The sequence below is a fragment of the Lactuca virosa genome, chromosome 1 (assembly GCF_052849685.1).
Source record: "Lactuca virosa cultivar CGN04683 chromosome 1, Lactuca_virosa_CGN04683_v6, whole genome shotgun sequence".
Taxonomy (NCBI): Eukaryota; Viridiplantae; Streptophyta; class Magnoliopsida; order Asterales; family Asteraceae; genus Lactuca; species Lactuca virosa.
The window spans coordinates 21,168,776-21,240,864 of NC_136426.1; the positions used below are offsets into that span (position 1 = coordinate 21,168,776).

General features: G+C 38.3%; 3 protein-coding genes and 1 long non-coding RNA gene across 4 annotated transcripts; 1 reads left to right on the top strand and 3 right to left on the bottom strand.

Moving 5' to 3' along the window:
- Positions 1-5,944: 5,944 nt before the first annotated feature.
- LOC145103990 (uncharacterized) lies at positions 5,945-10,191 on the bottom strand. The gene is made up of 3 exons (XR_013706975.1): positions 10,114-10,191; positions 9,731-9,800; positions 5,945-6,027 (listed from the first exon to the last, which is right to left on the bottom strand). It is a non-coding gene; the product is annotated as an uncharacterized LOC145103990 (long non-coding RNA).
- Positions 10,192-13,075: 2,884 nt separating this feature from the next.
- LOC145111323 (ChaC-like family protein) lies at positions 13,076-15,054 on the top strand. The gene is made up of 8 exons (XM_079047823.1): positions 13,076-13,256; positions 13,349-13,425; positions 13,710-13,763; positions 13,868-13,924; positions 14,005-14,045; positions 14,140-14,208; positions 14,578-14,657; positions 14,734-15,054. Exons 1-8 carry the CDS (start codon positions 13,148-13,150, stop codon positions 14,802-14,804), a joined length of 558 nt encoding a protein of 185 aa, XP_078903949.1. The 5' UTR covers positions 13,076-13,147; the 3' UTR covers positions 14,805-15,054.
- Positions 15,055-15,146: 92 nt separating this feature from the next.
- Positions 15,147-18,216, bottom strand: LOC145110371 (uncharacterized). The gene is made up of 4 exons (XM_079047159.1): positions 16,659-18,216; positions 16,385-16,569; positions 16,020-16,243; positions 15,147-15,930 (listed from the first exon to the last, which is right to left on the bottom strand). Exons 1-4 carry the CDS (start codon positions 18,010-18,012, stop codon positions 15,228-15,230), a joined length of 2,466 nt encoding a protein of 821 aa, XP_078903285.1. The 5' UTR covers positions 18,013-18,216; the 3' UTR covers positions 15,147-15,227.
- A 5,998-nt stretch (positions 18,217-24,214) lies between these two features.
- On the bottom strand, positions 24,215-28,474 carry LOC145111983 (translation initiation factor). The gene is made up of 7 exons (XM_079048390.1): positions 28,247-28,474; positions 26,465-26,570; positions 25,953-26,230; positions 25,321-25,723; positions 25,160-25,233; positions 24,943-25,067; positions 24,215-24,800 (listed from the first exon to the last, which is right to left on the bottom strand). Exons 1-7 carry the CDS (start codon positions 28,324-28,326, stop codon positions 24,406-24,408), a joined length of 1,461 nt encoding a protein of 486 aa, XP_078904516.1. The 5' UTR covers positions 28,327-28,474; the 3' UTR covers positions 24,215-24,405.
- Positions 28,475-72,089: the final 43,615 nt, after the last annotated feature.

The window sequence follows — 72,089 nt, forward strand, 5'->3', positions numbered from 1 at the left end:
AAAGGCATGCCATGATCGAAAAGTTTGATCATAAGAGAAAGGCAAAGTCAGAAGTAGTTTCGTGTGTTGTTCCAAAAGAGTCAATTTGCTTTTATTGCCAAAAGAAGGGGCATTGGAGACGAAGCTGCCCTATTTACCTAAGAGATCTAAGAGATAGGAGAGTCAAAACGTATGGCTCTACTTTAGGTAAAATCCATTAACTAACTCTTTTAAGTTCCTATTCTAGATTCTTAATACATAATGTGATAAGATTACATTTCGATGTCTTGTAGGATCGAAGAAAAGAGAGGAATCTTAAGGGAAGAAGTGAGCGGAATCTAATCGTGAAGAAATGGATTTTGATCGCATTACTTGAAGATTAGAATCTTAAGCTACTACTTGGAGTTAGAATAGATTGCTTAGGAATATTTAACAACATAGTTTTTCAGTTGAATTGCATTGTAAGGACAAATTTTTTCGCAATAATATAAATTTTGATTTTATATTATTTATTTATCCTTGCAATGGCGTGTATGAAAAATTGATGTAAGTTTCTATTATTAGCAATAATGGATTTGATTCTTAATTATGTTATTTGTGGAAAGATCAAGAATTTACCAAATAGGGAAAGTTTCTCATCGCCCAAGTTTCAATTGGACAGAAACTTGGAATCATACAACTTGGTTGCATGATGAATGAGAAATTTCATATTTGGAAATTAGACTAATTCATTGACAAAGTGTCAAGTGAAGGACTAGGAGATCGAGTACACAAGGTTGTGTGTTGATCAAGTCCACCACAAGAGTAACAAAGATATTCGTCATGATTTACTAAGGTCAAGTAAATATGATTATACTTATGAGATTAAGTGTAATTCTCAATTGATTGAAAGAGTTTCAATAAATAGCAAAACGAATAAGAAGAATCAGGTAGGCAGAAAGATAAAAGTTTCTCTATTCTAAGAAGAAGGGAGAGTACCTTTTTATTATGTTTTATGATAGGTCTTAATGATTAAGAACCATATCTCAATTGATCCTCTAAGTGAGTCTTAGTGCAATTGTATGTCTGAGAAGAGGAATCAAGAATTGAAGAAATGGTTAAATCAAGAAGTCAATCATACTTCGTTCCAAAACCAAGTCTTAGAGTTAAGATTGTGAATTGAGTGACAAGTCTTAAGAAGGTTTATAACATTCATCAAATGTGAAATTTGAAAAGGTTTTCTTATTCTTGCACAATTGGAAAGTTGTGATGTCTTGGATAAGACAAAGACCAACTAGGGCCAATTTAGTGAAGTGTTTTGTCTTGATAAAACTACACTGACTCTTGAATATTTGTTTGTCGAGAAATGTTTATTGACAAAAGAATCTTATATGTCAAGGAGTCAGTGGGAGTCTTAATGGTCTTGAAAAGTTTCAAGAACTAATCAAGAATAAACCTTATCGATCATCACTAGCACACGACTTGAGGTTTACAACCTATCGTGTTGACATTATTTTGTTTCTGTGCCATTCCAATTAAGTTAATTATGCATGTGAGTACTATGAGTTCTCATTTGAACGCATAAAAAGCAAGCACCTTAATCAATGAAAAGTACGTTGATATGAAAGGGTGAGCTGCTTAACTACTTAGAAGACATGGTGGGCACTCGTGTTACCATAAGGCAAGAAATCAAGATTGAGAGAGTTCAGTCCATATGAGTTTGGATTTGTCGCAAACTTTGGTTTTGACAAATTCGCATGGATAGGAACACATACACCATTAAAATCTAAGTGTCATAAGATTCCCTCCTTCATGAAAATGACTGTGAGGAAATGCTTTCACTAAGAGAGATTTTAAGAAGATAGTGATTGTGAAATTGTATTCTCGAATTCGATTATGATTACGGCATCCCTTTCCATAATTCGATTGTGAGATTTGGCAATTAGTCTAGATTGTTTAGACACACATATGAGCTATCCAAGGCAAAGGTGTATAAGTTTAAGAATCTTAGATAAAGGATTATCAAAGCATTAGGTATTAGAAATATGAACTTCAGAAATTCAATAAGTAATGTTTTCTGGAAGTTCAGTTGTTTTCTAAAACATGTCAAAGCTAGTGGGAGCATAAGTGTTATGCTTATACGATAATAATCATCATGATTGTGGGAGCATAAATGTTGTGCTTGTATGATTATCAAGGCAAGTATTGCAAGTTAGCAATATTAATTATAGAAAACAAGAGTCATACTTTGCAAAGTCGTAAGGGTTGAATAGTTGTTTTGCTATAATTAAGGGAGAGAATATTGTACTTCGTTTCAAAATCCAAAGCTTAGATTGAGAAATTTTAATAAATTTAGTCAAAGGATACATAGTGTGTTCTTGAATTTCGATTATGATTACGGCATCCCTCTTCATAGTTCGAATTGTAAGAACGAGACACATAAAATAATTATGACAGAAGATTGATAAAGTATCATATCTTTATGTAAGACATTATGCATCGTGTCCCATACGCTTAGGGTATAGGATTGATTGCTAGTGCTATTATATTTGACCATTCTAAAATTTTCCAAATGTCTAGCACATTTAGAGGGAAAAAGGACTAGAATCGGTTTTGACTAAAATAATTAAACAACTATCAAAGGACGATCCAAAGCTCGTTGAGGATTGATCGCTTGTGAGTAGTTGGAAGTATGGTATTGGATGACATTATTATGAATAGATAAGATTCCATTAAGAATGAATTGTCATATGGCAAATATGGAAATGTTTCCATATTGGGAGTTGGATATTGAGAATCTGTATCTAGATTAGAAACTTTTATGCAAGAAGGATGTTCAAAGGAATGTACTTTGAGTGAGAGACATCATATCTATAGAATTGTTTCTGATAGATATTGGCCAAGTCTTGATGATTTTGAGCTATGACTTTACGAAAGAATCATTGCATAAAATGTTAGAATCTAGCATAAGTAACAAGAATTTGATATTCTTATACTTATGAAAAGGATTGGAAGTTGTGAAATGAGTATGATTGGAAATGTGTTCATTTGATCTATTTCACAAAGAAAGGACCGTAGGTAAACATTGTGTGCATGCTGAGAGCATGGGACAAGTGTAGTAATAATTCAAGTAAGAAGTTGATTACCTGAAACAACAAATAATGAGTAATCGATATGGTGATAAATAAAAGGTGTTTTATTTATACTCAAAGGTTTGGGACCATATAGGATTAGTATTATTCTTGTGTTTCACTTTGCATGTTTTGACTTCCTGAATAATTAAATTATTTCAGAATAATCAAATTATTCGAATGGTCCACAGTCGTTCATATGTTGGAAGTAGGTATGAATGAAGACTATCATGAATTGGTTTGTAGATTGTCTAAAGTGTATTAGACATAAGCAAATGTTTGCTACAACGTTCATGAGTGCTTATGAATATGATTTGAGCATTGGATTAAACCCACGCTCACTTGGATCACTTCATGGATTTTATCACGAGTGATTGGTGAGACGATAACATCTTATATTCTTGAAACCGAGATGTGTGAGTTGTATCTTGCGAGTCGGTTACACATTGATAATATGTAAACGCACCAGTAACTTGGTGTTATAAAACATATTGTTGTGTGTGATTCGGTGAGTGAGTGCAAGCGAGCATTGAATCAAAGTTTATCCGTTCCTTTTATCCAAAGTAGGGTGAAAGCGATGTCTGTGGGCCCCTCGATGATTTAGTGATGACATCTAAGCGCTTGGCCAAGCCGGGACTAATTTGATGTGTTCAATTGTAGTCTGTTGTCAGTCGTCATAAAATCGGAAATCGGGAAACAACACATAGACAGAGAGAATGATTTAAATCCATGTCTCAGTCTATACGATATCTAGAATGGAGGAATATATGATCCCTTATCTAAAGGACACGCTTCTGATAGGATCAGAGTTGACAGCGGTTTTTGAAAGCTACGATTGCAGATCAGGATCTGAAGACATACGCAGAATAGTTATTAGACTTATCCAAGTGGGAGACTGTTGGATTAGTGTCTAAGTCCATAACTATTTTGGTATGTACTTGACCCGATGGTGCATGGTCCTTTTGGGTTGCCTTCACCAAAGCAACTTGATAGGATGAACTATGGAGAAAAAGGATTAAATATGATTTATTAATATATTATGAGAATAATATATTAAAGGAGAAATCATATTGTTTAATTAATATTAGTCAAGAATTAATTGGTAATTAGTTTTGTGGCTAAAAGAGATTAATTAAACTTAAGGGACTAGAACTGTCAATTGTATGATAGTTGAATATTGAGCTAATGGACTACATATTAAAGGGGTGGACGAATTCTATGGGGAAACCCATTAGAAATCGTCCAAAGCCCTTAAGGAAAGGAGTCTATGGGTTGCTTAGGGCTTAAGCATCCAAATTAGGGTTTCCTTGTTAGATAACCCTAATAGCCTCACTATATATAGAGCCCTTATGCCTCAAAAACGTGGACAAGCTTTCTTCTAGGGTTTCCATACGTTTTTGAGAGCCTCCTTCTCTTCTCTTCTTCATCCTCTTGCTCTTGGTGTTTGTGAACCATTAGAGGAGTGACATTTGTGACTCTAAGCTTTCTAAAGCCATTACAAGGAGGATTTGAGATTGTTATTGCTACATAACAATTAAGGTATGATCTAAACCCTAATTCATATGTTAATATTGATTATCACATGCTAGATCTAGGGTTTATAGTCTTGGATAAATGCATGTACAATAGAGAAACCTAGATCCAAGCATTAGGGTTTGCATGAGCACATAGGATGTTCTTATGGCCTAAACCCATCACTCTATGTCCGCCACCCAGCGTCGGCTAACAATGGGGTCCCTGACCCCGAAAAACTCCGGCTTCCCGCACGCCTTGAACTCCCGGAACGAGGGAGTTCGTGCCCCGACCTGGCCCGCAGCAATATCGGCTCTGAATGTCTTGAGCCTCTCCTCCATGATCTCCATCATACCCTCCTTGATCGTCCCAAAGATCACTGGGGTAGCGTCAAGGATGCCCCTCGTCACCTCGGCTGCAATGAGCTCGCGCAGCCTCTCATCAATGGGCTCGGTACCGTCGCCCGACCCAGATCCGGATCCTGATCCTGATCCCCCAGCTCCATGTCGTGTCACCACCATACTGAACTGCAACGTCATAAATCATAATGATCAGGATATCCAAATAGGGGATCTTCCCACACCGGTCCTCCTTAGATCTTCCAGATCTAACATCAGTTCGGGTACATGTCCTGTGCTTTTAGTAGTACGGGCCCTATACTACCTTCCACACCTACTTGTACCTTCCCCAAGGCTCTACCTGATAACTCTAATTCGTCCCATAACAAATCATATCTCATAGGCTACCGCATAGCTCAAATCCTAGGCCAACCTAAGATTTCCTCCATCCATATCAAACCAGAACTCAATCATAACAGGTTGCCTTTATGCATGCAAATTATACAAAGAAAAATGATCAAATAGACTTTCGAATAATAGATTCTACCCTAGGGCCACAACCAGACAGGGAAAAGGAAATAAGGCCAAATCAATCATTCTAAAGCTATAAGCTCCTAACCGTATATAATTTTAAAAGCATACAAATAGCAAGATCCATACGATTATCATAACTCAAATATCAGTATAACATGGCTAACACATTGGGGAACTACTTACTTGGCTCGGCCGATCACACGCATTGCACTCTCCTCTTTTCCATTCTAAAAAAAGTTTTTAACCTTTACCTTTTTTTTAAAACAGTTTTACCATTTCCTTAGTTTGAGTCCTGACACACCCGAGAGTGTGCCCGAATCCCTTAAACCAAGGCTCTGATACCAACTATTAACGATCCAATTTTCAAAAGAAAATTTTCATTTTTAAATAGCCAAAACACTTTCCATAAACCATAAAATCGCAAATACAATTGTTTTCAAATTCATAACAATAACAATATTATTTCAAATCATCAGAGTGTCCCATAAAAGCGCCTGATAAAGAGCGCATGACGCGCCATCAGACCTTGCCCTTGCCCTTAGGCTCACATGTACCTGAAACAAATCCACAAACTGTAAGCTAATGCTTAGTGAGTCCCCTAGAGCATATCCCACACAATCCACATAATCACATAACCATATTAGCTATAAAAGTTACATAAACCACATAATACATGCATAAAGACATATAAGGAATCCATGGAAACCCTCTAGGGTCTTACACCTAGTGCCACTGGAACCCCCACGTGGTCTTAACTACCTGCCATGGGAACCCCCACGTGGTCTTCACTAACTGCCACGAGAACCCCTACATGGTCTTCGCTACCAAGCAAATATCATACAAACTAAACATGCAAGTATACTAGGATGCCATGGAAACCCTCCAAGGTCTTACACTAAATGTCATGGGAACCCCCACATGGTCACAGTCTACTGCCATGGGAACCCCCCGGGTCTTCCATGCAAATGTCATACTAACATAACGCATATCAATCGACAATCCACATATCATAAAATAGGCCGGCCTTGGTGCCTTAGACCCATTGGTATGGTGAGAAGACTCACCTCTCGAATGCTGAACTGACAAGGTAAGATCCGATAAGTCCAACGCACAGCTCCAACTCAACTGCCTATAAGCACCATTGTGATTTACTTGTCACAATCCCAAAATGCCATAAATACCCTCAAAGTCAACCCTGGACAAAGTCAAGGTCAACAGTGAAGGTCAACAATCCATGTTGACCTCAACTCGTCGAGTGCATCCAACAACTCGTCGAGTTCCTTAATGTCCAGAAGACCGAAAACTCATGCAGACCAAAAACTCTAATCCTTCACTACACTCATTCAGAATCTTGAAAACGGGTAAACCCTACCCGACTCGTCGAGTTGGCTAAGGCACTCGACGAGTCCCTTTAGCCCTTTTTGTGTTCATTCCTTTCTAGTGGGATCCGAAGTCCAAAACTTCAGATCCAACTTCTCCTAGTGTAGTTACCATGTAAAGTTGCAAACTTTATGTGCATGCAATGCCTCACAAGGCTAAATTACCAAAATTAAGGTTCCTTCAAGGTTTTTGTGCATAAAAAGGGCCTAAGCTGGATAAAGTGAGCAACTTTTTATCATTGAAGACCTAGAGGTGTTCAAATCTAGTACCATATCCTTGTGATAAGTCCAGATCTGAGGATGACACCCTTTTGGCACCAAAAGTGACCATTTACTTCCAAGAAAATATATCTAATCAATTAAAGGTCAAGATGGTGACTTTATACCTCAAGAGGGTTGCCAATACATAGTAGATGTCGGATCTACTGCTTCTCTCCTTGCTCCTTCTTCTTCAAGCTCCAAAATCCTTCACAACCACACCAAAATCACTCTCAAAAGCTCTCTCTCTCTCACTCAAGAAGGTTCAAGGCTCAAACTAGGGTTTCTCTGGACTGAAAGAACGATGGAAGTGGCTGCAAATGAGCCATAAGTTCTTTAAATAGGGTATAAACCCCTGAAAATTAGGGTTTCCCTTTACAGTGCCTACTTGTCGAGTCGGGCCTTCCGACTCGTTGAGTAGATCCGAAGTCCCGCATCCTCATAATAACCTCTACTCGACGAGTTGGAGCTCCCCAACTCGTCGAGTCCCAGCACAAAATCCTAAAACTTATAAAATTAAATAATACCTGGAACAGGTGTTACAGTCTTGGTCCAAACTAGATTATGGGTAAATTGGTCAGTTACCCTAATAATGGATTTATGGGCATGGTTTAAGACCCGAATGTTGATTGGGTGTTGTTTGATATTGATAGTTCGGGAAGCTGTCAGCCAACAGCCAGAGATTTTCCGTATGATTCAGCAGTGCGATGTGAGGCTCCTCACTAGGTTTAGTGGGTTGAAGGCACCAATGTCGGCTCATGGTTTTATGTTAGGATGTTAGATGTCTGTTCGACTCTTGCGTGTGTTATATGATGATATGTTTACCGGGAAAGGCCCGATGCCAGGCGAGGTCTGAGGAGGATATCGTATGTTAATTATCAGTATGTGTCTTATGATTACCGAGCGAGGCCCGATGTCGGGCGGGGCTCGACGACCGTATGGAATTCTATAGTCTTTGTGATTATTGCATGTGTTAATAGGTTATATGTTTGCATGATTATATGGTTATATGATTATGAATGTATCGGGCGGGGCCCAATGTCAGGCGGGGCCCAATGTCAGGTGGGGCCTGGTGAATGACAGATCTATAATCCGAGCGGGGCTCGACGCTCGACGCTGGGCGGTGCCTAAGGCCAAGTGGGAATCGAGACCGGGCAAGGCCCGATGGAGGGCGGGGGCACAGTATGTGATTTATGTATGTGTGGTATGTGGTATCTTGGGGAACTCACTAAGCTTTGTGCTTACGGTTTTCAGTTTATGTTTTAGATGCTTCGGTATTCAAATGGAAGAGCTCGGGATGATTGCCGAGCACACACCACATGTTTCCGAATTCTGTGAATTACTCTGATTTAATGATGTTTTGCTAAATCATGACTACCTTGGTTTTATGGAGATGTTATGTATTAACGATTTATTAATCTAAAAACGAAAATTTTGTATTATTATTTTTGGGACATTACACTGTCTAATGTGTGTTTAAGTCCAGTTAGGAATAACATGTTTTTATAAATTTAAAATTTTGATATATATATATATATATATATATATATATATATATATATATATATATATATATATATATATATATATATATATATAAAAGCCTCGTTTTTAGAATTATAGGAAAGCGGATGAGTTGGAGGCATTGACAATTTAGCAAGTATTTTTGTGGGAATTTCTTGCTGAATTTTGCTCATTGGGCCGAATTTATAGTGGATGGTCCATGGATTGCATGAAGGATAATCGCTCACCTTACTATTTCCTTGACGAATCAACTGGATACCTGCCTCTTTCTCATTCTCTCCTTGTGCATGTGTCCAGGTTTGTCTTTCCCAATACATCACCATTTAACGCTCTCATTTTCTGTTAGCCATACCATACTATATCCTCTTCCTCTTAGTTTCTCTACACATGTTGTGGGAGACCATCACACACCCCTACATCTCCTCTACAATGGTAAATTCTATTTTATTTATGACGACTTTTCCCCTACATTTATGTTTCTATGGCTATAAGGATTTTTCCGATTTGTTGTCTATCCCTTCTCTCCCCTCGGTTAATTTCTATTTTATTTATGACGACTTTTCCCCTACATTTATGTTTTTGTGACATCCTTATTTTCACGGTCAGAAAATACCGATTTGTTTATGCTTTATTTTGAAAATCAGAGTAATCTTTTAAAGAAAAGTGTTGCGGAATTTGTTCATAGAAAAACATGATAAATACGTTATCAAAGCATTTCCGAAGAAATGTATTTTTATTCGTTATAAAACATTGGGATGTCATCGTCAATACAGAAACATTGGGATGTCATCGTCAATACAGAAACATTGGGATGTCATCGTCAATACAGGTTGCGAGCCTGCTAGTGTCTCACTTGACTGTCTAGAATAATCCGTGGTTGTCATCCATACTCTGCTAGATGACGGGGCCAACACTTGGGTAATTATAGATATAATTATAGATATAAAATACATATACAGTTTAAAACAATTAAAACATGTATATTTTTGTTCATCCAGCATAAATATTAAGTACACAGATAATATGCACACATAACACGTAATTTATATTAAATACTTCATATCTATGTTTAAGATGAAAGTAACTATGCACTCACTTGTCAAAGTGATGATTCCAAACTCGGGCAACGCTTCGCTTCTAACGATTCTATTTTCCTTCGACGAAACCTAGTATTATTATCGCTAAGTTTTAGTCTAATATTTATTGCGACTAATTATTAGTCTAGATTCATCATTAACTCAGAGTCTACTTCATGATCTATCAAGTAAGGATCAGCCAGGTATGACAGTTGGGAGGCAGGACCATTTCGGCATATAGCTTTTCTGAAATCCAACAACCAAACCCAATGTGACCATTCTAGACACCTCTCCCGTAAGTAGTTCAATCAGTATAACGACTTTGAATCACTAATAAATTTTATTTATAGGTTCATAATAACGATATTATAAGTTATTTTTAAAGTAGGGTAGCATAACTTACTTAGCTAGGAGCCGGACTCTGCAGGGGCATAACTTCATCGCTAAATCTTTCTAAGAAAGATTCTTGCAGCGCTTCAGCACTCACCTTACTATACTAAAAACTACAGAAAGAGAAGTCGAATCACGAGGGACCGAAATGCTTGGGGAATAAAAAGAGAAAGACTCTTGAATCAAGAGAATGGTGCAAGAAATATGAGAGCTAGAGGCTCTTATTTATAGTGATTGAATTTTCAAAAATTACCCTCCATATTTCACTTAATGACCTTATAGTTATATAAATGACTAAACACCCCTTTATAATACTATTTTAATAGATTTAATGATATTTGTACTAAATTAATGTCGAAAGTACTCAACACTAGTCTTATAACGACCACATCGTCGATACCTTTCTAACGATATATACATATGTATATGTATGTATACGTATATATGATTTACACTTTATTTTAATACGTAAATGTGCTATTAAAAATTATAACTCGTTCATACGAACTCCGTTTTTGACGTTCTTTATATCCACGCGTAGCTATCGACGAGATCTACAACTTTCGTTTAGACTCCGTCGGCTAATTTTGAATTTATATTTTTGTCCATTTTTTTATAAAATTAAATGATTTTGCTAAAATAATAACTCTCTCGTACGGACTCCGTTTTTGACATTCTTTTCTCAAAATTCCTATTTTAAGGAGTACTACGATTTTCATTTTGGTCGCATTAGCTAAAAGTTAACCATTCTCTTCGTAGCTTTTTACGTCATACATTCGTTGTGCGCGGTTGACTTTTATATCTTATAAAAATCATATCTAATTCATACGGATTCGGATTTCGACGAAATTTATATTTTCGGGATCGGGACGATGTATACTTCCTAAATATAATATATATATATATATATATATATATATATATATATATATATATATATATATATATATATATATATATGTTTTGGCGCACTTATTTTTACGATTTACGAACGATTCGACTGATTTTTCTTATTTTATTATATTATAATAATAATGAAACATATAATATTCAAATAATTATTCTTTATTACGTCAAATAGGTTACAATTGTTAACCCTAACTATTACTTTGGTTAATATTATTTATCCTAGATAATCTTCTATAAAAAATTATTTTTAACGCTTATTATATCTTAATTGACTAGCCCGAATATGCGGGTGTTACACTTACGGTTTCATGTTTATGGATAAAGTTTCCAACTTTATCCATAAAAAGGTCACAAACTTTCAAGATCTAAACTTTATGCACTAAAGTGACCAAAAGCTCATAATACTCAAAACTAGCTAGATCTATCAAATGCATTGATAGTGACATATTTATAGACATTTCTAGGTAATATTTTAATACATTTTAAGCTATAATTTGGTTAATTGCAAAGATATTTGGTGCTTATAATGTTTAAATTGTATTTTGCAGCCAAAAGTGGACATTCTCGAAGAAACGGACCGAAACCGACAAAAGTTGGAAACTTGGAGGACTGGAGCTGAAAAAGATACATAAAGGATGTTGTTGGATAGCTTGACCCATTGTCAGTATTTTGACCATATCTCATGACTCGTAACTTCGATTGACGAGATTCAAAACGATCTGAAAACTAGACAAAATTTCGTATGACTTTCGTTTTTGTGCCAAATGCTAATTCCCAGTTCTCACGAGGTGAGCACTATAATCTCACGACGTGAGATTATCAAGATTCAAGCTTTATACCACCAAAAGAAAGATCAGGGTGAACAAGGTCTGGATCTACAAGCTCCAATACAACTAACACTTCTCCAATGAGCTCCTTCTTCTCCAAGATGCACCAGAACACTCCAAAGCACTCAAAAACACATTCTTTTGCTCACAAGGCTCAAACTAGAGTTATAACTTAAACGGTCATAACTTCTTCATTCCAACTCCATTTTCAATGATCTTTATATCCACATAAAGGTATTGAAGAGCCTCACAATATTATCTACATATCTTAGACTAAAAACTTCTCGAACAAAAATCCATTTTTCATGCAAGAACCCAACCTATGACTTTCCTATTTCTACCATTCGGCTCAATACACTTCAAGGGTTAAATCACTTAACCATCATTACCTCCTTCCACAAGGGTTAAACTTTGCCTCCTTAAGGCCCAGAGCCTGTACACAATCGACTTCCAACTCACAACCCTGAAATAAGAAACGACAGGAAACAGGATGTTATAATTGCTTAGATTGATTTTAGAGAGAGATAAATGTTTATTAATATATTATATGACTAATATATTAATTAGAAATAGTTATAATTAATTTAGAATTAATCATAATTAATTTGGAATTAATTTTGGGTTAATTAGGATTAATTAAAAGTGGAAGGACTATAACTGTAATTGTTCAAAAGTTGAGCAGAGGATAGATTCTAGAACCCTCGTGTGTGGGACGGTTTTGAGGCTCCTCTTGGAGCCTTCTGGAAGCTTCATAAAGATAATTAAGAAACTAGATAATTACCTTATTTGAAATAATATTATTTTATGTTCAAATTAGGGTTTTTAGGTGTCCAAATCAGCTATAAATAGGACCTAATACTTGATGATTTTCGACTATAATTTATCGTATCCATCTCATCAACTCATTTAATGATTAACGTCGAAGTTAGCAATGAAACTGGTAAAATGTATGTTAAAGGAAGAAAATTGTCAAATCATCATTTAATTTTAGTTTGAGACTTATTTACAAATTATTGTGAAATAAATGAACTTTAATGGAATCAGGTAAACAATAACACAGATGAACTTGGAAAAAAATGAGCAAATCATCATTTAAGAGTAATTAATGTTTTTTTGTAAATAAATTAATTTATTACTTATTCATTAAATTATGATAAAATATTAAAATTTACAACATTAATTATTAGAAAAATCTCACCCATCGTTAGATGTTTTGATAGAAACGTTGTAGTTGGTTTACATGTGATATGGAGAACAAAAAGGCACTTTTCCCCCAAATTTGTTCTAGCAGGGGCAGGGCATCGGGTGAAAATGGTGATGTGGGTATTTGGGTACGGTTCATTGATCTGGAAAGCAGGGTTTCACTACGATGATCGCCTTGTTGGTTTCATCAAAGATTATCGTCGCGTCTTCTATCAAGGTCCCACTCTCCTTCTATTTTGACGTTTTCTTTTTTCAATTCAACTTATTGCCTTCATTCATTGATGTGAATGTGATTATGATTTATGGCAGGAAGTACTGACCACAGAGGCACGCCAGAGTTTCCGGGAAGAACTGTTACTTTGGAACCTGCACAGGGAGAGGTTTGCGTAAGTCCCTTCAATTCCATTTCCACTGTTTTCACTGAACTCTTTTCATGCTTGGACTTAAAATCCGTTTTCCGGATGGGCGTTGTAAAAGTAATTATTGAGGCTTCAACATACAATTAATCGCTTGAAGCTATGAACATGTGTAGTTAATCTTATAATTAACACAATGACCTGTGTGTCAATGATCTAAAATTCATCTTAATAGTTGTTATTATCTTCATAGTATACACAATCGTCTTGAAAATATTTAGTTTCTTTGTTGATGAGTTTCCAACTTGTTATAGTGGGGTGTTGCCTACAAGGTGTCGAGGAAGGAAGATCAAGAAGTGGCATTAACGGTATTGCTAAGTATTAACAGTTTCTAGTCTTCAGTTGTGTTGTTTTTATTTATGGGATAATGTTCTTGATTTTGTATCTGCAATTCCATGTTGTTGTTGTTCAGTATCTTGAAGTGAGGGAAAAGCAATATGACAAGAAGGCATACGTTGATTTCTTCACAGTAAGTTATTTACTTTTCTTTTACTTGTAGGCGTGCCTGTTCATATGTTTTTACATTCTCATGTCATTTATGCATTTCAGGAAGCATCAGCTTCATCACCAGCTGTTACTGGGGTAATGCTGTAAGTCCCTTAATGCAATGCACATGCATTTAGGCTACTTTTGTTATACATGACATGAGATCATACCCTGCTGTTTTTTGTTTTTACTATCCAGATATATAGCATCTCCAGACAAAGCCAACAAAAATTACTTGGGACCTGCTACAGTTGAAGAGATTGCCAAGTTTGTATCCTCTTTTAAATCTTTTTTTATATTTTTTATTTCATTCCTACATGAATCAACATTTTTTTTTTTAATTCAGTTGCTCATTAATATTTTTTGGTCAATGTTAATATAAAGAAAAATCTATCCAATACAGTATTGTCATTGAAAATTTGAAATACAAAGTGAACTGGGTAGATTTTTTCAAGTACAATGTTGATGAATTTTTTAAAGTATATTACCTTATTAAGAAGAAAAAATAGAAAGTTTAATGTTGTAATGGAAAGAACTGAAAGTAGGATGCTATAACACATGTATATAAATGAAAGTAGGTGGCTATTCAATCATCTGTTTCTTATTTTGATTTCTCAATTATGTTTGATTTTGCAGGCAAATTGTCCTTGCAGAAGGACCCTCAGGACCCAACAGAGACTACCTTTTCAACCTTGAGAAGACATTGTTACAGATGGGTAAAAACCTGTTGACTGTTGAGTTGCTTGATGATGTGTAAATCTTTTTTAAGGGTAATTTTGCCTTTTTTTTTAGGATGCAAGGACGAACATGTTATGGAGATTGCTGACAATGCAAGAAAGCTGATTTCAGGCGATGAAGAGTGAAAACTGAAATCTTGATTAGAATCTGTCATAAACTGCGTATCATTGTTCAACATCATTATTGCATATTCTGAACCAATATCCATTATTGGATATCAATTTAAATAGGATACATGAATTTGATTATAGAATTTTTCATGCACAACTATGTCTAAAGTAATGAATAAATTCAAACAAATATCCGGATGGTCTTTTTCATTCAGCATATGTAAGGGGCTATTTTCTTTCATTTAATTGTTTAATGGGTTAAGCACTTAATCTAGACAGCTATATATATATATATATATATATATATATATATATATATATATATATATATATATATATATATATATATGGCTTCTATTTCTACCAAATATTATAAATTTGCAGATGAACTAGCTATTAACATATTTACCCTAAAAAACCTCTTTATATACCTAAAAACTATTTTAATCTGATCTGCTCATGAGCTTTTAATGCATCACAACTAAAGTCCTGTAAAGCCTTGAAAACTGGAATCAAACCTCCTTTTAAACAGCTGGAAGCAGCATCATGAACTAATTTCACCGCTTCCTTATGTCTCCTCCGTGCTTCTTCCGTCTTCTTTCTCAGCAATCGTAACTCCATTTTCCGATCATCCGCCTCCAAAAATCCCCTTTCCAACGCATCGATTCGAAGATTCTGACGTTTTTCCGAGAAATCCTTCGCAAGTTGCTCGGTTTTGAGCCGTTGATTCAACTCGTCTTCTCGTCTCTCCAACAGCTTCCTCAAATTCGAAGCAAAAACACGTATCGCCGTCGAGACGTGTTCTTCTGAAACACGTTTTACTCCGTTGTACCAATCGTTGCATATCATGAAAATCGGAGGAGCTCCGATACGACCAGGTGAAAACGGGATATTTGTTACTTCCGATTCATGATCGATGCATTCCTGAAGCCACGCGTTTAATGAATTAACGAAGGATTTCTGAGCGTTAATCCAATCCTCAAAATGTTTGCACCAACTGAGAACGACGATTATGAGCTCGATTGTTGCATTATCACTTCGGGGACTAATGTTTGCCTTTAGATTCCAGGTTTTGCTTGAACTGACGACCTGAAACTGCTTCCGGTGACATTTCACGATCAACTTCCACATCCTTACGAATCTGTACATATGATATGGATGATAATTACTTGATGCAATTCCGCAATTAACAATTAGTTGATGTTGTAATTAACTAGAAGAACTTCGTACCCATAGATCAACTCACTGAGTTGTGGCTGCAATTCTTCGTCTCTCACCTTCTGTATCTTGCTAGATATAGCATCAATACTTTTGATGCATACATCAAGTTTAGTCAGTGTTCTTCTTACAGAAGCGCGTACAGCATCGATTTTAGTATATTCAGCTCCACGTGCATCCAAATCTTTCAGCTTCTTCGACATTTTATCATATTTCAGCCTTAGACGTTCTTCATCCTAAAATCAGTGCAATTACCTGAAGTATCAATCTGAGATTACTATAAAAAAAATGGAAGTACATTTCTACAATGAGGAATAATTTCACCATTTGAGCATGAACATTAAAAAGAAAATTGAAGGCCTTAAGGATATAATTACCTTAACTTGCTTGTATAATTTCTTCTCCCATGTATAAAGCTTCTCCAAGGTAGAAGAAAGACTAATGGATGCAACTGCATCAAGATGATAAGATCTTGCTAATTTGGTTGTTTGAGAACGTGACAGTTGTGATTGTTTTGGACTGAGTGAGGATGAGAAAGGATACATAATCATAGATAAAGCCACTGCAAAGTGACAATCATATACTAGCATTTATCAATCATATTAAACAGTGAGAAAATATTGAAGGCAACAGAGATCAATTTTTCTTTACCTTTAAGAAGTGCAAACTTTGGGTGATAAGGAACCTTCCCTGATTCAAGCAACATATCAACCTCCTTTCCATAACCAAAAGCAATGTTAAATTCATTCTTGATTTCATTGAATACCTCTTCAAGACCCAAAGAACCATGAGGAGATAATCTTTTTAAACTACTCAATCTTGATGATTCAACCTCTTCATCTGCCTCAACACTCGCCTCTTTTTTCTCCCCCACACTTTCTGAAACAGTACTACGGATACTGGTATCTACTTCAATATCTATGGAGTGTGAGGGTACTGAATCTGAAGTGCCTTCACTGTTTCTTGATGGCTTTGGCACTCTCTTAGAACTTCCCCCGCTACTTTGAGATGAATTGACTTGAATATTTTCTTTTGGAACAAACCTTGTTGTGTCTTCTCTTTTGTTCCTCGTTGTATCCAACTTAACCTCTTCACTGTGAGACTCATTTTCTGTTTCTTCTTCCAAGTCAGGAATTCCCTCTCGTTCTCTCACTTCACTTGTATCTGGACTACTATACCCATACCCATATCCATAACTCGGGTACCCATTTTCGTAGCCTTCAAACAAGTTAAGAAAATCCCAATCAGAAGCTTTAGGTGGAGGAGGAGGTGAAGGAGCTTCGGTGGGATTGTGTTTGGTAAATCCAGAAAAACCTCCCTTCGCATCTACATTAGAATTATAATCTGATTGAAACCCCCTTTCTTCCTTATGAAAAACAGTATTCCTAGCTGGGGCTGATTTTTTCATATAATACATATTTGAATTCCCACTGTAAGAATAAAAAATCCCTCCGTATGGGGCCCAAGCTGATTCATACGAAGGACCATTAGGAAATGGATATGGTGATGGCGCTAAGTTTCTTCGATAAGGATCAACGTCATTCCAATTGGTTTGATTGTGATTGTGATTGTAGGGTGGATAAAACGATGATAATGACGATTTGCTATTGTTTCCTGGAACACTATCATCATCATCATCATCGTGGATATGAATATGACCACCGGAAGAGGAATGTAAATCCGATTCAGAATCAGAAGATAGTTGGAGATGTGAGTCGTTGTTACGATCAATGGAATGAATATATGAAATGGAACTGTCTGTCTTACTACCTTCATCAGATGGCAATGTGAGTACAGGGGAAGACGCAGAGGATGAGGAGACTACAAGCTCTTCATCAACAAATCGAGACAGTGCATAGCCGATGTCATTAAGAGAGCGAAAATAAGCTACATGTGAAGAAGACAAATCATACCGATAGTCCATTGCAGACTTGATCATTTCCTTTCTAGCTCTGCAACGTTTCACCAATGGTAAATCGTCGACTTTAGAACTTCCGCAGCCCATGGTATACAATCAACCACCAGCACCACCGCGAAACCTTGGCCCTGGTTCTCGTATCATCGTCATCTAAGCCGTCGTACCTTCACGTACAAAAACTATCGCCAAACAATCACGAAATAGGTGAATATTTTCTGTATATCAATGTACATTCACACAGCTGTAATTTTCAAATTGGTTTGATTACAATCTACACATACAGAATGAGGGTGAGGCAGGACTCAGGAGATTGTTGAAATTTCTTACGCGTGATGAACGCAACACGTCTATTTGGTGTCTTAAGAAATAAGAAATGGTTAGGTTAGAAAATTCTACACTTTCTGTTAAAATAATGAGTTCGTTCAAATAAGAATATGTGAAGAAAACACTCCTACATATCCTCTTACAGTTATGTAAAAAAACAATTATAAAATGATCAAAACAATAAATATAATATTATTTTTGAGCACAAAATCTTATTATAGTATTTTTTAGAGTTGACCAACTATTGTTTTTTATTTCATTAATGTGATAATTTTTTTAATGCATTCATTTTAGGGTCATCAAACTAACGAATGACCTATTATAAAAATATCTAATCTTTATTTTCTGGTTTCACCCTCAAATGTTCTGATAGGGTTTTTTTATACACTTCATCTTATTACACTTTAATCTATTTTGACTATTTTTCATTGGAAGGTTTTTTTTTTTTTTTAAATATTACAATCTATCTTTCTAAAATTTCTATATTTTTTTCCACCTTTTAATAAAATCAGAAAAATAGCTAATGATATAAAAATACAAGTCAAACACATAAAAATTCTTAATAATTAAATTTACAAGTCAAACACATAAAAATGGGAGGGACCCTCTCGAGTCCACATAGATATAGTATTTAATTTATTTTTTTCAAATTTGAAATAATAATAATAATAATAATAATAATAATAATAATAATAATAATAATAATCGTCATGTTTATCACGTCTCGTCTTAGACTCGAGGGAGTGAGCGTGGTTCTCAACCGCGGTTTTGCCACCTGGATCACGAATACTGCCCTCTGGGTGCGGTTTAGGCCGCACAGTGGCAAGAAAATACCTTGTGGTTTGATTGGCTATGCTTTTTGACCGTTTCAACGGTTCTTTTGTTGAGTAATTTAATTTTTTTTAACTTACCCTATATATATATATATATACCTTTTCTTTACAAAATCCTCACTCAAATTTCTTATTCTTTTACCATCTTTTCTTCAAAAAATTTCAAAATGTCTTCTTCCAAAAGGCCTACCAACTAAAAAACACCCGCTAGAAACACCACAACCCCAAGTTTCTTATCCTTTTACGCTAATCGTTTTTAATTTCTAGTTCTTTTTTTCCAAGTTTTTAATCGTTTGGTGTGAGTTTTTTTTCTTTACGTTGTAGGTTTTATGTATCTAATTTGCTTTTCTAAATTTTTAGGTTTTTTTTAAGTTATGCAATGTATAATATTTTTATTTTAATTAATGAAATATTATCTTTTTTTTAAATAAAGATTTTATGCATTAAAAAAAATAAAAATAAAAATAAACCCAAGTATGGCACCATTCTTTGGGTGTGGCAACACACCACACTTTTGTGGTAAAAACATATGTGGTGCCTATGTGGCAGTGTGGTAAAATAAAGGAGTGCGGCACGACTCCCTCCAGCCTTATTGACGTTTCATCCTTCTCCTCTGACATCTCTCCCGGCACCAGCCTTATTTCTGCATATTTTCTTTAAATCAACGGCGAATGCAACCCATTAATCAATTGATTCTTACACAAATTCGGCACTTAACCCGAACAACACATATTAAAACACATAAACAAAAATTTTTGTCTAATCTTTGGGGTTTTTTTGTCAATCCTTGTAATCGACAAGCTTAAATTTTTGTAATCGACAGACAAAAATTCTCAATATTCAATCGGATAGACAGAAGAACGTAAGGGAATTATAGAATAGTGGGAAGATTTTAAGTGTGTGAATTTTACAAAATCTTGAGGTATTTATGCAGACTTGGCAATTTGAGGCACGAACATGACACAACACTAATACACGATACGAATACATCTCGAAAATCGAGATAAAGTTTATTTCTTTATACGAATACATCTTGAAAAAGGAGATAAAACTTATTTCTCTATGACGAATACATGAATTGCCAGGTAGTATGTTAATGTATCTAACGACGGAAACCATAACGATAAATGAATGATTATATGGGATTTTTTTAAGAACGGCTAAAAAACACATCCATTAATCTTATTTTTAAATCTACTCCTTTATCCGGAACGGCGTTTAACCCTCAACCTTTTGCTGAGGGGCGTCTTTCGACCGTACTTGATACCGCTAGGCTATACGTCTTTTGGTGAAGGTTTATGAGATTTGTGACGATGTTACTCATGAACTTTATGTTCGCTTTACGAGGCTTGATCCTGGTGTATCCTTGTTTCGAAACCTAATATGGATGTATAAAGAGGGTCAAGAGTATTACTAGGATGTTATTGGTAATATTTTCTGACGCCTAAATTAGAATAAAGGAATTATGTATTAAAAGAATAAAATGACAATGTATAAGAGTGTATATGTATTTCTGTAGTCTCTCTTTGTCTTGAATTGAGTTGTTTTTGGTTGGTTTATAATATGAAATGTTCGAAGGATGTGATGATGGTAAAGGTATCTTGGATAATATTGTTTATATCGAGGGCACTATGTACATCAATGATTTACTCCCTCCGTCCCAATATTATTGTCCACAGACAAAAAACACACAGATTAAGAAAAGCATTAACTACCACTAACTTTATATAATAAAATGACAGTTTTGTCCTTACTTTGCATTTAATATTCCATTAAATGCTTAGTTGGTTAAGTAATAATGAGGGGGTATTTTGCTAAAAATGTTATTTATTTTTAGAAGTTGACTATTATTTTGGGACAAACCAAAAATGAAAGATGGACTATAATTTTGGGACGGAGGGAGTATTATTTATCAAGTATGGATTTTGTATTTGTCATTGGTTTTAAGGGATTACATTGATACTCCTTGTACAATTATATTGTTTATTGTAATCTGAAGAAATCTTGGTCATACATCTACGTCGAATTCTACCATCCGAATTCGGCTATCTAGACACAAAAAAAAAAAGACGGTGCCATATCAAGTAATTTTTTCCTAAATAACAAATAATCATTATGACTGGCTGGAGAGTTACGTGTCGTATATATGGTAAAGATAATTACCGAGGAGGGTAATGAACTATTGGTTTTGTTCACATCTAGGAAATTTCTTTTTTTTTGTTCATATTCAACCATTCAACTTGTTAAAGTTGTTCACATAATATCATTGTTTCAGAAATCAGTAGTTGAAGGCGGGAACATTCGATCCACTCTTGTTACCTCAAACCATTTATGACATTCTTTTGTAAACTGTCACCAATTATTACCCCTAATGTACTAATATAAATGCGGAAACTTTTAATATATATCAAGAAAATACAATCAACCAGCTACCAACATAGTAGCATATAAATCAATCATCTAAAGTATGCTAGTGCATCTTTAAAGTTCTATCTGAATAAGCATAGGGCCTAGTGAGTTTGTGGTTTTAAGGGAAATACTTCAGTATATTTATAGACCCTTAAGGTTTATTTAGGGGGAATACCTTCAATCATCTAAAGTATGTTAGTGCACCTTTCAAGTTCTTTTTTCTAGATAAAAGGGTTTCCCCTTGGCAAACTACCTTTAAAGTTCTAACTCGATAAGCATAGGGTCTAGTGAGTTCATGGTTTTAAAGGAAATATCTTAGTGTACTTAGACCTTTAAGGTGTATTTAGGGGAAATACTTTAGTATACTTAGACCATGTTAAAATTTTACCTTGATGATGTCGACCAGTTATGTGTATTCGATAAGAAGATTAAAAATGAACTCTAATCATTTTACTAATATAATTAAGCCATACAAAAGAAAATAAATATACAAGTATTTGATTTGTGTGAGAAGCTCTCAACATCACAAAATGTTTGTGTAGACTGCAGTCGACTCCAATTACCGATTTAAATTTCTAAAATAATTGTATTATGTGAACAACTTTAACAAGTTGGTTGATCGAATGTGAACAAAAAAAAGGAAATTGTCTAGATATGAACAAAATCAACTACCGACTTCAACTACAGTCGGTTATAATGGTTATATGTGAACACTTTCAAATAGTTTGTTGTCTTCAAGTATACAAAAAAAGTTACCCAAATATAAACAAAATGAAAAGGAAATTATCCTCCCAAGTAAATTTTCTTAACAAAAAAAACAAGTTTTTATTGCATTTGTTGTTTTTTGTTATAATTATTAGACATACTTGATTTGAACCCTTGACTTAGTTCTGGGAAAATAAAATCAAATATAAATGTATCGAGCACTACAAAATTACAAAAAAAAAATGTTTTGGGTATCTGTAACCCACTTTTAAGAGTAACTCCGGTCCTATTGTTGGCATTTTGATTCGAGTATGTGAAGGATTTGAAGGGGTATATGAAGCAATAGATATAACAATTCTTATGTTGGTATTATTTATTTGAGTGTAGACAATAAGTCTAGTGTGATACTCTTCTGATGTTTACCAAGTACTGATGCAACAAGAAACATAAGTGTTCAAAAAACACAACCAATGATCGTAATTTCGTCTAAATCTATTTATGTTTTACCAAGTACTTGAGATATTATGTTATATTTTAAATTGATATTAACTAACCACATTTTCATGTATTTTAAGTTTAAATTGAATTAGTTATATACAAAACAATTAATTTACTTTAATTGCTTAACGATATAATTTAAAGAAAAAGACAAATTTAACCTGATTAAATAGTTATTTTTAAAAAATAGTCAAAAAATTAAGAAATTATCCAAATAGCCACTGAAGTAACATGTGGCACTTAATGATGTGCAATTTCGTTGTAAGCAAAGTCCATGAGTCTAAAATATTTAAGGTTTAAAAACAAATTATCCTCATTTTTAGACAACTTTGTATAAGTATTTAATGAATAACCTTATGCATTAGACACTTATATAATCTCACTTGAGAAGAAAATACATGAGATTGACGAGAAAAAAATCTCAGATTGGGAAGGTGCCATTTGCGATTTCAACATGCCAAAATTGAAATATTTGAAGAATAAAAATATTATATAGTTTTGATGAAATCACGGGTCTAATCCAAATGATGAAATCGTATACCATGTAGGTTCATTTGCGATTTCGATTGCTATATGGGTCATTTTTTGAAAAGGGTTTAGATGATTCGGCTAAATTTGTCTTTTTCTGTATAATTTATAAGGATATTATAATAAAGAAGATTTAAGACAAATTTTTAAAAATATAATAAAATAGAAGGGTATTTTTTGGAATGCTATTAAGTTATTAAAAGATATAGGTTCAACAGTTATACAAAAAATATTACTTTATTTTAGTGCAAAAAATAAAATAGTATTATGTTGGCTATGGTCTTAGGCTATATGTCATACCAGACCCGAGCAAGCTCGTGGGCTGCTGTGGAGGTTGGGGGTTGCTCGTGCACCGAGCTAGAGCTGCTCAAGTGGTGCAATTCAAGCCTTTTCTCCTTTTTTGTTCTCTCTATGTGTGGGGATGTTGGGATGCTTGGGCACACCTTGCCGGTGCCCCTCAAGTGTGTGGATGATGTAAGGTAGTGAGGTGAAGCCTCTATTGGTAAAGAGATATAGGGTTTCAATGTCTAAAAGCCCTAGAGGCAATTATAGTATGTTCAATTTTTAAATTATGCTCACTAATATATCTAACATGGCAATTTCCAAGTATGTCGTTTGAGCAATGTATAAGCTTAGGACATTATAATACCTACTTTGAGCAATTAGTATTATATTGTGAAAATTGAAACAAGCCATTAGTACCGACAGGAATGTCTAAAGATGGGACCCTAAGGAGCTCATATCGCTTTAATGTCCCAAAATAATATTTAATTGAGACTAATCTAGCTATTTGATTCTATGATTTCAAATCAGACATCAACAAAACCCAATTATTGAAGATGTAAATCAGGTATGGAATCACTTAACAGTTACCAGTGACTTATACAAGAAGCCCAATACACACTGGCACTGCACACACACACACACGGTGGACTGATTTTTTACAAGTGTACCACCGCAGAAACAATTGTGCTACGCCTTGGGGGCAATAATTAATTACTAGTCTTAATGTATAGAATATATAGGCAGCCACATCAATAAATAATACATGGGTCTTAGTACTTCTAAATACTTATAAAAGTTAACCGGTCTAAAAAAAACATGGGGATTCTAGAAAAAATAAAAAAGCTATTGCAATGCAACCGCTTATAAATGTTGTAACATCATAATGATTGATTTCATATTAAACCATCTCATCCTTCCCTGTTACCTCTTCACTCTTACTCTCGTCCACCTTATTATCCTCATCATCATTTTTACCATCACCATCATCCTTGTCATCATCATCATTTTTATCATCACCATCATCATTTTTATCATCATCATCATTTTTATCATCGCCATCTTTGTCATCACCTTCTTCCTGATCATCACCATCAGCATCTTCATTATCAGAGTCCTCTGAATCATCAGAGTCTTCTGATGATTCATCACCATCACTCTGGACATCTACTATAGGTTTAGGTGGGGCCACAAAATTGAATGTTGATCTTCTGCGTGAACCCACAACAATGTTGCTTGTGTCAATTCCTTCCAGCTCTTTCGCCTTTTCTTTTCTCCGTTTCACTTCTTTCATTTCTAACCAAACAAATAATCATTCTCATTCATTAATATTTCATCAACATGCATCATCTCCGTGAAAAAGACGTGAATACCCTCCTCATTCTCATCCTCGTCATCAAAAATAGCCCTAGAAACCTTAATTAATTTAAATACAAACCTTTTTCACTAGGGTTTGAAGATAACCCTTCTTTTGACAGAATCTCTTTCAGTTCCTTTACTAAGATCGCCTCACGTTGCTCCTCAGGAGCTTGCTTAGCTTTCCGGTATACTGTAGGGGCAACACTGTCAATAAAAAAAAAAGTTAAAAAGTTAGAAAAAACCCATAAACATGCAGTTATCTTGTTTAATATGTCTAAAAGAGGAAATAAAATTACATCATCCCACAAGCTTTAATAATCGATTTGAGTCGCTCCACTTTCTTTCCATAAACAGGTGCTACCACTTCCTTCTGTTAGTTATAAGATTTCAATTTAACTTATATGTAAAAAAATAATCAAAATATTTATAATAATAGAAAAAAGAATGATATACCGACTTTTTCAGATTTTTCAGCAGAGGATTCGGATTTTTCACCCGAAGAATCCTCGTCAGCATCTTTTACATTTTTCTTCTTAACAGATGTTTCTTCAGCATTTTTCATCTTTTTTTTCTTCGGTTGCTCGGTTTCTTGAGCAGGTTTTTTACGTTTCTTGGGTGCTTCAGATTTTTGAGGTTTTGTTTTTGGAGCCGATTTCTTTTTTGGTTTTACTTCAACTTCTTTCTCTTCACTTTCACTATGTGAAGAATCAGCATCATCTGATTTATTTGGTGTGTCATTTTGAGAATTTAAAACCTCGTCTAATTGTTTACTTATTAGTTTCTTAAAAGGGTCAAGAGAGAATTTTTCTAGTTCAAGATCTTCCTCTATAAGCCGACGTACACCCGCCACAGTAAGTTCCCTGAAAAAAATAATTATTATGAATCTGTAAAATTACCAAAACAAAACAAAAAGTCTTAACAGAAATCATGTCAGATGTCAGTTAATGATTTGCAAAAAGGGTTATTCTTTCAGCAACCCTTGAGTGGCCCACACTGTATATATGGGCCTACAACGAGCCCAATCCACATTGGAAATGAAACCCCAAAGAAAAATATAAAGTGAAATAATTTGGTATATAAGTTACATACTCGGATTTAGATCGAAAGTATGTTGCCTTTTTCCAAATGGCCTTCTTTATCATGTCTTCAGTGGGTATTTTGTCCTGAGTTTTAGGTTTTTCAGATTTGGCTGATTTGTTTCCTGATAAGAGGCCCATTACAGGGGAGTCTTCAATTTTATCTTCATCATCACCTGTTACTTTTTGCTCTTTGGGTTGCTCTTCCACTTCCTCTTCCTCTTCCTTTTTAACCTTCTCTGATTTAATTTGTTTGGAAACATTGTCCTCACCTTCTATGTCACTCAATAACTACCAGTAAAAAGCAAATCACACTATGAAACCCTAAAACATATATAAAATATCTCTAACATACCATATTAAATCAACAGTATGTATCTTCACACTATGGATGAAGTACCATATTTCACATTAAGAAAATAGGAAAAGTCCAAACACAAAAATACTTGGAAAGAAGTTATCATATTTATAATTTATTCCTACCCAAAGTGAATATTACAAAAAATTATAAGAAGAGGTAGGTACCTTCTCCAACAATTGTTTAACATATTTCTTATGTTTATCCAATGCATATGTATCTAAAGCCAGATCTTTCTCCAATAATCTTCGAACTCCCTCAAAAGTTAAAGAGCTGTCTCCAGAAAGGAAAAAGGAAAACATATATATTAGAGACATTTCATGGCTATCAGAACTTATCATTTTATACAAGACAAATAACAAACAAAAAAACTCAAGGCTGTAACACATGCAGAATTTTCCTTTAGGTTTTTAATTTTATGTATAAGCAAGTCAAAATCAAGAACTCATTCAAGGGATCTCTGGATGTCTACATGCAATCCTTTTTGTTTTTGTAAACTCAATATCTTTCAAAATATTCATGCATCCGACTCAAAATCCTATTTTTTTTTCTGTGTCTTTGTTTATAAAACTTGTTAGAAAAGGACCAACATGCTCTCATGCCTATCTATCAACTCTCATTGATGCAATGTCTGAGAGGGTAGCAAATGAAACCATTTCCAATTCAGATTATTTCACTCGCTTTTTGGGAATTCCTAATAAGTTGATTAGAAAAAGGTGAAAGCTTGAGTTGCACAAGGGTAATAGAGGAAAGCTACCCGCGTTTTGGCACAAGGGTTTGATTCTATCATAGTAGCCATAGAAAAGAGATAGACTCTATGGCCAGTGATCAACTCATGGGTACTTTAGAAGCCTAATTGATAAAAAAACTGAAGAAAAGAGAGAAATAACCATTGAAGCAAGCTTTGTATTCAAAGAAAGATACAAGAGCTAGTAGTGCTTTTTGAGGGCAAGAACAATGAAAAGAAAAGGGAGCCCGCATACATGTCAATAAAGAGAATGAAGGCCAATCTTATAGAGTTGGGAAGCATGTCATGAATGTTTTTCCAAATAAAGCAACATCACAACGTAAGAAGCCTTTACAATTTATTCATATAGATTTATATGGACATATTGCTCCACCCTCTAGTTGTAAAGGTAAGTATTTCATCCTCTTTATTAGTGATTGTTTTCGATAGACTTTGGTGTATTTTCTAAAAGAAAACATTACAAGCTTTCAATTGTTGTCAAAAGACTTGGTTACTCCATTCCTAACGCCACCTAATTCAAAAAGAATTGGTTTTTTAAACCAAAAAATCAATTCTTTGGTTTTTCCGGTTTTAGCACACCCCTAATTGTATGACACTAATTACTCCCATGCTCCCACTAATCATGAAATTCATTAGATAAACCTCCATTATTATGATGCCAGTATAGGGAGGAAGATTAAGTGTACAACGGCTAAAGCAATCACCATTGAAAAGGGTTTCTCATCAAACATACAGTTTTTCTAAACAGAAGACGTGTATCTGCCACATAACCCTAGAAGGACAACTTATTTCATATCAATTTTGACGAAGAACATGTACCCAACTCTAGCATGTGACTTTGTTACCATTGCACTGCAACATCTTCTTTTAATATTCTTAATATTAAAACTATGAAGCCATGAAACAGCACAAAAGCACAGAGTCGCTACTTGATGCAAGCAAACATGAATACTGAATTACTGAAATGCGTAAAAGAAATAGCAAGACCTAAGTGCTAACAGAAGCAACATATTTGTCCCCTTGAAGGACACGATTTAGACCTCATAGCTACTTGTGCAGTCGTCATTTCTTCTACTAAATTAGCCCAATCACACACGCTAAAACACAAGTGATGGAGAGGGAGACAGGCACAGAGCATTTAGGAGACGGGCGACACCCACATAACATGCGCAATAAGAAAGAGGAAAGGGGGGGGACATACTCGGCTAGGTCTCTGAAATGTTGAACGCGAGAGTGCATAGCTTGCTGCACGCGAGACTCGATACTCTCCTCCTCCTTCATTCTTCTGATTCTGACTACGTTTTGGCTGATTTCTATGGTTAAAGAAGAATCGGGGATATGCTGCTGGTTTCCTTGGGAAGCAGTATGAACCGACTCAAGTAATGTAGACTGATTGTCCCCAGCCCTAGGATCCCGGTTTCGGTCCTCTGCAGCTGGAGCTTGTCAACAAAACATTTGCTAAATTACTACTTTAGTCCTTATTGTTTGTTGTTTAATGTATTTGTCCTTAAAACATAGTTTCCTCTCACTTTTAGACCTTCAATCGTCATCTACTTAGGGGTGAGCAAAAAAACCGGGTAACTGTTTTCGGAACCGGAACTGCCTTAGAACCGCCGGTTCCGAAACCGAAACCGCCTTAAGTGGTTCCGGTTCCGGTTCTCATTTTTTCGGAACCGCTGTGACATCCCCAATTTCACGGCCAGAAAAGACCGATTTGTTTATGATTTATTTGAAAATCAGAGTATACTTTTAAAGAAATATGTTGCGAAATTTGTTCCCAAAAATATGATAAAGAATTTATCAAAGTATTTATGAAGAAATGTATTTTCATTATATTAAAAACCTCGGAATGTCATTATCAATACATATCAAAAGCATAAACAGAAACAACATAGGTCTTACAACATCTATTTATTCTAGTGGCCTATAATCCATTAATCTCTCATCAGATCATCACTCCTGTGCTCCCTTACCACTACCTGTAATGCAATAAACTGAGTGAGTCAGGCTTGGGAGCCTGGTGAGCACATAGGGTTTTCAACCTACAATATTTAAGTTCATTAATTTCCTCAAATCATTCAACCCGATTACTCGTTCCTCAAATAAACACCTACAGGTTGCGAGCCTGCTAGTGTTCCACTAGACTGTCTAGAATAGTCTGTGGTCGTCATCTATACTTCCTAGATGACTGGATCATCGTAAACATCGAGGTCTCTCATCATTTTATTTCATCACACATCAACTATTTCATCTACCCATGTTCTACCCAACATATTCGTAGATATAAAATAAATATACAGTTTAAATCATTTAAAACATGTATAAATCGTTCATCCAGCATAGATATCAAGAACACATATAATATGCACACATAGCACATAATTTATATTAAATACTTCATATTTATGTGTAAGATGAAAGTAACTATGCACTCACTTGTTAAAGTGGTGATTCCAACTTGGACAGCGTTTCGCTTCTTCACAATATAATTTCCTTCGACGAAACCTAGTATTATTACCACTAGATTTTAGTCTAATATTTATCACGACTAATTACGAGCGTTATTATTTTATAAGTGTTAAATAATACTTTTCAACCACTATGTACAGATAGGAGCCAGACATGAAACACCGGAGGGCATGACCATTTTGGCATTATAGCATTTATGAAATCCAACAACCCTATGCGGCCCTTCAAACCAGATTCTCCGTACCGCGAGTAGTTAAAAAATATTATAATAACACATTTTTATATAATATTTTATAATATATATATATATATATATATATATATATATATATATATTGTTTATAAGTTTATGACAAAACTACAAATTTGGTCCCTGTGATTTGTCAAAAACTGTGGATGAGGTCCAAAAAGATTTCAACTTGCACCATTAGTCCAAAATGAAAATTTTCTTGTGGATTTGGTCCCTTAAAAATTTGAAAAGACTATCATACCCTTTTAATTTCTTTTCTATATTTTCTGATATTTATTTCTATATTTCTAGAATTAAGAAAAATAAAAAATCCCACCATATCTCTAACCCACCGGACACCCCCTCCCCCACGCACCCACCCCCCCCCCCCCCCGATTTTCTAGAAACCCAAAATTTGAATGCATACAAAGCAAATCAAAAACCCAAAACATGAAGCTTTTGAGAAAACCCATCTAATTGTTAACAACTTTAACCCACAGAAGATGAAGTGATCGGTTGTTACGATTTTGGAGCCTATTGCGATTTTGTGAAAACCCAGAAAATCGAAAATTAGATGTAGCAAAATCGAACTCCTCCGCTGCCCCCTGATTCGAAGCTATTACGATTAATCCTTATTGTTGCAGCGTCGTTGGTTGGATGTGGTGAAGGATTACAACTATGAGATCCTTTATCACCCAGGGAAGGTCAATGTGGTGGCCGATGCTCTCAGCCGCAAGGCGGTAGCGGCACCGATTCGGGATATATGTGATGGGTTTTGAGCATTCTAACACTTCCTAAGTGTACATGCAACCCTAATAACCTTGGATCTATGTTTGTCTAATTATCATGCAAAGTTGAATTCCAAGGTTATATTCCTATCTAGCATACATGGGGGGACATTTTTAACTTGAATGAAAGATAGAATAACTTACCTTGTTTTGATTATGATCCTTGAAACCTTGTGAGCCTAGCACCCCAAGTGGGATGCCTCAAATGCTTCACACAACATCAAATGCAAAGGAGTAAACTTTGAGAGAACCTTACACTTGCAAAATCGGCTCTAGCCCTCTTGTTTCTTAGTGTCGCCGATTTTGGGGAGAACACCTTTGTTTATATAGTGTGTTGCATTAGGTAAACCCTAATGTAACATGACTCTTCATTTCATGATCCATGGGTTAACTCCATGGAGCATCCATGGAGCATCCTATGGGTGGAACCCAACTTGATAATCCATGGAGCCTCTTAGCCCACTATATAAGATATGGAAGATTTACATAATCTACCCATATATTTAATTAGTTATCTTTTGATCACTTAATTAATTCTTGATTAAACTAATTAAATAATATTATTAATATATTAGAACTTATAATATATTAATAAACCATAAGTGTTATTTCTCTCATTTTAGTTTATCCAATTGCATGGTGCCATGCAACCCAAATGAACCATGCCGGGTCGGGTCAAGTACATACCAGAAATAGTTATGGACTTAGACACCTTATCCAACAGTCTCCCACTTGGATAAGTAAAATAACTATAACTGCAAGTATGACTTCAGGAACCGATCAGCAATCGTAGCTCTTTCAAGGTCTCTCGGAACTGAGAAGATGATGATACGCCATTTAAGATAAGTGATCATATAATCCTCTGTTCTAGATATCAGCCGGACAAATACATGGAACAATGTCTTACTTATTGTCCAACAGTTTGTTTCCCGATTTCCGATTTGTTTGACAAAGAACTTAATTGAACACATCAACTTAGTTCTGACCGGGCCCGGTACATAGGTCAAAACAAAATCATCGAGGGGCCCAGATATCAGCTTCTAATCCAAGAAGGAACAGATAAACTTCGACTCATATGTTTGTTCTACTACTCATTGAATTATACACAAGAGCACGTTTTATAACATCGAGTTACCAATGCGTTTCCATACAATCAATGCATAATCAACTCATAAGTAACAAATCATATCTCTAGGTTTGAAGACTTATATGATATTACCGTCTCACGATCACTCAAGATAAATTCCATGAAGTGATTCCAGTGAGCGTGGGTTGAGTCCAATGCTCAGAACTTATGAGCACTCATGAGTGTTGTAGCCATGTCCAACAACTTAGACCTTTGCAAACAATCATGACAGTCTTGATTCATACCTACTTCCGACATATGACCGACTGTGGAGGTTCGAATAATATGATATACCAAACATAATTATTCTGGAAGTCAAAACATGCAAAAGAAATATATTAAACGATCAACAAGAGATAGCAACACTTTACTCATAAATAAAACACCTTTTATTCATCATCTAATGTCAATTACACTTTACAAATTTCAAGGTTATCTAACTACTAAATCTAATATCATCCTTCAGCCCTATGCTCCGAGCATGCTGGAGATGCTTAACCCGAGTCAGTCCCTTCGTGAGGGGATTTGCTGGATTCTCATCCGATGATACCCTCTTTGCCACAAGGAGTCCTTCTTCTATTCGATGTCTGATGAAATGGTATTTTCTGTCGATGTGTCTGGATCTCCCGTGATCCCTTGGTTCCTTGGCTAAGGCAACTGCACTTTCACTATCACAGAAAATTTCCATTGGCTCTTTAATAGCTGGTACAACTCCAAGATCTCCAATGAAGTTCTTCAGCCATATCGCCTCCTTTGCTGCCTCGCTAGCTGCTATATACTCTGATTCGCAAGTTGAATCAGCCACTGTCTCTTGCTTGGAACTCTTCCAAGAAATTGCTCCCCCGTTTAAGGTAAAGGCCCAGCCTGACTGAGAGCGGAAATTATCCCTATCAGTCTGAAAGCTAGCATCACTATACCCTACAAATCTCAAGTCTTCACTCCCACCGAGGGTAAGGACCCAGTCCTTAGTCCTCCGTAGGTACTTGAGGATATTCTTTACCGCAGTCCAGTGTGCCTTGCCAGGGTTCCCCTGATACCTGCTAACCATGCTCAGAGCAAAGGCTACATCAGGTCGAGTACACGTCATAGCATACATGATCGATCCTACAGCCGAAGCATAAGGTATTCGACTCATTTCTGCTATCTCAGCCTCAGTACTAGGGCTTTGTGTTTTACTCAATCTGGCGTTACTCTGGATGGGTAACTCTCCTTTCTTGGAGTCCTGCATGCCGAATCTCTTCAGCACCTTATCCAAGTAGGTACTCTGACTAAGTCCAATTAGTCTTTTACTCCGGTCTCTCAAGATCCTTATCCCTAGAATATAGGCAGCTTCTCCTAGGTCCTTCATAGAGAAACACTTCCCAAGCCAGGACTTAACTTCCTGCAGAGTTGGGATGTCATTTCCTATGAGTAGTATGTCATCCATATATAATACCAAAAAGCTAACTATACTCCCACTAGCCTTGACATATACACAAGATTCATCTTCACTCCTAGAAAAGCCAAATTCTTTGACTTTCTCATCAAAGCAAAGATTCCATCTGCGAGGTGTTTGCTTTAACCCATAAATGGATTTCTCAAGCTTACACACTCTATTAAGGTACTCTGTATTGACAAAACCCTCTGGCTGACTGATGTAAACATCCTCAGCCAACTTTCCATTAAGGAAAGCGGTTTTGACATCCATTTGCCATATTTCATAGTCATGAAATGCAACTATGGCTAACAGAACCCTAATAGACTTAATCTTGGCCACTGGAGAAAAGGTCTCATCATAATCAACTCCCGGAGTTTGTGAGAAACCCTTTGCAACCAGTCGTGCCTTATAAGTGTGTACATTACCATCCATGTCGGTCTTCTTCTTGAAGATCCATTTGCACCCTACAGTCTTACGACCTGGTACATTCTCAACCAAGTTCCAAACTTGATTGTCATACATGGACTGTATCTCGTTGTCCGTTGCCTCTTTCCACTTGGCTGACTCAAGGCCTGCCATGGCTTCCGCGTAACTGTTAGGTTCATCCAGACCTATCAGTGTCTCATCACTGATAAGTGTATCACCTTCCGCAGTAATATGGAATCCATAGTAATGCTCAGGTGCATTCCTAACCCTTGTGGAACGCCTCAGAGGTACAGACTTGTCAATTGGCTCAACAGGAGTTTCCTCCTCAAGTTGAGTGCTAGGGTTTGAAGTTCCTTCACCACTTGACTCTTGAATTTCTTCAAGGTCAACTTGCCTCCCACTGTCTCCTTGGCTTATGAACTCTCTCTCTCGAAAGAAAGCCCTCCTAGCTACAAAGACCACATTCTCACTAGGTCTGTAGAAGAGGTAACCAAAGGATTTCTGTAGGTAGCCGATGAAAATCCACCTCTCACTTCGAGGTTTGAGCTTATCATGAGTCTCGCGTCTCACGAAAGCCTCGCAACCCCAAATCTTAATGTGGTCTAGTTTGGGTACTTTACCAGTCCACATCTCATGAGGAGTTTTGGCAACTTTCTTTGTGGGGACTAGATTAAGGATATGGGCGGCAGTCTCTAAGGCATACCCCCAAAATAAGATTGGTAGCGAAGCTCGACTCATCATGGAACGAACCATATCCAACAAGGTTCGATTACGCCTCTCAGCTACACCATTCAACTGCGGTGTCCTGGGAGGTGTCAATTATGAGACAATCCCACATTCCCTAAGATAGTCGAGGAACTCTGAACTAAGATACTCACAACCTCGATTGGATCGAATCATCTTAATGTTCCTACCCAATTGATTCTCGACTTCCTGTTTAAACTCTTTAAACCTCTCAAAAGTCTCTGACTTATGCTTGATTGAGTAGACATATCCATATCTACTGTAATCATCAGTAAAAGTCAAATAATAATGATTAGCATCCCTTGTGGCATGTTTGAAGGGCCCACACACATCCGTGTGTATAAGATCCAACAAACCTTCACCCCTCTCACAAGAACCTGTGAAGGGTGACTTTGTCATTTTTCCAAATAAACATGATTCGCAACTATTATCTGACTTTAGGTCAAATGACTCTAAGACTCCATCCTTTTGGAGTTGGCCTATGCGTTTCTTGCTTATATGTCCAAGACGACAATGCCATAATGATGCTTTATCCAAGTTATTATCATTAACAGAATCAATACACAATACATTATTTCCTAAGTTATCAACCACAGATACAGTTTCATACACACCATCACAAGGTAATGCTTTAAAATAAAGAACATTATTAAAGAAAGCATTAATCGAACCAACTTCATTATCAAATAAAAAGGTGAAACCTTGTTTATACAATGCATGAAAGGAAATAATATTTATTTCCATAACTGGCGAATAACAACATTTATTCAAATCTAAACTAAACCCACTACCTAGCGATAAGGTATAAACTCCAATCTTGGTGACAGGTAAAGCTTTCCTATTCCCCATGATTAAGTTTATTCTTCCATGCTCCACATTCTCACTTCTTGTTAGTCCCTGCAAATCAGAACAGATATGAATACCACAACCGGTATCAAGGACCCAAGAGTTAGAATGGGGTGAGTTATTAGATAAGATAGTGTAAATACCTGCATGGTTGGGTTTAACTTTCCCATCCTTCACATCTTGCTGGTACTTTGGGTAGTTCCGCTTCCAATGTGACTTTTCATGGAAATAGAAGCATTCAGCCTCTTTTGGGTCAGAAGAAGGAGTGACGAAACCTTTCTTGGTTCCACTTGAAGAAGAGCCATCAAGGGTCCTAGCCTTGGTACCCTTCGAAGAGCTCTTCCTCTTCTTCCCTCGACCTTTCCCGATTTCCAAAACAGGGGCGGAGTTTGGAGTAGGAGTGTTAACAACCGACTTACCCTTAAGACCTGTTTCTGCGGTCTTGAAGAGTCCCTAAAGTTTGTTGAGTGTGACCTCTTCCTTATTCATGTGATATGTCATGCGGAATTGATCATAACACGATGGTAAGGAGTGCAAAATGATATCTATTGCAAGCTCCTTAGGGAAGTTCACATTAAGCTTCAGCAACCGATCCACATACCTTTGCATTTTCTGCATGTGGCTCGTGACGGATTCCCCCTCCTTCATCATGGTTGTTATGATAGAGCATATGATTTCATACCTCTCTTTTCGTGCACTTTGATGGTATCTTTCCATCAGATCTTGGTGCATTTCAAAAGGGTAGAAGTCCTCATAGGACGTTTGGAGTTCCGCTGTCATGGTGGCCAACATGATGCATGCCACTTTTGTAGCATCCCTTTCATGTGCCCGGAAGTCAGCGATGTCCTGGGGAGTTGCAGTGGTCTCATCAATCTCCTTAAGCTCCTTGTCAAGGACATATTCTTTGTCCTCGTAGCGGGTAATCATCCTGATGTTTCTGATCCATTCATTGAAGTTGGATCCATCAAAAATGACTTTCCCACACAAGTTCATAAGGGTAGAGGAGCCATTAGGATTAGAGCCAGAAGCAGCATTGTTTGAAGACATCTGAAAGAAGAGAACAAGATTAGTTTAGATATTAAGAGAGTCCTTAATAAAACACCCAAATGTAATATTAAGGCTAGGATCCAATCACAATATATTATAACTTAGAAGAGGTATGCCGTAATCTAAGCTATAACATATTTGAAAGGTAGGTGAATAACGATTCACCAATTTCCACCATGAAAAACGAAATATAGATATTAGGTTTTTAATTGGTTCTTAGAAATTCCTAGATTCTTTTGAGATTCAATGAACTTTTCAAAGGCATGTTTCAATCTCGAGTGTGCCCTCCAAGTTTTGTGACTGGGATACCGAGGATCACAAAACGAGGTGTGAAGTAACCATGCAAATCACTTGATACACTCAATTTTTATTACTCAATCGATGTGCCGGTTAACCACACGAGCTCCACCGACCTATAATAAACTTTAAGTCACCCTTTACCTACCTTGTTAAGTCCAAGTTAGTGTGCCGGTTAACCACACGAGCTCCACTAACGACTTAAACAAAGTGTAAAGTGTAATTTCATGGATTAGCACCTTATTCACATTTTCCTAAAGTAACTAAGATTGGGAATTTAATAAAAGCATTTAGTTACTTTATAATATTCATCATACTTTTAATGAAAATTTATAAGTCCTTGTCCTACCCGTTCGGCTAACGACCCTCCACCGATCAAGGAAGCGGTGGGTGAGAGTGGACACCCATTAAGTTGTCATTTTATAGGCAACAACCTTATACCCCCCTTATAGACCGACTTCGTGAATGAGGCGTACTAGCGGTAAGACGACTTGATCTTATACATATATATATTAGTAACTTATAATATTATAAAGTATAAGGGTTGAATTTTAACTTTTAAAATTCTAAGGGTTGGAACTAAAGTTTTAATCAAGACTTTACTTGTTCCAAAACTTGAGGGCAAGTTTTGTAAACTTCCAAAACTTTTTATTTCTTATAACTTATGAATTAATTGAGTAATAAAAATGAAGACTCTTCATTTTTATAACTCTTGTGTTCTTTTAATGGCTTTAATAAAAGTGAGACTTTTGGTTTTCCATAACTTGAGGACAAGTTATGGACTCCATTAAAACACATTATGATCATGAATTAAACTACCATGAAGGTTACAAACAATTCCTATGATAATCTAATCTTCATAAGTTCAAGAACATGAATATGAACACTTTCAAGAATCAAAAATTACACTTAAAAACTTGTAATTTTGATAATTTCCATTGTAAATGGATTAGCATAAACATTACACCATCTAAAACAAGTTTTAAAACACCAAAACAGTTTAGGGTAATGTTTCTAGTCCATTTCCAGCAATAAATGTCGAAATTTTGAAAACTGCAGCCTCTACTCGTTGAGTGCAAGAACATACTCGACGAGTAACTTGCATTTGTTCATGGACTCGTCGAGTCCCCCCATGGACTCGGCGAGTTCATACGAGCAGAAAACAGAAAAACGATTTTTTCAAGCAGTTTGCACAAAAAATCAACAAACAAGCCTAGGCTCTGATACCACTGATGAGTTTTGAGCATTCTAACACTTCCTGAGTGTACATGCAACCCTAATAACCTTGGATCTATGTTTGTCTAATTATCATGCAAAGTTGAATTCCAAGGTTATATTCCTATCTAGCATACATGGGGAACATTTTTAACTTGAATGAAAGATAGAATAACTTACCTTGTTTTGATTATGATCCTTGAAACCTTGTGAGCCTAGCACCCCAATTGTGATGCCTCAAATGCTTCACACAACACCAAATGCAAAGGAGTAAACTTTGAGAGAATCTTACACTTGCAAAATCGGCTCTAGCCCTCTTGTTTCTTAGTGTCGCCGATTTTGGGGAGAACACCTTTGTTTATATAGTGTGTTGCATTAGGTAAACCCTAATGTAACATGACTCTTCATTTCATGATCCATGGGTTAACTCCATGGAGCATCCATGGAGCATCCTATGGGTGGAACCCAACTTGATAATCCATGGAGCCTCTTAGCCCACTATATAAGATATGGAAGATTTACATAATCTACCCATATATTTAATTAGTTATCTTTTGATCACTTAATTAATTCTTGAACAAACTAATTAAATAATATTATTAATATATTAGAACTTATAATATATTAATAAACCATAAGTGTTATTTCTCTCATTTTAGTTTATCCAATTGCATGGTGCCATGCAACCCAAATGGACCATGCCGGGTCGGGTCAAGTACATACCAGAAATAGTTATGGACTTAGACACCTTATCCAACAATATGCTTGAGGATGACAGTGATCACTCCATTGTTGGAGCAGATCCGAGAGGCGCAGGTAGAGGCTATGAAGGAAGAGCACCGGAAGAGTGAGCGCATAGTGGGTCAGGTGGCTTCCTTTGATTATGATAGCCGAGGGTTATTGAACTTGCATCGTAGGGTCTGGGTGCCATATCTGCGTGGTGTACGGCAGGTTCTGATGGAGGAGCCCCACAAGTCTAGGTTCTCCATCCATCATGGGGCGACAAAGATGTATCGGATCTTCGCCCTGATTACTGGTGGCCCTGCATGAAGCAGGATGTGGCCTGGTATGTGGAGTGGTGCTTGACCTGCAGGAAAGTCAAGGTCGAAAATCAGCGACCTCACGGGAAGATGCAGCCGTTGGAGATTCCCGTGTGGAAATGGGAAGACATCACCATGGATTTCATCGCAAAGCTTCCCAGGACTGCACGTGGAGTAGATTCGATTTGGGTCATCGTGGATTGGTTGACCAAGAGTGCACACTTCATCCCGATCCAGGAGAGTATACCGGCTGGGAAGCTAGCCGAGATCTACGTACGCGAGGTGGTGGCACATCATGGAGTGTCGGTATCGGTTGTGTCAGACCGAGATGTTTGCTTCACTTCCAGATTTTAGAAGCGGTTTCACTACGAGATGGGTACTCGCCTTCATTTCAGTATGGCTTTTCACCCTCAGACAGATGGGCAGAGTGAGAGGACGATTATGACTCTCGAGGATATGTTGTGCGCATGTGTATTGGATTTTGGCGGTAGTTGGGATACGTATCTTCCGTTAGTGGAATTTTCGTATAACAACAGTTATCACGCCAGCATAGATCGACCTCCCTTCGAGATGCTTTACGGGAGGAAGTGCAGGACCCCAATATGTTGGGGTGAGGTTGGTCAGAGGGTCATGGGTGTTGGGTTTTGAGCATTCTAACACTCCTATGGTGTACATGCAATCCTATAAACCTTGGATCTATGTTTTCTCTATTATACATGCAAATATTAACTATTCCAAGGTTTCATCCTAACTAACATATTATGAAGCACCTATACTACAAAGTTCTAGTTAGATGACATACCTTTTGATATAGCTTGATGTCTTCAAGCTTTAAGAGCTTAGCCCCAATAGTGTGGAAGCCTCAAATGGAATCACAAATCACCAAAACACCTTGGAAGAACTAGAGAGAATATGTATGCACACTAAAATCGGCCCACTCTTATTTTCACACACTTGTGCCAATTTTGTGAGCCAAGGACCCCTTTATATATTATGGAGGATTAGGGTTACATCCATGTAAACCCTAATACCCATGACCTTTCATTTACATAGGATCCATGGGTTAAAAGTTCCATGGACCATCCATGAAAGCTTAGCCCAACCTAAATGAACTTGGCCCATTCCATATATATAAGAGTCCATATTTAATTAGTTCTTTTTGATCACTTAATTAATTCTAAATTAATTCTTGATCAATACTAATTAAATAATATGATTCCATATTAATATATTAGAACTTATAATATATTAATATAAATCATAAATATACTATTCTCAAAAGACTATCCATATAAATTGTGCCGGTGAAGTGCAACCCAAATGGACCATGCCGGGTCGGGTCAAATACATACCAAATATAGTTATGGACTTAGACATTAATCCAACAGTCTCCCACTTGGATAAGTCTAAAACTATTATTGAGTATGACTTCAAAACCTAACTGGCAATCGTAGCTCATAAAGCCGCTGTCGAACTCTGACATTGTCAATGACTTGTCCATTAGATAAGGGATCATATATTCCTCCATTCTAGATATCATATGGACTGAGACATGGATTATAATCATTCTCTCTGTCCATTTGTTGTTTCCCGATTTTCGATTTATGATGACTGACTGATTGAACAAATCAAATCAGTCCTGGCTTGGCCAAGCACTCACATGTGTCATCGCTAAATCATCGAGGGGCCCACAGATATCGCTTTTATCCCGAAGGTAAAAGGAATGGATAAACTTCGACTCATATGGCTTGTTCTACTACTTGTTGAATCATACACAAAGGCACGTTTTATAACATCGAGTTACCAATGCGTTTTCGTGCAATCAATGTATAACCAACTCATAGTAACAACTCATATCTCTAGGTTTGAAGAATATAAGATATTATCGTTTCATGATCACTCGTGATAAAATCCATGAAGTGATTCAAATGAGCGCGGGTTGAATCCAATACTCAGAACTTATGAGCACTCATGAGTGTTGTAGCACCACTTTGTCCACCAACTTGGACCTCTACAAACCAACCCATGACAGTCTTGATTCATATCTACTTCCAACATATGACCGATTGTGGATGGTTTGAATAACTTAATCATTCAGGAAGAGCGACTTAGTTATTCTGGAAGTCAAAACATGCAAAGTGAAACACAAGAATAAATGAATCAAATATGGTATCAAACCCTATGAATATAAATAAACACTTTTATTTATCACCATACTGATTACTCATTATTCATTGTTTCGGTTTTATCAACTTTATACTTGAATTAAAAACACTAGTTGTCCCATGCTCCAAGCATGTACACTATGTTTTTCTTAAACAATAGCTTTGCCATACACCAAGTATGCACTCTATGTTTGTCTATGATCCTTTCTTTGTGAAATAAACCAATTGAACATAATTTCAATGATTCTAATTTCACACTCCCAAATCCTTATCGAAAAATGTGAGAATTTCAAATTCCTATCATTTATCGAAATCTGTTTAGATTTTAAACTTATATGCACTGACCCTCCTGTAATGAATATGTACAAAGTCACAAAGACTTGTCAACAGTCATTATAAGGTATTCCAATGGAGATCAACTCCATGGAAACTAAGTCTCATATTCAAAGTACATTGCTTTGGACATGCTTCTTGCATTAAGTTTTCTAATCTTACACAGATAACTTCCACCTATGGAGACAACTCCATATTCTCATTTTGACTATCACTTCTGAATAAGAGATGCCTCTTTTCAGAATATGTCAATATGGTCCTTCCAAAATTAGCACTATACTTCCAACTGTCCCTGAGCAACCAATCTTTGGTAAACCTCAGATTGTCCTCGACAATTGCTTAATCATTTTAGTCATATCCAATTCTAGACCTTTTCCCTTCTTAATGCCTCTGGGCATTTGGAAAAATTTAGAAATGACAAATATTATAGCACATGCAATCAATCCTGTACCCAAAGCAAATGGTACACGATTCATGATGTCTCACATAAAGACATGATTCTAGACCAGTCTTTTGCTACAATATTTTTATTTGCCATGTTTTCAAAATTTGACTATGAAGAGGGATGCCGTAATCATAATCGAATTTTGAGAACGCAATATATAGAATTTCCTTAAGTTGAACCAATCCAACATGAAATTCATATATATATTCTTGACTAAAGATGATTAAGGTCTCAATCTAAGCCTTTAGAACTGAAATGAAGTATATCCTCTCCCTTAATTATAGCAAAACAACTTTTTCAATCCCTGCAGCCTAACGAATTGAAACTTTTGTTTTCTATAATTAACATTGCTAACTTGCAACACTAACAATAATTATCATGCTCCCACTAACATGATGATTATTAGCATAACACTTATGCTCCCACTAGCTTTGACATGTACTCAGAAATCAGCTGGACTTCTAGAAATCAATACTTTATTGACTTTCTTACCAAAGTTCAGATTTCTGATACGAGATGCTTTGATAAAACTTTATCAAAATCATACACCTTTCCTTAGACAAGTGGAGGAGAGTTGTAACGCCTGGTTCCTGGTACTTATTTAATTTATTAATTATTCAATTTATAAGAGCAACTCGACGAGTTGGAAGCCCCAAACTCGTCGAGTAGAGATCATATGGGTCGCGTGATTAAAGTAACCTACTCGGCGAGTTGTGTAACATCCATAAAATTCAATCCAATTTAAAACTTTTTCAACCATTCAAAAACCATTAATTATTACAAAGTGTTTCCAAAATAGTTTCATGTCAGAGTATCACATAAATCAAAATCATAAACTATGAGGAGGTGCACGATCACGCCTTCGCCTTCCCACGATCATCTGAAGTAACTGAAACAAAATCAACAACTATAAGCCCGAAGCTTAGTGAGTTCCCCCAAAATACCAACGCCATACAAACCATAACAATATCATATAAAAAACATGCATATATATATATATATATATATATATATATATATATAGATAGAGAGAGAGAGATTGAGAGTCTACAGTACGACCGGTCCACCCACACCGGGCCATCATTCTACCTGGTCCACTCTCAGAGTCTACAGTATGACTGGACCGCCCTCACCGGGCCATCAGTCTATCTGCCCCACTCTCAGAACCTTCAGCATGTCTGGTCCGCCCTTCCGGGCCTTCAGCCTGTCTGGACCGTTCTCCGGGCCTTCGGCCTGACTAGTACGCCCTACCGGGTCTAAAGTCTATCCGGGCCGCCCTAGGTATGTTGGCCTAGAACACAAAGCAGGACCGCCTCAACCCAGGCCTTAATCACACAATCAACACATAAATATCATGCGCTAGCTAGCATGTACAAATAGTCATACAGATCTAACAGATTACTAATCATAACATCATCCTATATACCAGGATATCGATATAACAGATCACTAACATAACATCATCCTATAACCAGGATACAAATCTAACATATCACTAACATAGCATAATCCTATAAATAGGATACAAATCTAACATATCACTAACATAGCATAATCCTATAACCAGGATACAGATCTAACATATCACTAACATAGCATAATCCTATAACCAGGATACAATCCATAAAGGGTCGGCCTTGGCGGCGTAGACCCTGGTGATATAGTAAGAAGAATCCACCTCACAAGTAGTGATGTAGTGACAATATCCAACTCCCAATCACAGTTCTGAACTCAACCGCCTGTAATCACCATGTAACTAATTCCATCAAAATCCCAAATTACCAAAATACCCTAAGAAGTCAAACTTGGTCAACCCTGGTCAAAGTCAAAGTCAACAGTCAAGGTCAACGGTCCATGTTGACCCAACTCGTTGAGTGCATCCATCAACTCGTCGAGTTCCTTAAGAACTCAGAAAACCGGAAAAAACCCTAGCTAACTCGTCGATTTATCTCTTCAACTCGGCGAGTCCATTCAGAATCCAGATTTCGGGAAAACCCGACTTAACTCGTCGAGTTGGCTATGCAACTCGCCGAGTTCCTTCAGCCTTTTTCTCATTCAGACGTCTTTAAGCAAAACCAACGCTCCAAACTGTAGATCTAGCCTCCTATGGTGTAGTTACCACGTAAAGTTGCTAACTTTACGTGTATGCAAGGCCTCAAGAGGCTAAAACACCCAAAACTAGTCTTAGGAAGGGGTTTAGGGAATGGAGAAAGACCAAGACTAGATAAAGCTCATAACTTTATGACTATGGGGGTCTAGAGGAGTCCAGATCTGAAGTTACAACTTCAAATCATGTTCAACTTCCAAAAATGGATCCAAAGTGGGCCAAAAAGACCCTAAACTCTTGAATGGAGAGATCTAACAAGAAAATGATCAAGGCAATGACTTTCTACCTTCAAATGAAAGCCAAAACGATGTAGATACTGGATCTACAAGCTCCTTCTCATTCCAAGCTTCTCAATCTTCAAGCCTCTTCAAAAAATGCAGCAAACACACACTCAAAATAGAAGGTTGGCTCGATTACGGTTTGCTTTTGGACGTGAAGGTGGTAAGGGAGGCTGGAGGGAGGACTTAAGGTCCTTTAAATAGGGTGCAAACCCTAAAAACTAGGGTTTTCATGCACAGCCTCAACTCGTCGAGTAGGTTTTAAAGTTCACGCGGCCATATGAGTTTCTACACGACGAGTTGGGGACTCGTCGAGTAGGCTTTCTCAAGTGTATAAAAATCCCTAAAATCTCATTCCTGGAAATCGGGGTGTTACAACTCTCCCCCACTTAAATTCTATTTCGTCCTCGAAATCACTCTTTGCCACCCCTGGCAAGCCCGACACCCTGATGGGCACCTCCGCAAATCGTACACGCAACGACCTTCCCAAGGTGACTAAACTCAACAGAAAATTTCAAACCGAAGAAAGTAAATCCATAACCCCATGCGGTAGGGGTGATCGCGGTTCAGTTTGACACCGTGAAACCGGCCAAACCGGTCATCGGTTTGGTTTTACGGTTTATATTTTTCTCTTCGGTTTGGATTGCGGTTTTGAATTTTTCAAACCGTAGTGAACGGTTTGGCTTACGGATTTTAAGATTTCAAACCGTATAAAACCGGACCAGACCGTAGAGTTTATATATATATATATATATATATATATATATATATATATATATATATCAATTTCTTTTATGTATAATTAATAATTTCTTTTAACAAAACTGCAAAAGCTTGTTATGAAGATGTGTTGAAAGAAATGAAGACCTTGAAGAAATTGAAAATGGTAAGTTTTTAAATTTTAAAAAGTTTTATATTTCTCTTTGTTATTATTTTTAACAAAATATAACTTGTATTTCAGATTTTGCAAGCAAACTTAATATTTGCACCGACAATATCGATTGAAAGGTAGTTTTCTTCTCATGGTTTTATATTGGACTTTTGGTGTGATGTTTTAATATTGAGTTTTTTGAACAGCAAAAGCATATGAATTGGATGTCTTTTGGAAGCGAGCTTGCGGATAATGGAATTGGATGTCTTTTGGAAGCGAGCTTGCGGATAATGGAAAAATATTTGTTGTTTTGTGTGTATTAGTCTATGTTTGATGTAATGGAACAATATTTGCTATTTTTATTTACTGTTTTGGATTATTTTTAGGTTGCATGAATCCATACAAATGCTTGATGTAATAGAACAATGTTTATTGCTTTTATTTACTGCTTTTTATTTACTGTTTTGGCAGTTTTAACAACTTTAATATTTTAGTTTTTTTAACAATTTTTGGCAGTTTTGACCTGTTTTTTTGGCAGTTTTTTGGAAGATTTTTTGTTGTTGTAACAATATAGTAGTTTTTTTAACAATCTAATGGACTCGACTAAAATGGGCCTAAAAAGCCCAAACCGAGAAACCAAGCCGGAACCAAACCGTTAGTAACTGTTTGGTTTTGTTTGGTTTTAATTTTTAAACGGTTCGGCTTCGGTTTTTGCTTGAAAAATACCGTAACTAACGGTTTGGATTCGGTTTGAGCTAAAAACCGAAAAAACCGGACCATGAACACCCCTACCATGCGGCGAGCTATTCCTACTTCCTCTAAAATCCGAAGTGTGGAATCTTGAAATCGGTTTGACTTCCTGACAGGCCATCCATACTAACCAACGTTGATGTCATTTCCCATTATCCCTTAAACTGACTACTCAACCCTGAGAACCTGTGGTTCCTACCTGAAACAGAACCACAGATCATACTCTGCTGTCGACAACTCATTTCTAGACAAAAGAGCTTTGATAATCCTTCTGGAGAAAACTAATTCTGATGACCAGATTTCCTAGGATATGATGACCAATGGGAGACAACTGGGAGATAAATCTTCTTGTGCCGACCGGCAATGCTCCTTTTAGCTTCCCGAACCAATATGCTCATCACTGCTAGCTCATAACCTCAAACACCCATGCCTGGCCCGATCAACCTCGGGCTGGAATACCAATATGTCGAATCCAATCAACCATCGGATTGATATTCTTAGGGTCTGTTGGCCTACCGCCTCAACCCTACCGCTCCCCCCCCCCCCCGAGCTTCCGTGCATATGACTTACAGTCGGCCCGCACCGGGTATATTGGCCTTCCGCAACAAGCGGGACTGCCTCAACCCAACCAAACACAATATGTCATCAACTAGACAATCAGGGTTAAGTACGCACATAATACCGACCAATAGCAATCATACCGCTCCCTGTCGCCTACTAATTTCTCACAATATACCATCCTGCAGGCGATTACCACGAAGCAACATGCTAAATATCAGGGAAAAGACCCAACCCGATTCTAATTCCCGACTTGAGATTCAAGGATCTACCATTGCATCTCACCCAACATCTTCTGATTCGTTGCAACCTCTCACTGATCCTGGATGCAAAGAATTTTCTCCCGCCATATGATGTACTAATACCTTAATAATACTCAACTCTCTGCTATGTCATTACAACCACTGTTCCGATGAGCAATACTGTCACACCCCCAAACCAAGGATGGCGAAAACGTCCGGGGGTGGAGGACTCCATGTATAGTATCACAACAACGAGTATAATAGTGATCAAAGTAAATACAACCATCATAGATATAATTGAAAAAGTTACACCATAGTATGTGTTTACATGTTTCAAATCAATTACACTATGATGACAAAATAAAATGTTTGACGATTTAACGTCCCATCCTCAAAAGCTGTTGATTTCCTGTTTCACTGATTTCCTGAGAATACAAGTAGTTTTGAAAGAGTGTCAACAATTAAGTTGGTGAGTTCATAAGAGTTTTATTTGAGAAAGAAACCGTTTTCCTTGTAAAAGCGATGGAGTATGATTCCAGAAAATTCAATATTTTCTTTATTAAGTGTGAAATGAACGCTCCTATGTCTTGCAATAATGTACCCTAGAAAAACCTGTAGATTCATTCTATAATCACCCAGTGTATATAAGTTATATAAAATTTAAGTTAAATAAACTGTCGAATATAATGGGTCTGCCCTAGGTCCACAACCAAACAAGCAACAGGAAGTAAGGCGAGCCCACCAATTCTAAGTCGATTGCGACAAAATTCTTATATAACTCTAACATGTTGTAACATCCCAACCGTCAGGTATTATTAATTTTTCCTTTTAGACTTCATGTTTAAGGTCTACTCGACGAGTTGGCGCTATGACTCGTCGAGTAGCAGCGGGCCAGAACACGTCAATTAATGAGTGACTCATCGAGTCGGCATGGGGACTCGACGAGTAGGAGCTGGCAGTGGAAAACCTAATTTTCAGGGTTTTGCACCCTATATATTGGACCATTAGCTCCTCCCGCTGTCCTCTATCACCCTCTTGAGACCCAGAAACCCTAATTATCGTGAGTAAGAGCTTGGAGAGTGTTTTGGAGCTTTGGGGAGTGACTTTTGTGAAGGAAATTTGTAGATCAAGAGGCTAGCATCAAGATTTTTGTGTGGATCCAGAGTCTACTTCAGTTTGGGCACGTTTTGGAGGTAACCCGCTGTTACCTTAACCTCTTTTTCTTCTAAGAATCATTCATATGTGAAAACCAGGGCTTTCTTTAGTGATTCATGAAGGGATTTTGGTATGGGAGCTAGATCTGAAGTTGAAACTTCAGATCTGAACCTCTTTTGAGTCCTAAGTCCATAAAGTTTGCAGCTCTTGCAAGGATGAGACTCTCCCAAGGTGTAAAGCTCCATTAGAAGCTTAGATTGGTCATTTAGAGCCTTTAGGGCCTTGCATGTGTGTAAAGTTTGCAACTTTACGTGATAAACATGCCTTAGAAGCTTGAATCTGTAATCTGGAACCTTGGCATGGCTTAAAAAGTGTCTGCGTGGATGAAGATCTTCAAGGACTCGGCGAGTTGCATAGTCAACTCGGCGAGTCATATGAAGATGGTCGTGAACTCGTCGAGTTGATGAACAAACTCGGCGAGTCCGTTGAAGATTGCCTTGAACTCGGCGAGTCGTTCGAAGACTCGGCGAGTTGGCTAGGGTTTCTCCCAATTCTTGGACACGTATGAACTCGGCGAGCTAAAGGGAAACTCGACGAGCTAATCAAGTATTTCACGACTTCTCGAGTTTAGGAAGGACTCGACGAGTCGATGGTCTGCACTCGACGAGTCGAGTCAACATGGACTGTTGACTATGACTGGGGACTTTGACTTTGACCAAGAGTTGACCAGTTGACTTCTGAGAGTATTCTGGTAATTTATAGATTTACGAAAAAGGGTTTTATGGTAACGATAGGTGGTGGAGTTCGTGTTGGTGATCCGGGAGTTGAGCTTCTAGTTTCAGACGACAGTGGCGATGTGAGTTTTCCTCACTATACTCAAGGGTCTAAGGCACCAAGGCCGGCCCTTTGGATTATTATATGGTTATGTTATGCTATTATGATCTGTTAGATCGGTATCCTAGAGGGTAGGATAATATTATATGATATGTGGTATGATCTGTTAGATTGGCATCCTGGTAGATAGGATGGTGTTATGTGCTATGTGGTAAGATCCGTTAGATCAAGTATTGTCTATAGACTGTTATGTGATTATTTATTATATGTGCACATGTTTGTTTGGCGGTTGAGGCTTATCTGCTTGGTGCGAAGGCCAATAGACCTGGGCATTCCAACCTGTAGGTTGTGGGCCGTGAGTATTCCATCCTGAGGATGATTGGACTCGGAGTATGTGGGAATTCCAACCTGTTGGTTGTGGGCCTGAGGTATTCCAACCTGATGGTTGATTGGACCCATAGTGTGTTGGCAATCCAACCTGTTGGTTGTGGGACTGGGGTATTCAAACCCGATGGTTGATTGGACCCATAGTATGCTGTTATGATTCTATGTGTATTCTTGCGGGTATGGGTATTTTGGGGGAACTCACTAAGCTCTCGGGCTTATAGTTTCAGTTTATTGTTTCAGGTACATCAGGGGATCGCGGCAAGGCGAAGGCGTGATCGTACAGCTCCTCATGTTTTGTCTATGTTTTTGGGAAAACTCTGATATTATACATTTTGAAAACAAAGTTGTAATGATTTTTAATGGTTTGAAATGTTTTTAAAAGTTTAAATTGGTTGAAAATTTTTGGGTGTTACAAGTTGGTATCAGAGCCTTGGTTTGAGTGAATTGGAGGAACATGCGTGTGAATCCAGTCTCAAATCAAGGAAAGGTTTTCAAAATGATTTCTAAAATGGTTTTCAAAATAAGTAAATGAGGATACAGGATGTACGATCAGCCGGAGCCAGTAAGTAGCCCCAAAATACCATACAGTTATTGATTATGTGATATGTTAGAACAACATGCTAGTGCTAGGCTAGGGGTCTTCAGGAATTGCATGATAGAATTGCCTGATCGTATGAGGCCTGATAGCCTAGGGTTTCCCTTATATGAAATTGACATCATTACTATAGTTGCTTAGTGTATGCATCACGGCCGTACATAATTAAGATCTTATAGCCTAAGAATGTTTGATTTAGCCTTATGTTCTGTTCTTGTTTGATTGGGAGCTTAGGGTAGGATTGGATATTCGAAAGTCTATAGGGTCTAGCATTATGTATGACTAGCATACACTAGGGCTGCATGGGTTGGTGGAAGTTTCATGGATGGGTGAGTTGTAGGGGACCGGTAGGTCAGTTGTGAGACGGTTAGCCTTCCTCTAGGAGTGAGGATTGAGTGTTCTCTATGATATGTATGTTGTTAGGGTGTTGTGGTGATACTTGAGACAAATATGGGTAGGTGTGGAAGGTAGTATGGGCCCGTACTACTGAAAGCACAGGACCCATACGCGTAGCAAGGAAGTCACAACCCCTAGGGATTAGTCGGGAGTTGGTTCCCCGTTACTTATGCGGATTGTCTGATATCTTCCTGTTATGTTTCAAAATGGCAGTTACGAGGCGTTTCACGTCGGGGTCCGGATCAGGATCAGGACAGGGTGATCAGGAGGCCCCAGTGGCACCTGAGGTTATTGGCCAGGAGGGGCCAATGTTGACAGAGGATCGGGTCAGGGAGATCATCCGCGAGGAGGTGGTCGAGATTGTTCGGGGTCAGATTCCGGAGTTGTTCAGGACTATTAAGTCCGCTATGATGGAGTATTTCGACGACAGATATGCAGCCCTCGCTGAGACAGCTGCCGCTGTAGCCACCGCGGCTGTAACAACGGCGGAAGGGGGAGCGGGGCGAGTTTTTCAGTACAGGGACTTCGATAACATGAAGCCCCTACGTTTGATGGGACGCAGGATCCCATCAAGGCTATGAGGTGGATCTCGGATGTGGAGGGGTGTTTCTTCACCTGCTCGTGTCCTACTGACCAGAAGGTCAGGTGTGCTCTGAACCTGCTAAGGTCTGGGGCCAAGGACTGGTGGATACTTGCGACTGGGTCGTACACTGATGACCAGAGAGCTGCTGTTACTTGGGAGCAGTTCAGAGACATGTTCCACGCCCGTTACATTCTGCGGGTCGAGCGGGAGCGTTTAGCACATGAGTTTCTGAGTTTGAGACAGGATGGGGAGTCGGTGACGGAGATCACCCGTATGTTCACTGAGAGAGCGATGTTTTGCCTGGAGTTTGCTTCCGAGCAGGCTCAGATGACCCGTTATCTGAGCATGCTCAAGACTGACATCTGTCAGTTTGTGTCTACCCAGCGATGTGATACACTTCTGGCGTTGCACGAGGCTGCTAGACGGCGTGAGTTGGAGATTGAGCTGCAGTTGAGGGAGCAGCGGCAGGCCCGACACAGTCACAGTCGGCGCCAAAGTGGTCCAAGACCGCTGATACGAGGACTGGGGGACAGCCAGGCCGCACTTGTGGGAAGTACGGGAAGGCTCATTCAGGGATGTGCCGGACAGGGAGTGGGTGCCACCGATGTGGCAAGCAGGGCCATTTGGCCAGGGATTGCAGGCAGCCGACTCCGACTTCTGGAGTCAGGCTTTGTTATCATTGTGAGCAGGTGGGCCATATGAAGGCCCAGTGTCCTCTATTAGCCGCCAAGCCGGCGCAGGCTCCAGCGCCGACTACCTTGAGGATCACGGATGGGAGACCAGTCAGGGCAGAGCCTCCGAAGGCTCAGGGTCATGCTTTCCAGTTGATCGCAGAGGAGGCCAGGGCAGCGCCAGATGTTGTTGCCGGTATGTTTCTCCCCTCTATCTCATTTATTATAATTGTGTTATGCTTATCTGTTGTACCTGTGATTAGGTACGTTTTTAGTGAACTCTTTGCCTGATTTGGTTTTATTTGACTCCGGGGCGAGTCAGTCTTTCGTATCTCAGTCATTTGGTAGGGAGTTCAGTGTGCCAGCGGGCGAGTTAGAGTGTCCGTTGCGAGTGTCTATCGCCAACGAACATGGGGTTTCTGCTTCTTCGGTTTATCGAGGGTGTGATTTGGAGATTTTCGGGGTGTCCTTTCCGATAGATTTGATTCTGATTCCCATGGGGGAGGTGTGCGTGATTGTAGGCATGGATTGGCTCAGTCGGTTCGGTGTTATGATTGATTGCGAGGGCCAGCGAGTGGTAGTTCGAACCCCAAGTGGGGGAGAACTGACTGTATATGGTGAGGGCACCAGAGTGGGATCAGGGTTTTGTTCAGCTGCCAGGGCTCGACAGTACATTCAGCACGGGTGTGCGGGTTATCTAGCGTATGTGGTAGATACGCGGGTCAGGGATCAGATTTCGGTTTCCGATGTACCGGTGGTCAGGGAGTTTGCAGATGTGTTTCCGGAGGAGTTGTCGGGGATACCTCCGGAGAGGCAGGTCGAGTTCAGGATCGACCTGGTGCCAGGTGCGGCCCCTATCGCTAAGGCGCCGTACCGATTGGCACCGCCAGAGGTGCAGGAGCTGTCGTCACAGCTACAAGAACTGCTAGGCAAGCAGTTCATTCGTCCGAGCAGTTCTCCATGGGGAGCACCGATTCTTTTTGTCCGGAAGAAGGACGGTTCGTACCGGATGTGCATTGACTACCGGGAGTTGAATAAATTAACGGTGAAGAACCGTTACCCACTCCTGAGGATAGACGATCTCTTCAATCAGTTGCAGGGTGCATCTTGGTTTTCCAAGATAGACTAGAGGTCTGGGTATCATCAGGTCAGGGTCAGAGAGGAGGACGTGGAGAAGACCGTGTTCCGAACTCGTTATGGACATTACGAGTTCATGGTGATGCCGTTTGGGCTCACCAACGTGCCAACGGTGTTCATGGACCTGATGAATCGGGTCTGTAGACCGATGCTCGATCGCTCGGTCATAGTGTTTATAGATGATATATTGGTGTATTCCAAGACCCGAGAGCAGCATGAGGAGCATCTGCGGGAGTTGTTGGGAGTTCTGAGACGAGAACGGCTGTACTCCAAGTTCTCGAAGTGTGAGTTTTGGCTACGAGAGGTCCAGTTCCTCGGGCATCTAGTTAACCAAGAGGGGATTTTGGTCGATCCGGCCAAAATCGAGGCGGTTATGCAGTGGGAGGTTCCGAAATCTCCCTCAGACATCAGGAGCTTTTTGGGATTGGCAGGGTACTACCGGAGATTCATACAGAACTTCTCCAAGATTGCGGTACCCCTCACTCGTCTGACGAGGAAGGGGGTGGATTTCCGGTGGGGCCCTGAGCAGCAAAAGGCGTTTGAGACCCTCCGACAGCGGTTGTGCGAGGCCCCAGTCTTGACACTCCCGGAGGGAGTTGAGGATTTTGTGGTGTTCTGTGATGCATCCATCACAGGGTTAGGGACGGTCCTCATGCAGAAAGGACGAGTGATAGCTTATGCGTCGCGGCAATTGAAGCCGCATGAGACAAGATACCCTACGCATGACTTGGAGTTGGGGGCGGTGGTATTCGCCCTCAAGATATGGAGACACTACCTTTATGGGGTCCGTTGTACCATTTACACGGATCACAAGAGCTTGAGACATATCATGGATCAGCCGAACCTGAACATGAGGCAGCACAGGTGGCTGGATGTAGTCAAGGACTACGATTGCGAGATCCTTTACCACCCTGGTAAAGCGAACGTGGTTGCGGATGCTTTGAGTTGCAAGTCAGTTGGGTCTTCCACCCCAGCGGTATGTATGAGGATAGCAGTGGACTCTCCGCTTGTGAGTCTGATCAGAGATGCCCAGGTTGAGGGCATGCAACCGAAGAATTGGAAGTTGGAGAGGATAAAGGGTGAGAATACCCGGTTTGAGCAGGATAGTCGGAGATTATTGACCCGATGCGGTCGGGTTTGGGTTCCGATGTCTGGCGGGGTTAGGCAGACGGTTATGGAGGAGGCTCATAAGTCTTATTTCTCTATTCACCCGGGGCCCACCAAGATGTTCCGGGATTTGAGTTTGAGCTATTGGTGGCAGTGCATGAAGCGAGAAATCGCTTGGTACGTCGAGAGGTGCTTGACCTGTAGGATGGTCAAGGTCGAGCATCAGAGGCCGCATGGCAAGCTGCAGCCCCTGGAGATCCCCATGTGGAAATGTGAACAGATCACGATGGATTTTATTACCAAGTTGCCGAGGACGGCGAAGGGATTTGATGCTATATGGGTCATCGTGGATCGATTGACCAAGAGTGCCCATTTCTTGGCCATACGGGAGAGCTCATCGGCCGAGAAATTGGCCGACGTGTACGTTCGCGAGATCGTGTCTCGCCATGGGGTTCCCGTTTCCATTGTCTATGATCGGGATGTCAGGTTTACCTCCCGCTTCTGGCAGAAGTTTCACGAGGAGCTGGGCACACGGTTGCACTTCAGCACAGCATTCCATCCGCAGACTGATGGTCAGAGCGAGCGGACCATTCAGACCCTCGAGGATATGTTTAGGGTGTGTGTCATCGATTTCGGTGGGAGGTGGGATTCCCACCTACCGCTTGCAGAGTTCGCCTACAACAACAGCTATCATTCTAGCATTGGCGCCCCGCCATTCGAGCTGTTGTATGGGCGGAGATGTCACACCCCGGTTTGTTGGGGTGAGGTTGGTCACAGGGTGATGGGTCGGACGGAGGTGGTCTTGCAGACTACCGAGAAGATTCAGCAGGTTAGACAGCGGTTGCAGACCGCTCAGAGTCGGCAAAAGAGTTATGCTGACCGACGCCGATCCGAGTTAGAGTTTCAGGTCGGTGACATGGTACTCCTGAAGGTCTCGCCCTGGAAGGGTGTGATCTGCTTCAGGAAGAGGGGAAAATTGGGTCCCCGATATCTTGGGCCGTTCAGGATCATTGCCAGGGTTGGCAAGGTGGCTTACAGACTAGAGCTGCCGGAGGAGCTTAGTCGGATCCACAGTACTTTCCACGTTTCGCAGTTGCGAAAATGCATTGTGGACCCGGAGGCAGTGGTGCCACTGGATGACATTCAGGTTGATGAGCGCCTGAATTATATTGAGAGGCCGATTGCCGTTTTGGAAAGAAAGTGAAAGTCCTGCGCAACAAGGAGGTTCCGTTGGTAAAGATACAATGCGAGCATCGGAGGGGATCCGAGTGGACATGGGAGTCGGAGGCTGAGATGCGGGAGCATTACCCGGAGTTATTCGCTACAACTGACTTCGAGGACGAAGTCTAAGTCAAGTGGGGGAGAATTGTAACATCCCAACCGACATGTATTATTAATTTTTCCTTTTAGACTTCATGTTTAAGGTCTACTCGACGAGTTGGCGCTATGACTCGTCGAGTAGCAGCGGGGGACACATCAATTAATGAGTGACTCGTCGAGTCGGCATGGGGGACTCGACAAGTAGGAGCTGGCAGTGGAAACCCTAATTTTCAGGGTTTTGCACCCTATATATTGGACCATTAGCGCCTCCCACTGTCCTCTATCACCCTCTTGAGACCCAGAAACCCTAATTGCCGCGAGTGAGAGCTTGGAGAGTGTTTTGGAGCTTTGGGGAGTGACTTTTGTGAAGGAAATTTGTAGATCAAGAGGCTAGCATCAAGATTTCTGTGTGGATCCAGAGTCTACTTCAGTTTGGGCACGTTTTGGAGGTAACCAAGTGTTACCTTAACCTCTTTTTCTTCTAAGAATCATTCATATGTGAAAACTAGGGCTTTCTTTAGTGATTCATGAAGGGATTTTGGTATGGGAGCTAGATCTGAAGTTGAAACTTCAGATCTGAACCTCTTTTGAGTCCTAAGTCCATAAAGTTTCCAGCTCTTGCAAGGATGAGACTCTCCCAAGGTGTAAAGCTCCATTAGAAGCTTAGATTGGTCATTTAGAGCCTTTAGGGCCTTGCATGTGTGTAAAGTTTGCAACTTTACGTGATAAACATGCCTTAGAAGCTTGAATCTGTAATCTGGAACCTTGGCATGGCTTAAAAAGTGTCTGCGTGGATGAAGATCTTCAAGGACTCGGCGAGTTGCATAGTCAACTCGGCGAGTCATATGAAGATGGTCGTGAACTCGTCGAGTTGATGAACAAACTCAGCGAGTCCGTTGAAGATTGCCTTGAACTCGGCGAGTCGTTCGAAGACTCGGCGAGTTGGCTAGGGTTTCTCCCAATTCTTGGACACGTATGAACTCGGCGAGCTAAAGGGAAACTCGACGAGCTAATCAAGTATTTCACGACTTCTCGAGTTTAGGAAGGACTCGACGAGTCGATGGTCTGCACTCGACGATTCGAGTCAACATGGACTGTTGACTATGACTGGGGACTTTGACTTTGACCAAGAGTTGACCAGTTGACTTCTGAGAGTATTCTGGTAATTTGGAGATTTACGAAAAAGGGTTTTATGGTAACGATAGGTGGTGGAGTTCGTGTTGGTGATCCGGGAGTTGAGCTTCTAGTTTCAGACGACAGTTGCGAGGTGAGTTTTCCTCACTATACTCAAGGGTCTAAGGCACCAAGGCCGACCCTTTGGATTATTATATGGTTATGTTATGCTAGTATGATCTGTTAGATCGATATCCTAGAGGGTAGGATAATATTATATGATATGTGGTATGATCTGTTAGATTGGCATCCTGGTAGATAGGATGGTGTTATGTGCTATGTGGTAAGATCTGTTAGATCAAGTATTGTCTATAGACTGTTATGTGATTATCTATTATATGTGCACATGTTTGTTTGGCGGTTGAGGCTTATCTGCTTGGTGTGAAGGCCAATAGACCTGGGCATTCCAACCTGTAGGTTGTGGGCCGTGACTATTCCATCCCGAGGATTATTGGACTCGGAGTATGTGGGAATTCCAACCTGTTGGTTGTGGGCCTGGGGTATTCCAACCTGATGGTTGATTGGACCCATAGTGTGTTGGCAATCCAACCTGTTGGTTGTGGGCCTGGGGTATTCCAACCCGATGGTTGATTGGACCCATAGTATGTTGTTATGATTCTATGTGTATTGTTGCGGGTATGGGTATTTTGGGGGAACTCACTAAGCTCTCGGGCTTACAGTTTCAGTTTATTGTTTCAGGTACATCAGGGGATCGCGGCAAGGCGAAGGCGTGATCGTACAGCTCCTCATGTTTTGTCTATGTTTCTGGGAAAACTCTGATATTATACATTTTGAAAACAAAGTTGTAATGATTTTTAATGGTTTGAAATGTTTTTAAAAGTTTAAATTGGTTGAAAATTTTTGGGTGTTACACATGTACACTTAGCAAGTTATAGCTGAAGTCTAACAATTCTAGATGAAACGTAGTTTTAATATCATGAAAGCCATTTAGTGTAAACCTGGTACTTTGTCATGTATACTTTAAGAAAAATCACTTATTTTCCTTATAAAGAGTTATGTAGCCTTAAATCCCAAGACCGAGAATATGTGTGTGTGTTTTGTACTTATAATGTTTATAATAGTAATGCGTTTCCAAAGAAAATCCAATATTTTCCTTATAAAAAGTTATGTAGCCTTAAATCCCAAGACCGATAATATGTGTGTGTTTTGTACTTATAATGTTTATAATAGTAATATGTTTCCAAAGAAAATCCAATATTTTCCTTATAAAAGTCACGTAGTCCTAAATCCCAAGACCGAGAATATGTGTGTGTTTTGTACTTATAACGTGTTTGTAGTTTTAAATAGATAAAACCCCTTTTTAAAGTAGAATTTTCCCCGTAAACTTGAAAGATTGTTAACTCCCTATGTGAGTCGTTATAACCATACTATAACGAGAATTAACCTGCAACAACGTTTTTCAGACATCAAGATCCTATGACTCTTGTCACCCGTAGAGCTGCAGGTCTGGCTGTAGCTAGCAGCGAGGTGTGGGGTGTCAATCCTAATATAGATCTATACACAATTATCACGCTCTCCCTACAAGAGACTCTGGTTATAACTTACAGGAATTTTAACCCGTACTCTATGAGTACGATGGAAGAATTGTCTCACAACTTACGTTAACTGGTTTACATATAGTTTGAGTATAAAACCTCTTCCGTGGTGGAAGTGAAATCACCTTTTATGAAATAAATTAGTGATATGAAATCCATAAACTATTACTATTATAGTTTATCATGTAGTATATGAAAAACCCATTTGTTTTGAGAGTAAAACATTTTTCATGTAGTATGCTTTTATCGTAAAATCCATAAACTATACTTATTGTAGTTTATTATATGTGTTCGAAATGAATGGAAAACCTTATCATGAATGACTAATTTCTGTTTATGATGATAAACTAACAAGAAATACATTCAACATTTAGAAACTTATTGTTATGCACTTTGCTCAACATACTACAAAGTGTTGTTAATATTGTAAGCTATGTAACTAGTTTTTAACCTTTCTGCACTGTTTTAAAAACATCATAGAAAAATCATACGAAGTCGAAAACTAAATCCGTAAACTCTGAGAGTTTATAAAATGTGTCTAGTTTATTAATAATTTTTATTATGATTTTTAGAAGTCTCTATCTTGTGTGAAAATGTTCATATTCACAGACTGGTCCGAATTCGTTTATGAAATGATAGGCTGTTTTGTAAAAATCACCATAAATTGTAGAAAAATCGTATGGAGATGTGAAAGTAGTCATTTTAAAGATATGTACCTGAAATATTTTCATATTAAACAGTTTTGAAAGATATTAAGTTTAAGATGGTCAAAACAGTCCGTGAATGGAACTAAACTTTCCTTTTGAAAGCTGATGTTTGAGTTTAGTTAAGTTTTTGGTATTTTAACTTGTATTCTCCCCCCTAAAACTTGAAGAAAACATGAAAATGTGGGGGTATGAACTCACATTGAGTTATTCTCTGAGATGAAGGTGGAAGAAGATAGGTTTCCAAGTCAAGAACACTTGGGAGATACTTGAAGATTTGAAGATCTAGCAACAAATATGACGATATTTGTGTGAGAAATCCATGACTTGAGTGAAGAAGTATGGGATAATAAGGTGAAGGATGAAATTTACTTACCAAAAGAGGGTGGAAAGCTCAAACTTCTGGAGAATCTCGAAATCTTGGAGAGAAAAAGAGAGAGAAAATTGTATTTGCTTTTAGGTGAAGTGTTTGTGATCTTGAGAATGTGAGTAGTATAAGTTCTTTGTGTGTGGGTTTAAGGAAACTTGTGGGGGAAGGATAAGAGTATAATGAGTGGACAAGGCTGATGTGAATAGTGACTGAGGGTGTCATGGAGTGGGTATGGGAGGTAGCTTGTGTCTTTGCTTTATGGAAAAGTCAACACTCCACCTTTTGTACTTTGCCTTTGCTCTTAAGAAAAGTGTGGGTATTGATACAAGAATCCTTAGAATACGCATATTTTATGATCTTGGAAGGTTAAAAATAATAAAATATGGATTTATAAGAAAATCCCGTGCGAAAATCATCGAAAATGGGCTTAAAACGAGATCGGGGTCGAAAACCGGGAAGAAATGGTAAAATCCAAGGTCAGACCGAAGGTTCGGTCCTTAGAGGGTGAGACCAGAACCTAGCCCTCGGTCCGAGATAGTAAGACCCGAAGCCGAAACTGGAGTTAGAAGCGAACCCGGATTTTGATAGAAGTGAAATGAAGGTTCGGTCCGAAAAGGGACCTTCGGTTGTACAGGTTTCGGGCCCGAACTGGACCTTCGGGTTTGGTTCTTGGCAGGTTCGGTCCTCAAGTGTTCGGTTCCTAAGCTAGTTTCGGTACTTAAGGAGTAGTCTCGGTTCTAAAGAGAGGCTTCGGTCCAGGAGGCTTCTTAGGGTTTCGCCTCTAAGAGGGTTTCGCTTCTATAGAGTTGTTTTTCGCATAAACTCCCGTTTCGAGCGGTTTTTGACTAAGTTAAGGGTCGGGATGCCCAAATGATTATAAAAAGTTTGAGGGAGGTTATGAGAGAGATTTGGGAGAGATTTCACATGCTTGGAGAGATTTAGGAGAGATTTGGGAGAGCTTTCACATACTTGAAGAGATTTGGGAGAGATTTCACATACTTGGAGAGATTTGGGAGAGATTTCACATACTTGAAGAGATTTGGGAGAGATTTCACATACTTGGAGAGATTTGGGAGAGATTTCACATACTTGGAGAGATTTGAGATAAAGAGAGATAGAGCGAGAGAGATTTAGAGAGACTTTATTTGCGACTTTTGTGAGTGTTTAACTTCGAAATGCAAGGTTTGTAAACCCCGTTTTGCCTTGTTATGAGCGTTATACGCCCCCGAAGGGTATGTATTAATGTTTTATTGAGTTGTTCCATCAGTTACTCTGATTAGGGTTTAGATTTTCTGAACACGTTAAGACTCAAAGTGATACTTTGCATAAAGATAGTGTGTTGTACAATAGTAAACACGATGTAAACCCTAATATACAAGGGTTAATTGAGTTTACCGGTTTGACTTGTTGACTATATTTGAATTTGACTTGACCGAAAATTGACGGTTGTCACAAATACGATTAACCAAAATTCCCCCATTACATCCACTCCTATCGGCTCAGGCGTACCCCCACCTGAACTACCACTTGAGACATCATAAAGAGTTTTTATGACTTGCGACTTCATAAGCACTTTCCAATATTGAAATCAGAGTCCCAACAGCAGTTCGCGTACAACTAGGAAGATAATGCAGGTATCCCACGGAGGCTTCCTGATACCTGACTGACACTCCCCACTAACATGTCATGACTGAGAGTACCATAATTAGAAGAATGAATAATCCTATCCATTAGTCTACGTCTGGAATATCCCTACCAGATCCTCAGCATAGGTATGGATTGCCTCTGAGCCCCATAGCATGAGTCTGGAATGCCATCCCCGGCCCTCAGCCCATGACTGGAATGCTCTCGACTTCATACCGACCTTGTCAGAATTATTTCGCTTGTCCAACACCCTAGCCTAAAGATACTCACCTCCTTCCATCTCCTTGAAGGGACCCAACTAATGTTCCTCACAACACCGAACAAGCACCACAATACTAAAATCATACCATGCACGATTTCCTTATAGAACAAGTTATTCCCCAAGAGTTTTCAGGCTCTCCTACATGACCGCCGACAGTCCCTAAGGGCACTCCATAGGTGATAACCAGCAAGCATAGATAACATACGATTCCCCAGGTTATTATCACAAAGCAGCATGCTCAATACCCGAACGTATATCTAACAGAATCCATACAAAGTCTTCAGCATGACTGGACCGCCTCACCGGGCCTTCAGTCTATTTTGACCACTCTCAGAACCTTCAGCATGTCTGGACCGCCTCTCTGGGCCTTCATCCTGTCTGGACCGTTCTCCGGGCCTTCGGCCTGACTGGTACGCACTGTTGGCCTTCAGTCTATCCGGGCCGCCCTAGGTCTGTTGAGCAAAACCCTGGACCCATCTTGGTGCCCTCTTCCCCATATTGCCGGCTCTCCCCCATTTGGGGTTTCGAACTCTTGATCCAATCCACAAACTATAATCCCGACTTAATCATGCATACAAACCGATCCAACCTTAATGCTACCTTGAGTACTTACAGATACACTCGAAAAATCACCTCTATGTACGTACTTGGGGAAACCCTTGACCTCATGTTTGTTCGCCACAAATCCCCATACTTGATCGGGACTGAATAGATCCTACTAATACAAAACTAGTTCGAGAAGACTTCCAAAGTTATACAGAAGATTGCCAAAACCCGAGTCTGATACGAATCAGAATTCCACTCCATCATCGAGGGTAAACATACCCCAAATACTGAGGAACATTAGTACCATGCATAGGGGAATTGGTGTCACCTTCCAAGCCTCTTAAATGTCGTCTCTTGCACCCTTTAGAGAATTCCAGCTGAAGTCGAACCCAACAACCAATGGCCTCGAACACTTTGACACCTCAACCAGAAAACCACAAGTCCACCTGAAGTTGACCATTCCCGCTTCTGAAGAGGTTCACTGATTAACACCTGCCCGAACAAATCTGAAAACAGTAGCCCGAACAACAACTGACAAAACCTTCTATGCCTGACACTCAACCTGAGAATTCCCAATTCTCCCCCAATTAGGGTTCTAACTGTTGGATTAATGTCTAAGTCCATAATTATAATTGGTAAGACTTGATCCGACCCGACATGGTCCATTTGGGTTGCATGACATCATGTATTTGGATAGACTATAATGAGAGAAATAACACTTAAGGTTGGTTAATATATTATAAGTTCTAATATATTAATAAGGTTATTTAATTAGTATTGATCAAGAATTAATTTGGAATTAATTAGGTGATCAAAAGGAGACTAATTAAATATATGGGTTGATTGTGTAAATCATTCATTCTTATATATGTGGGCTTGTGATCCAAGATTCCTTATGTTGGACTAAGTCCATGGGGTGACCCATGGATACTCCATGGAGGTTAAAATCCATGGAGCATAAGGAATGGGTAAAGTTATGAGTTACATGGTGTAACCCTAATAGCCACCATATAAAAGAATCCCATGGCTCAAGAAATCGTGCACTAATGTGTGAGTGTGAGGGCTAGACGATTTCAAGGAGTGTTCAAGTTTCTCTCAAGTTATTCCAAGTGTATTTGGTGTTGTGTAAACCATTTGAGGTGTCACACTTGGGGCACTAGGCACTCAAGCTTCATGAAGACATTTTACATCAAAGAGGTATGTATTCTATCTTGTTATATTTATTATTTTGTATGCTAGATTAGGATAATACCTTGGATGTTCATAATTGTATGTATAATAGAGAAAACATAGATCCAAGGTATTTAGGGTTGCATGTACACTTAGGAGTGTTAGAATGTTCATAACCCAACAGTGGTATCAGAGCCTAGGCTTGTTTTCTTGTTATACTTGCAAAAGTAGCTGAAAAAATCGAGTTGGATGCTTATATTCGATTGTTTTGGCTGGAATTGGACTAGGAACATTACCCTAAGATGTTTTTGGACTTATAAACTTGTTTTTGATGTGGTAATGTTCATGCTAATCCAATTTCTAAGATAATTGTCATAATTTCAAGATTTGTATTAGTTTGTATGTTCATGTTAATTTCTTGAAGATTGATGATTTGAATTATCTTGTTCTTATGAGGTTCTTAGATTAATAGAAAAGTTGTGTGAAATTGTTGTTTTCAATCCATTTTAATCTAAGAGTTGATTCCAAAGTGTGTTTTTGTAACTTGTCCTCAAGTTATATGAAAAGTCACATTTAAGAATCATAAAACTCATAAAAGTTGGCAAATGTTACAAAATGAAGAGTCTAGTTCTAATTAAATGGTTTTATGACTCCATAACTTGTCCTCAAGTTATGGAGGTTCAAGAGTCTCTTCATTAAATTAAAAAAAAAGTGTAACCTTAATTAGTTCCATAAGTTACAATAAAAAAAGTTATTTTTTTTATTAATTAGTTTAAAGTCTTCCATAACTTGTCCTCAAGTTATGGAACTTAAAGAGTTTTTTTTTTTTTTTTTAATTAAAACTACTTTAAACTCATAAGTTATGGAATTAATTAGTTTTGAATAGTTTCAAAACTTGCCCTCAAGTTTTGGAATTTGAAAAGTTTTCACTTATGAATACTTTAATTCCAAGTTAGCCCTTAGAATTTTAAAAGTTAAAATTCAACCCTTATACTTTATAATATTATAAGTTAATAATATTTATATATATGTATAAGAGTAAAGTCAGTCTTACCGTTAGTAGGCCTCATTCACGAAGCCGGTCTATAAGGGGGGTATAAGGTTACTGCCTATAAAATGGCAGTTTAATGGGTGTCCACTCTCACCCACCGCTTCCTTGACTGGTGGAGGGTCGTTAGCCGAACGGGTAGGACAAGGACTATAATTCTCCTTTCATTAAAAGTATTAATGATAAATACTAAGTAACTAAACTCTTATTAATACCAAATCTTAGTTACTTAGGAAAATGTGAATTTGGTGCTAACCCATAAAATTACACTTTGCACTTTGCTTAAGTCCTTAGTGGAGCGTTTGTGGTTAACCGGCACACTAACCTGGACTTAAGAAGGTAGGCAAAGGGTAACTTAATATTTATCATAGTATCGGTGGAGCGTGTGTGGTTAACCGGCACACTGATTAAGGGGTAAATATTAAGGGTACCAAGTATATTTGCATGGTTATTCACACCTTGTTTTGTGATCCTCGGCATCCCAGTCACAAAACCTGAAGGGCACACTCGAGATTGAAACATGCCTTTGAACAGTTCAATGAATCTCAAAGATCTAGGACTTTCAAATCCAATTAAAACCTAATAAATTATTTTGTTTTTCATGGTGGAGATTGGTGAATCGTCATTCACCTACCTTCAAATATTTTATAGCTTGGATTACGGCATCCCTCTTCTAAGTTATAAAATAGTTTGTTGGGTCCTAGCCTTAATATTTCATATTAGGTGTCATATTAAGGACTTTAAATCAACTATCTTGAATATCTCCCAAAAGATGTCTGGTCTAGACATTTATGATCTTCCCAAATCTCTTGAAACAAGCTTTCCTAAATGAAGATGATGTCCCATGGATATCATACTTCTTTCACCTCCTCCAATTATTCTCCCTAACCCACAAGTTCCTAAAAAGTTTAAGGTCACTCAAGCCCTATTGGCAAGGCAAGGTCTAGGTGTGATCACATCTTGGAGATGTAGTCACATATTGACAAGCCGGGAGAGTTGGGTGTCAAAGTCTTGAGAAAGTTGGTGGCTCAACTACTTTCTAAGTCACATAGTGAGTTCTTTTGGGAATCCTATGAAACAGACTAAGACAAGACCCTTAATGATCTTATCTATTTGCTAAGATCAACTTCCTAAAACGCTATGGACATTGACAATGATGACATTGTATATCCAGTAAAGCTCTCTCTTCCCAATGGAAAGGGATCGGCCATAGTCAACTCGGTTGACCCAATGGTAAAGAGAGAGGCGAAGTCTGAGATAGTCCCATTATCAAGGGTCCATAGGTAACTATTGCCAAAGGAAGGGGCATTGGTTACGAAGCTGCCAAATTTACCTAAGGATGTTAAAGTCAATAAGTTTGGCTCTACTTCAGGTAAAGTCCATTGTCTAACTCTATTAAGTACATGCTGATTCTGATCGCGAAGATGGATTTCAATCGCATGGTTCGGTGATCAGAATTTTAGGCTATTACTTAAGAGTTATGATATTTATATTGCTTAGGAATAGATAACAACAAGGTTTTCATATGGATTGTAAGGATAAGTTTTTCCGTAAAGTTTTAAAATAAAAGAAAAAGGTTTTGATTTTATTTATTTTAAGTATCCTTACAATGGCATTTGTGAAAAGTTGTTGCTTATAAGATTCCATTGATAGCAATATTGGAAAAATGGATTTGATTCTTTCGGTTGTGGTAGTGTCTAATATTACCAAATAAGGAAAGATTCTCATCACCCAAGGTTCAATTGGACCGAAACTTGGAATCATGCAAGTTGTATAGTATGATGAATGAGAACTTTCAGCTTGGAAAATTAAGACTAATTCCTTATGTGAATAAGGAAAGGACTAAGGGATCGAGTACACATTTTTGTGCACTGGTCAAGTCCACCACAAAAGATCAAGAAGACTATTCGTCATGATTTACTTAAGTTCAGTAAATATGGTTATACTTATAAGTTTAAGTATAAGTCTGTAGCATTGGAGAAGTTTCAATGTGAGACAAAACGAATAAGAAGAATCAAAGTATGGCAAAAAGATAAAAGTTTCTCAAATCTGAAAAGATGGGAGAGTACTTTAGTATCATGTTTATGATCATCTTAATGATTAAGATACCATATCACAATTGGTCCTCTAAAGTCATCTTAGTGCATTCTTATGACTAAGAAGAGGAGTCATGAATTGTTGAAATGGTTAAATCAAAAAGATGAGTCATACTTCGTTCCAAAACAATTCTTAGAGTCATACTCCAAGATTGTAACTTGAGTGACATATCTTAAAAAGGGTTTGTTAACACTAGTCAAATGTAAGAGTAAAAGGTTATCTACTCTTGTACATTTGAAATTGGTAAGTTGTGATGTTTTGGATAAAACAGAGACCAACTTAGGCCAATTGTGTAAAGTGTTAGTCTTGATAAAGAATCCGCACTATCTCTTGAATATTTGACAAGGGAGTCTTATATGTCAAGAGGACAGTGGGAGTCTTAAAGCTCTTGAAAGTTTTAAGACTTAATCAAGAATAAAACCTAAAGTCCTTCACTAGCACACGACTTGAGGTTTATAACCTATCGTGTTGACAAATTCACATGGATAAGAACACATACACTATTAAATCTAAGTGTCATAAGGTTTCTCTCCGATTCATGAAAATGATGGTGAGGAAACACTTTCACTAAGTAGATTTTAGCTAGATAGCAATTGTGATATTTGCATTCTCAAAGTCGTTAGTGGAGCGTGTGTGGTTTACCGGCACACTAACATGGACTTGTGAGAAGTGGCAAAGGTGTAAACAATTGAGACTATCATTACGGCATCCCTTTTCATAGTTCTAAAATTGTTTAGACACACATGTGAGCTATCTAAGAGAGGTGTATGATTTTGATAAAGTTTTATCAAAACAATCTAGTATCAAAAATCTGAAATTTGGTAAGAAAGTCAGCTGATTTCTGAGTACATGTCAAAGCTAGTGGGAGCATAAGTGTTATGCTAATAATCATCATGTTAGTGGGAGCATGATAATTATGACAAAGGTTGCAAGTTAGCAATGTTAATTATAGAAAACAAAAGTTTCAATTCGTGAGGTTGCAGGGGTTGAAAAAGTTGTTTTGCTATAATTAAGGGAGAGGAAATTATACATCATTTCAATTCTAAAACCTTAGATTGAGATTTTAATCGTATTTAATCAAGGATATATATATGAATTTCATGTTGGAATGGCTCAACATAAGGAAATTCTATATATGGGTCCATTATTTGCGTTCTAAAATTCGATTATGATTACGGCATCCCTTTTCATAATCTGAATTTTAAGAACTTGGCAAATTGAAATGGAAATATTATAGCAAAAGACTGGTTTAGTCTTTATGTGAGACATCATGAATCGTGTCCCATATGCTTCGGATATAGGATCGATTACATGTGCTATATTCATCCTTTCTAAAATTTTCCAAATGCCTGGGGCATTATGAAGGGAAAAGGTCTAGAATTGGATATGACTAAAATGATTAAGCAATTGTCAAGGAAATCTAAGGTTTACCAAAGATTGGTTGCTCAAGGACAGTTGGAAGTATAATGTTAATTCTGGAAGGACCATATTGACATAATCTGTAAGGAGGCAACTCTTGTTCAGAAGTGATAGTCAAAATGGAATATGGAAATGTTTCAAAGTTAGAAATTATTCAATCTGTGTAAGATTAGGAAACTTAATGAAAGAAGGATGTTTCCAAGGAGCTGATCTCCTTTGGAATGCTCTGTAATGATTGTTGTCAAGTCTTTCTGACTTTGTGTATAATCATTAAGAGGATCAATGCATATAAGTTTAGAATCTAACAGATTTCAGTAAATGGCATGAATTTGGAATTCTTGCATTTGCAGTAAGGATTTGGGACTGTGAAAAGAGGATCATTGGAGTGATGTTCAATTGATCTATTTTACAAAGTAAAGATCATAGACAAACATAGTATGCATACTTGGTGTATGGCATGACTAGTGTTTAGAAAACATAGTGTACATGCTTGGAGCATGGGACAACTATTGTTTTAAATTCAAGTATAAGGTTGATAAAACCAAAACAATGAATAATGAGTAATCAGTATGGTGATAAATAAAAGTGTTTATTTATATTCATAGGGTTTGATACCATATTTGATTCATTTATTCTTGTGTTTCACTTTGCATGTTTTGACTTCCAGAATAACTAAGTCGCTCTTCCTGAATGATTAAGTTATTCAAACCATCCACAGTCGGTCATATGTTGGAAGTAGATATGAATCAAGACTGTCATGGGTTGGTTTATAGAGGTCCAAGTTGGTGGACAAAGTGGTGCTACAACACTCATGAGTGCTCATAAGTTCTGAGTATTGGATTCAACCCGTGCTCATTTGAATCACTTCATGGATTTTATCACGAGTGATCATGAGACGATAATATCTTATATTCTTCAAACCTAGAGATATGAGTTGTTACTATGAGTTGGTTATACATTGATTGCACGAAAACGCATTGGTAACTCGATGTTATAAAACGTGCCTTTGTGTATGATTCAACAAGTAGTAGAACAAGCCATATGAGTCGAAGTTTATCCATTCCTTTTACCTTCGGGATAAAAGCAATATCTGTGGGCCCCTCGATGATTTAAATATGATACATGTGAGTGCTTGGCCAAGCCAGGACTGATTTGATTTGTTCAATCAGTCAGTCATCATGAATCGGAAATCGGGAAACAACAAATGGACAGAGAGAATGATTGATAATCCATGTCTCAGTCCATATGATATCTAGAATGGAGGAATATATGATCCCTTATCTAATGGACAAGTCATTGACAAAGGTCAGAGTTCATCGACAAGGTCAGAGTTCGACAGAAGCTTTTGAGAGCTACGATTGCTGATCGGTTCCTGAAGTCATACGCAATAATAGTTTTAGACTTATCCAAGTGGGAGACTGTTGGATTAATGTCTAAGTCCATAACTATAATTGGTAAGACTTGACCCGACCCGACATGGTCCATTTGGGTTGCATGGCATCATGCATTTGGATAGACTATAATGAGAGAAATAACACTTAAGGTTGGTTAATATATTATAAGTTCTAATATATTAATAAGGTTATTTAATTAGTATTGATCAAGAATTAATTTGGAATTAATTAAGTGATCAAAAGGAGACTAATTAAATATATGGTTTGATTGTGTAAATCATTCATTCTTATATATGTGGGCTTGTGATCCAAGATTCCTTATGTTGGACTAAGTCCATGGGGTGACCCATGGATACTCCATGGAGATTAAAATCCATGGAGCATAAGGAATGGGTAAAGTTATGAGTTACATGGTGTAACCCTAATAGCCACCATATAAAAGAATCTCATGGCTCAAGAAATCGTGCACTAATGTGTGAGTGTGAGGGCTAGACGATTTCAAGGAGTGTTCAAGTTTCTCTCAAGTTATTCCAAGTGTATTTGGTGTTGTGTGAACCATTTGAGGTGTCACACTTGGGGCACTAGGCACTCAAGCTTCATGAAGACATTCTACATCAAAGAGGTATGTATTCTATCTTGTTATATTTATTATTTTGTATGCTAGATTAGGATAATACCTTGGATGTTCATAATTGTATGTATAATAGAGAAAACATAGATCCAAGGTATTTAGGGTTGCATGTACACTTAGGAGTGTTAGAATGCTCATAACCCAACACTAACTACCACCCACTGATTAGAAATCAACCCACAACTCAAACCGGCTCATCCAAGTACGATCATTCCTAACCATGGAATGAATAACGTTCGCAAAATGATCCTTCCCGATACAGATCAATCGAACCCAAAAGAAACTTGAGTTTCAGCTGAAGACTTCCGGTATGCAGATTGGCATATAACGACTCTCAATAACCCAAGAATAACAGAAAGTCAACCCGAGATATAACTTACCCAATCCAGTAAAATTCCATCCCAATACAGTTCCTGATACAACCCCGAAGAATCCTGACCTCCTCCTCCTGAGTTACCCTAACCAACCTGAGGGTACGCAGGAAAACTCCCCTTCGATCCCAGGTGACATGAATTAATCCCTGTTTGCAATCCAAATGACAATCCGACACTCGACCTACCTGAGAATATGGTACCTAACTTGCCTCGCAAGATACTCATGCCACATCGACCCACCTGCGCTTACCAACGCTGAAACACTACCGCCAACCCCTGCGATCACTGACACCGAGCTGGGAATACAACCTGACCCTGGGGTCACAAGCCTGCCCACTTCTTCGAACTCGGAAAACTAAAAGGACACAACCCTTGCCAAAGATAACGACATTTTAATCCATCAATCAGTCATTCTACTCCCAGCTGCAAAACTCACGCTGACCATAAGCATCACTCCCTTCCTTAGTCCCACGACTCGCATCCCGGCTTCGAGCAAAACCCCCGAAGCCTCAAACCACAACTCATTAGGTTTGCATCAAACAACCAAAATCGATAACACCACTTGGCTCACACCAAATACTAGGACCATCCTCAGGTCTGAGTAGCCACAACCAAAAGATTGGCAGGAAAAAACCTCTGTCGCAAACCATGGTAATCAACCATGCTACATTCCCTGACTAGCCCTTAGAATCCTCGATATCTTCCTTGATTCGAGTATGGATCATGTGCTTTCAGTAGTACGGGCTAATACTACCTTTCTCACCCATCCATCCTTTCCTCAAAAATCATCTCGGGTCCTCTAAGTCCTAGTCATAAAATACTCCTGAAACCTGCTCAACAGCGAAACATCCACACTAAATACTCCTTAGGTTATCCTAGGACTCGCCACCTTCCTCTGCCATCAGCTGTTGAAGAACCCCTACCGACGCCAGCTAACCACTTTACAAATACAATTACATGCAACCAGGCTTAAATAATCATTTGGCTAAAGGACCCAGCCCTACAACGGTTGGACTCAGACGAGAGTTGCGCAATAGGTCCAAGTCCTTTATCCTAAGATTATTTAACCCTCATCGCATGTAATTTAAATGTATTCAGTTGATGGTTAGCTCCCATCAACATGGGTCCCATAAAGAATAAGCAAGCAACATTCGAGCAGAGAAGCCGACTAGCACTAAGATGCAATAAAATCAAACCAATCCTCGTGCGAATTTTCCTGATCCCCAACTCCCTATATCTCGGGTGCACCTCCATCCTGCTCTCACTCTTCCAAGAGTGGCTAATCATTCCACGTGTTTCCCCACTCTACACTACGCCCACTCTGAGAAAGCTACTGCTCCTCATCCAACAACGCGATTGTGACATCCCCATTTTCACGGCCAGAAAAGACCGGTTTTGTTTATGCTTTATAAAAAAATCAGAGTACCTCTTTTGATAAAAATGTTGCGGAATTTGTTCCCAGTAAAACATGATAAATACGTTATCAAAGCATTTCTGAAGAAAAGTATTTTTATTCATTTTAAAACATTTGGGATGTCATCGTCAATACAGAAACATAAGCATAAACATAACTTACATTCATTATCACTAGTGATTTATATCTCCTTTAATCTCTCAGTGTAATGTGACTTCATATCAACACCTGTGATATAAATAAACTGAGTGGGTCAGGTTGGGAAACCTGGTGAGTACATAGGGATTTCAATCCCACAATGTTATATCATATATATAATTTAGAACTCACAAAATATACAATTTCACTATATATATAATAGCAACTCTTACCCCACCCCGTTAATCCTCGCAATGAGACTATCCATACTCTCGGACCTTAAATTTTACCTCCTACTTAATCCATACTCTCGGATCTAATCCATGATCTCGTATCAATAATAGTGCCCATTCCATACTCTCGGATTAGGGACAAGTGTCTATGTGTAAATCCATTCTCCCGGATTAACGACAAATAACTATGTCCTATCCATACTCGCGGACTGAGGATGACTGTCTATGTCTTAATCCATACTCCCGGACTAATGACAGTTGGCTATGTCCAATCCATACTCTCGGACTAGGGACAATGATTATGTCTAATCCATGCTCCCGGATCAATGACATATACTAAAGTTCTATTATCTGAGTATAACTCACTTGTACTCGTAAGAAGATACTACCCAATATTCCTCGTAATTAATTTAGGTCTACTCTATGTCCTAAATCATCATATATAATCAGGTATGTTCTTTAACACGTATTTCAGGCAACATCAATTAACTCACACATAAACATATAATTAATACTTCAATCAATACTTGTATTAAAATCATGTTCATGAAAGGGACTATGCACTCACTTGAAAGGTGGTGACTCTGCACTCGAACAACGCTTCGTTATCTCAAAATAATTTTCCTTCGACAAAACCTAGTATCAATACCACTAGGGTTTAGTCTAACGTTAACCACGACTAATTAATAGCCTAGCTATTATTATTATATAAGCGTTAAACAACACTATATATAACTCATAGTAATAGCCCAAATAAATATTTTAAGGACCTAATAACATTACTATAATTATTTAAAAGCTATATTAAAAATTTCATAGGCGTAGCTCACTTACAGCGAATTTTAAAGAAAACCGGGCTTTGCTCGGAGCAGCGTTTCGAAACCGAAAGACCCTTTTTTTTTTTCGGGACTCCGGGAGCCTCGGGGCTTCCTTCGGGTGCTAGGGGTTCACCTAGACTTTAGGGGGGGGGGGGTTGGAACTCTAGAGAGAGAAAGATCTTAGAGAGAGAGTGAAGAAAGGTGTGAAAAATCCGGAAGAGTTCGCACCCTTTTATAGCCTGCGAGGCCTCGGACTATGCTGGGCGTAATCCTTGGCTACGCGGGGCGTAACTTCGGATAGGGTGCCACCTCGGATCCAGCTGTCTCGCACTCGTCGGAAGGATAAGGCCGAAGGTACGCGGGGCGTACCGGATCTCGTACGCGGGGCGTAATGCGAGGCTACGTGGCGTGATCCGAAGCGAAGCCTTGGTCAGCAAGCAACGGCTCAGATGCGGCCACGTCATCAACTTCTCGC

What these genes read in the sequence shown, in the direction of transcription:
- LOC145111323 (XM_079047823.1), top strand. Translation starts at nt 13,148, where the DNA reads ATGGTGATGTGGGTATTTGGGTACGGTTCATTGATCTGGAAAGCAGGG. An exon ending in ATCAAGAAGTGGCATTAACG is followed by an intron (nt 13,764 to 13,867) that starts GTATTGCTAAGT and finishes GTTGTTGTTCAG; the next exon opens with TATCTTGAAGTGAGGGAAAA. An exon ending in GCTGTTACTGGGGTAATGCT is followed by an intron (nt 14,046 to 14,139) that starts GTAAGTCCCTTA and finishes TTTACTATCCAG; the next exon opens with ATATATAGCATCTCCAGACA.
- LOC145110371 (XM_079047159.1), bottom strand. Translation starts at nt 18,012, where the DNA reads ATGGGCTGCGGAAGTTCTAAAGTCGACGATTTACCATTGGTGAAACGT. An exon ending in AAAGTTTGCACTTCTTAAAG is followed by an intron (nt 16,570 to 16,658) that starts GTAAAGAAAAAT and finishes GTCACTTTGCAG; the next exon opens with TGGCTTTATCTATGATTATG. An exon ending in CTCAGTGAGTTGATCTATGG is followed by an intron (nt 15,931 to 16,019) that starts GTACGAAGTTCT and finishes TCATATGTACAG; the next exon opens with ATTCGTAAGGATGTGGAAGT.
- LOC145111983 (XM_079048390.1), bottom strand. Translation starts at nt 28,326, where the DNA reads ATGAAGGAGGAGGAGAGTATCGAGTCTCGCGTGCAGCAAGCTATGCAC. An exon ending in TACTTTCGATCTAAATCCGA is followed by an intron (nt 25,724 to 25,952) that starts GTATGTAACTTA and finishes TATTTTTTTCAG; the next exon opens with GGAACTTACTGTGGCGGGTG. An exon ending in TTCAAACCCTAGTGAAAAAG is followed by an intron (nt 24,801 to 24,942) that starts GTTTGTATTTAA and finishes TTGTTTGGTTAG; the next exon opens with AAATGAAAGAAGTGAAACGG.